Consider the following 72,089-nt stretch of genomic DNA (forward strand, 5'->3'; position numbering starts at 1 on the left):
GGAAATGATAGTTGTCAACTTTTGATTGATCACATCTTTAATTATGTAGATTTTATTTTATTATCACATCATTAATAAGGATATAATTAAAAATGATGAAATTTCTAATTATGTAGATTTTCTAATGTTTTTTTTTTAAAAAATTAAATTTCTAGATTTAGTTTGATAAAACGAACTAAAAAGGCTTAATTTTTTGAAATAACATCAAATAAGTAATCTTTTTAAATTTTTCAAAAAACAAAATTTAGATTCATCTCATCAAAATGGATCCAAAAAATATATATAAAAAAAAAACATAATTTATTAAAAAAAAAGCACTAAAAGTAATATTTAAAAAAAAGGAGTTTTTTTTTTGGGCCAAGGATGGGCACAGAGAATGGAGAGAGAGTGAGTTGGGGGTGGATTTTTGAGTTAGTTAATCGAGTCATTGGAATCTTTTGGAAACAAAATAAAAAGTTATTTGTGGACTTTTAATTTATTTTGAGTGATATCACTTCTTTATTTTTTTTATATATTTAAAAAAAATTAAAAATCAACTTTTAACTAATTTTTCAAAACAATCCATTATTGACGTAAGCAAATACATGGTGGGTTTGATCCGGTTAAGAATTTTGTACACAAAAAATGTTGGCACACATCGAAAACCAAACATATTCCCCAACATAAATTCGAGCTAACAAGTTTGCAACTATAAATATGATTTATTTATTTAAATTTATTTACTGATTTTTATTTTTTTTGTGTCTCGTTGGTTTTATATATTTATCTCTCTTTTGAGAGGTGACTTATAAGTCAATTTATTAATTTATTTAGGTTATATTACCTCTTTATTTTATATATTTTTTTCGTAATAAGAAAAAAAATAATAATTTTATTTAGTACTTTCCAAAGTAAGCCTTAGAGCAATTTGAGTTATATTTTTTATTTTTATTAGTTCAAATATATTTTTTATTTAATCTGATTTTTTCTTCTTTTTTAATTTTACTAGTGGATGTGCGTAGGCTTTGCACGTGGTATTTTTTTTATATTTATGTTTATTTTTATTTTTTTGGTTTGTAGGTTTTATATTAGTTTTACTTTTTGAACCATTTTTGTTATTTTTTGTTAAAACTCATAGAGAGTGTAGAGAGTCCTTACCTCAAGCTTAGAAGACCAAAGGGTGAGATGGAGAACTTCGAAGACGCCGAAAACCAAGCTTTAGTCAAACCAAAAGAGAGCTCTTGAGACGCACTACCTTTTTAACAAAGGCATAGAGGTAGAGAGATCACTAGATCTAAGTGAAAATATAGAGAGCAGGTGAGTTTTGGAGAGAGAGAGAGAGAGAGAGTCCCGATCTAGGGTTTTGAGGGAAAAAGAAATGAAAAAGGGATGTAAAATGAGGCCGCTGTGAACTGATATATGCACTGTCCGCTCGGGCTTAAGAGTTGACGCTCGAGCGTTAGACACAATAAGTTGTTTCACTTGAGGATAAGAAATGACTGCTCGAGCGGAGAATACATACATCTAGTAGTTTTGCAGATAGAAGGACATCGCTCGAGCGGAAGAATGGCCTCTCGAATGCACATCCGCTCAAGCGTAGGAAACACCGCTCGAGCGTAGAATACACTCTTCTAGTAGTTTTGCAGACCTGCAAAACTACTGAGAGTTTGCCAAGCCCGCTTGATCGCAAGAAGTGCCGCTCGAGCGGAAGAGCAAAATTCTGGGCAACAGTAGTTGGAAAATCAAACAACCAACCTGTTCGACACACTACCACAACAATCCCAAAGCCACGTTTAAGGCAGAAGAAGATAACCAAGACATATTCAATAGTACAAAACTAAGAAACCCATATCCAGATTACAACAAGGGTCGGGTCAAAACCGGAATTATAGCGACCCCGGTCTTTTCCCATTTGATTATTGTATCCGGACTTAGGTTCCGTAGACTCTGTCATTGTATAATTGTTGTTGTTGCCCCTTATTTTGCTCATTTGGACTTATAGGATGTGTTGGGCAGGTTTGTTTCAGGTTGGTTGGGTTTAGAAACCAAGTGTTGCTGTCCAGAATTTTGGATCTTCGCTCGAGCGAGGAGTTTGTCGCTCGAGCGAGTTGTTATTTTTGGTTCTTCGCTCGAGCCGGGGTTGGTAGCTCGAGCGAGAGGTTGCGTCTGATTTGGACCTGTAGTTGTGCATTCTTGGCTCGAGCGAGCTTTTCTTCGCTCGAGCGAGTTAGTTCGTTCTTCGCTCGAGCAATAGTTCTTTCGCTCGAGCGTGAGTCTGGTTACAGACCTGAGGGTTTGAGTTCTTCGCTCGATCGAGTTTTCTTTCACTCGAGCGAGCTTTTGGGTTGTTGGCTCGAGCAAGGTTTTCTTGGCTCGAGCGTATCTTTTCTGTGTCTGTTCGCTCGAGCGACCAAGTCTTCGCTCGAGCGAGCCTGTCAGGTTTAAATAGGCAGCAGCGTGTTTCAGATCTGTTTTTCATACACTTTCATATTCCAAAACCCTAGTTACGAGTTTTCTCTCCCTATACACACTTTCTCTCTTAGGATTGATCTACTTAGGGTGTGTTTCTACCCTAGATCCTTCATTAAAAAGATAGAGTGAGTCGAGGGTTTCCATCTAATCTGAATAGTTGGCGATTTGGAGCACTTTGGTTTTGGGTATTCATTTCTGTCTTCTACATTTGGGTTGTTCTCTTCAAGGTAGGGATCTCCTACTCCATTTTATAAGTTTTGATCTAAGTTTTGGTATTTTGATATGTTGGGGATACTTTGGTAATTTTGGGAAAAACCCTAGTTGTATTATTAAATTAATTTGTATAATTAATTCATGGAATTGGGAAAAGATGGTTAAATTCATGGAATTTGGGAATTCATTGATTAAATGGCATAGTTGGTTAATTTGAATCATTTGTCTATTGAATTGTTGACATAGTTATCTTCAGTTTAGAAATAACTGTTTTGGGCTATCAGTGGAGGATAGTCGTGATTGTTGTAGACATTGCATGTGAATTAGGAATAACTGAAACTAATCACATTGGTTAAGTCATTAATTTTGACTTTTGCATTGATACAGAAAATACGTGTATTGATTGAGCATTGCATTTGCATACATTGTTTTGTGTTGGAGGAGATAGGGGATGTACTCCACGGTTTAGGGGAAGATAGGGGATAGACCTCTAAACCGGATTTTGTTTGGGAGGAGATAGGGGATGGACTCCATTAGCATCACTTTTATGTGTGCTTATCTATATTGAAGTGTTTTATTGATACAGCACTAAAATGTGTATCAATCTGGAAGTATGAAGTGTTTTGATTTGAGCTTGAGTCTCATATGTTTGTTGTAAGTTTGGCCAGGTTCTGAGCCATGTTGATAAAATTGGAAAGTAAAACATGTGTTAGACAATAGTGTCTTGAGGCTGTAAAATGAAGTAATTGATTATCTTGGTTAACCATCTGTTGAATGCTATTGCTTTATTCATTGCTTATATGTGGTTTAGTATATTTCTACTGGGCTGTGGCTCACCCTTTATGGGAACATCATTTTCAGGTTCAGGTGATAAACTACCTCCAAGGACTTAGCTTGGGAGGGTTTGGCTTCTGGATTGAAGAAGACTACCTTTAGTTAATAGTTTTAATTTATTAGTACATGTAAACATTCGAGCCTAGGGCTTTTCTTTTATTGAGTTAGAACTCATATTTTTGAATCCAGGTGTTGGCTTGGAAAGATGTAAGCCTGTAGGGCATTTTATTCGATGTTACATGTAATGCTTAATTTAGTAATACTCTGATGGATGAATTAATAAATTGTCTTCTTTAAATAATGCATGTCAATGATATATAATGGGTTAATTTTGAGGGGCGTTACAACTTGGTATCAAAGCGTACCGGGTTCGAATACTTTGGGTACGTGGGAAGTGATTAGTATCACATTGGGTTCGTCTCGTTTGGTAGAGACGTAGTGTAATGTTATATGCTTATGTGATAACATGTTTATGTGATTATGTGGGTATGGAATGTAGTTTCTAGGATGTTGATTGGACCCTTGAGTTTCTTGTAGTCTTGTTGGAAAGGCACTGTAGACACCCCATTTTTGACCGTCCTCAAGACTTGGACGTCACTGTTTGAACACTCGGTGATTATCCATGTTTGTGTTCGTTTGGAGTTCTCGGAGGTCTCGGCTCGCGCGCCATGCCTCAGGATCCCCGAATTCGACCGTTTAGTGTCTGGTTTTGCACCAAACACTTGCATCTTGCCTTTGAGAGGCAGAGTGGGGCTTGTAGACCATCCCCACCCATCACCGGCAGTGGCTAGATGCCACCGGCTGGTTTTTGCTGCCACCGGCAATATTGTTTGCCGGCCGGCACTCTTTGTTGCCGGTCAGCACTCTTTTGTGCCGGTCGGCACTCTTTTTGGCCAAGATGACATTTTTGGCCGGCCGATTGCTGTTCATCTGCTTTTGCAGATATTTTTAGACAGCTGTTTTGCTTTTGCTCCCCTCCATACACGTGTATGGAGGGATCTCCCTCTTGCAAAGCTTGTCTTGTAAGCTTTACAAGAGACATATAGAGAGGGTCTCTCTCTAAGGCAAAGGGGAGAGCTTTTAGACATTTTTGAGAGAGGAAAATACAGACCAAGCTCTGGTTTTTCTAGGGTTAGGGTTAGATATACACAACCTATCTCTCTTTCCCTCTTATTTGTACACTAGGTGTTTTGTGTCTCACTATTGCACACAAACACCTAGTGTTTCACCTTCCTCTTGGAGCTGAGGTTCCAAAGAGTGTGTTTTGAGATTTTGGTGTTGGATTCAAGCTCAAGGAGGCCATTGGAGCACCATTTGTGAAGGGGTCATCAAGGGTGAGATTCTAGTCCCTTTTTCCCCCATTTTTGCATTGATTTTATACCTATCTTAGAACTGTTTTTGTGATTATTGTATAACATAAAAAAGTTCTTTTTTTAGGCCCTCTTTATTGTTTATTAAGAGTGTTTTGTTGTTTGAGGGTTGTTGACCACCCTTAGGCCTCAAAAGGCCTCTTTTTGAGCCATTTTGTGCTAGCTCCGGGATTTTGGTGTTGAGGTCTCTTCACCACTGAAATCTTGAGGGATTTCAGTGGTGAAGATGATTCCTTGAAGTCCCAAGAAGGAGAGGGCCACCCCCTCTCCTTGTTGTCCTTGAAAAGGGCATATTTTGGCCTCTTAAGGAAGCCCATGCTTGAGTGTGTGTTGAGCATGTTTGGTTTGTTTTTCATGCTTATATATCCATAATATAACATGATTTCAAGTTGGTTTTGGAACTCCATGCATGCTTAGCATAGTTGCCATGTAATGCCATGTTTATGCCTTAATGTGCCTTAGGTTGTTAGCCTTTGTTGGAGCATGTTTTAGGCTTGCATTTGTGAAGTTTATGTGCTTATTTTGCCATGTTTTAGCTCTGTCCATAGTCGTTTGGGTTGATCTTTGCATGCTTGATATAGCTCTTTTGTATTTGGGCTTGTTGGCCTTGAGTATGTGCATGTGTAACATGCCATCTTTGCATTGTTTTGATGATTTGGAATCATCCTACATGCTATTTCAGTCCCATTTCCATGCTAGTTTGATTGCCTTGCATGCCTCTTTAGTGCTTTCAAAGCATGTGTTGCAATGCTCCATGTTTTGGCCATGGTGTATGCCTTTGTATTTGGGCCATTTAGATGCCATCTAAAGAGTCCTTTAGTCTTGTTTTAACATGTTATAAACCTGTTTTTGGTCGCTTAATGCATGCCTTGTTTGGTCATGTTAAGTGTAGCTCAATGCCACTTTGGTTTACTTTGAACACTTAGGCCATTTGTTGCATGCTTGACTTGATTTATAACTTGATTTGGCATCATTTTATAACATGATTTTAGGGCTCATGTCGCATGCTAATTGTCCATGTTTCCTCCTTTCAAGTGTGCTTGAATGTTGTTTGATTTGTGCTTAAGTGTTGGTCCTTATGTGCATGTGTGTGTGCATGCCATTAGCTCTCACTCTTTAGCACTTTTGGCTACTGTTTTAGGCCTTTTTAGAGTTGCCTAATTCATGTATAAGTCCATCTTGCCATCCATTTGCATTGCCATATGTATGCTTGCATGATTGCATAAGTGCCTTGCCATGTCATGTTGCATTCCTAGCTTGTATGCCTAGGTTGCATTGCATTTTGCATGCATGCCTTGTTCCTTGAATTGGTGATAGGAATTGGGCCTACTTTGTTTGATTGGTTTGCATGCATTTGAAATCAAAGTTGCATACTTGGTTCTTTGGGCCATCATGCATGGAAATGCGTGATTGGTGGTCCGAGAACCGAGGCACATGTCCCTTTGAGTCATTACAATGATAAGAGACATGGTTGGTGCATACATGCCTTGAATTGTGCTGCCATGCCTTGTTTTGCCCTCTGTTGCTGTGAGTTGCAGGTTCTGCATGAATACTCTGCCGACCGGCAGTGTAATGTGCTGACCGGCACCATTTTCCCTGCCGACAGACCCTATTTTGTGCCGATGGCCAAGCCACACTGTCGGTGGCAATTTCAATCAGCCGGTGATGATCCTCTCTGTCCAAGGGATCAGTCCTGAGGCTTTGACAGCCTCCAGAGGAGGAAAGAAAGGAAAGCAGAGGCAGCTTGCGCATGGTGGCACGCTTCCCGAGGCATTTTCCTGCTTTAATTAATTTATTTAATTTGTTAATTAAATTAGTTAATTTGTAATATTAATTAGCTTGCGTAGTTAATTAATTTGTAATATTTATTTGGTCCCTCCGAGCGAGGGCAATTCTGTAATAAGTGTGCGTGAGTGTGTGTATGTCTTCCAACCTCACGTCTTTCTTCCCTTTTATTTACCTGCTTATGATGGTAGATTAGGGCACGTTTAATTTAGCATATCTCATGATATGCATGCGTGCATCCATGCATTTGTATTACATGCATTAGGCTCGGTACATCACGCTAACTGCATCAGTACTTCAATTCCCAAACTGAATATGTGATAATTGTGCATTTTCACATAATATGTTTAGGATAGCCGAGCCTATTCTAGTAACATTTTGTATGCGATGCGTTAGGCACTTCACATGGACTTGGATCATGCATGTTTGCTAACAAGTTCTTTGTTTTGGCACGGAGTACTATGTAAGTATTTCCGCTTTAGCATATCACATGAGTGTGAATATTGCCATGACAGCATGCTTAACATGTGGCTAGATGCTTATGTGTTAAACTGTTTTGAATGCCTGTGGGTGAATGTTGGATTGTTTGAGTTGGAAAAACTCGTTGGAATCCGTATTTTAGCCTACTTGCGAGTAGCAAATTCCAAAGCATTTTCAAACCGAACGGATATGCAATGTTTATTCCCAAATTAGGCAATCTAGTCTATACTTGTTTGCTGCGCGCATAACATAGTAATTCGAGGCTAATAATTGGAATAAGAACACGTAAGGTTTTCAAAAACGGATATCACGGTTAGTAGAGGCCGGTCTTCGGACCGGGCGAAAGGGGTGCTCATAGCTGACCTTCCCCGATCGTACCCAAGCTCCCGAGCCGAGACAACTCCGGTGATGACGGACATGTGGCCTTCGGCACCGAGTCAGGGTTTCCTAAATTTCCCATTTTAAAAAATATTTAGGTGGCGACTCTGTATCTGGCAAAGCAGTCCATGTTTGGCACTTCTTTCAAAAATCTGTTTTCTCAAAACGATTTGCCGGATTTGGACTCTTTGGTTCAGATTTAGAACCGGACGCAAATCGAGTCCGAACTGTAGCGAGGCCCTCCGCGGGCGCGTTACAGTTTCTGGCGACTCTGCTGGGGATTTTTAGAGAGTTTGACTCGAACTCGTGATATCCTGTTTTGATCTCATTTATGTGTTTCTTTGCATTGCATGTGCATTGGTGCGCCTAGGAACACAGTGTTTGCCATCTGCCATTCCTGAACGGTTTGCCGGAGGCTTGTCTTGTCAAGGCATGTCCATAAGGCTGACCGGCTATGGGCTCTGACAGTATGGGAACACAAACCCCGGTTTACCGGGGCACCCTTTTTGACCATTCGACCTAGTGCATATTCGGATCCATAGTGACCATTCCAAGCTAGGACAGGTTGCTTACCCGATGCTAAGTTGTTTGAAACCGCTGTGTGCGCAGTGAAACCCTAGCTCCTCACAAAATAGGACAGGGAAACCCTACCCCAACATAGGGGTGTTTTGTTCTCTTTACTTGCTATGTGCTTTTAGAGTGTTGCTCTACAGGAACGCACATGTTAGTTTGCAAGATTGAATATCAAACCTGGGGACACCAGTATCAGTATCAGTCGTGAGAATCAGTTATCCGCGGGTATTGGTTCAGCTTTCGGGAACAGTGACTTCTGGGAACAGTGATCAGCAGTAGGGTATTGTTGTTTGGCTACACCCGTGTTTGATCAGTTTGGGCTGAAATGCTGTCTGTTTTTCTTTCAATTCAGTGAGTTGCAGAGTTGATACAGAACAGCCAGTGTCTCCCCTTTTGCTGAGGCAAGATTTATGGAGGCACAAAATTCAGAAGAAGTTGTGGTTATGACGGCTGCATTGGAGCAGGGGTCCGCTCCGCAGAGTGAGGCCAGCATCAATATGTCATACCCGCCCAGGTCGCCCGTAGTGCACCCGGTTTGGGCTCCCCAGTTATACCAGGCTCGTGAGCCCACCACCTTTGAATTGATAGGGATGATAGGCGATCTCCAAAGGTCTGTGGCAGACCTCGCCTATGGAATGTCGGTTTCACCGCCAGCGGCGCCGTACGCCGGGAATTTTGTACCACAGGAGCCCCCGCTACTGGGGCGGATCGTAATAGAGCTTAGCTAGCCAGAGGTGGCTTCCAGCTACAACCGCGACATGCCAGTATCAAACCCGACCCTTGATCAGGCTGAGGCCAGGGGAAAGGACAAGGCAAAGGTAGACGCCGACCCTATTGAACAACTGCTGTGGGCAGTCGAGGCTCTGAAAGTCAAAGGGATGAACAAGCAACAAACATCTGCAATAGTGACCAAAGCTGTAGATGACGCTTTCCCCGCTCCAACCAAAGGCAGTTCAAGCCAGGCAGAAAACCGGGATGGGCCCCGTCATGCCCAAACAGTCCCTGTAGTTCCCAACCCTGCACCGGGGAAGGTCCAAAAAGCCAAGGCAGCGCCAGCTGATCCTTTTGCCAGCGCATCTGGCAAGAATCCTCAAACTGCAAAGTACCTGCCCCGAGGACGCAGGGTCTTTCACGACCTCCACATGCCTTTGTCTAGGGCATTGCTAATATTGGCGAAGAATGGGCATCTTAAGCCTTTGGAGCCCCGGCCACTCCCGAAGAATCTCCCCACCACTCATGATGCTACCGTGTACTGCGTGTACCATCAACAGTCCGGTCACAGTACCGATGGATGTTCCCGCCTTCGTCATGAAGTGCAGGATTTGATTGATAACAAGGTTATCCTACCACCTACCTCAGGCAAGTCCGTCACCACTCAGTTGTTGGATTTCGAGGGCTCAGATACTGCGAGTATGTAAAGTGGACCGCCTGCAGGCAACATTTGGTGTGTTTTTGAAGCGTCTGGCACGCATTTTTGAGCATTGGTGAGACCGAGTTTTGTAAATCCTGGCTTGGATGTCGAGTCAATCTTTTGTTTTTGAGTCTGTCTCTTTGTCTTGAGTCAGTCTTTTTTGCTTAAGGGTCTGTCTGATTGTATCGAGTCAGTCCCCGTTGTATATAATACCAGGTGATTCTGGGGTTGTTGCCTCGAACACCATTTTGTTTTGTAATTATTATCTGTTTTTGTCTTGAGTCTGTTTCTGCCGAGGGGCCAGTTGCACCAACGGAGCCGATTGAAACAGCTGTTGCTATCTCAACTTCATGCTTGCTTTCAGCATAAGGACCAGAGAATTTGATCGGGCTGACAGTACATCTCGCCTGCTCTCTTGTGTGCCAAACTCATTGCATTAACCTAAGTTTTCCAAAAAACAAACTTTTTGAACACTGCGGTGATGAAAACGAAGAGGAAGGAATTCCTCGGGTTTTGTAAAATTTTGATCAGTTTGAGAGAAAGAGAGGCGTGCTAAGCCTTTTTATGAATGAAATCATGCTTGTCGGCGTGAGTACTGAGAAGGACCCTGGCCTGATCCAGATTGGTTCCACACTGTCTTCGGCGCAATCGATTTGTCGCTTTCTTAAAAACTTTCAAAAGCAAATGTTTTACGCAGCCCTGCGAAGACCTGTGTGGAATCGCTATTGAGATTGCGCATCCTAGGATCGCTCTCAGCCTCAAGATTCAACCTATTTGTTTTCCGAGTTTGAACCCGTTCAGAATGTTCAGAAAGTTCAACAGACAAACGCCATGGAGGCCCGTGTGGCCAGTTTCGAAACAGCCCTCGAGCAGGAGGCACCAAAGCCGAATCAGAAGGAGTAGATCTCGTCGGAAGAAGCCCGTAGAGCAACCGGGATGGATTCTTCTGCAAATCAGTGCAACAGCCGTTCTCCTAGACACAGAGGGGCTTCAATTCCAAAAAACCATTTGGCATGGACTTGCTACACTTTTACCCCTTGAGAGGCTCGCTGGGCCGAAAACCCGGAAGGGCGGTCCAGGCAAAAGTTAGAGCAAGAGAAAAATACAAAAAGAAAGAAGAAAAGAAAAGAAAAAAAGAGAAAGAAAAAAGAAAATTGAAAAAAGAATGAAAAAGAAAAAAATAGAAAATGAAAAGAAGCTCGCAAGGTCGAAAACCCGCATCGGGCGCCTTGGCAAAAGTGAGAGCCAAACAAAGTGAAGGTTAAAATACCCGAGTGGACCTTAACCGGAACTACGTAAGGCTTGATTCCCATGTTTGGGATACGTAGGCAACTTCATCATGAAGTCCAGCCCCCAACGCTTTCATAAGCGTCTCAGTCCATGCAATGGTTTCAATTTCACTTCAAAGTCTTGTGGCCAACACCCTTCGAGGTGATTGTGTCCATATATGTGTTGTGACCGTCTTCGTCATCGCAGTGTCCAAGAGCTCGACCACCGCCAATGAAGACTGTCTGCGGATTGATGCGGCACCATCCCAAACAAGGGGCAACTTTCCGTTGCCACAAGCCGTCGTGAGACGCCATTCAAACTAGGGGCAACTTTCCGTTGCCTCCCACCCCCATTCAAGCCAGGGGCAATTTTCCATTGCCTCCGATCCGAGGTTACGCGTCTCGAAGAGTAAGTTCCATGCTCGTTGAGCATTGACTGTTTGAAAAATAGTTTTTGAAAAGTTTTACTGAGGTTGACTATTTTCTCGAAAACTATTCCATTTTCCAAAACCGGACCATTGTCTTGGACCCAAAAAGGAAAATTTTCAGTGCTTGCTGCCTGACTTGCATGCTTTTCAGATCAAAAATTGAACAAGTACGTTAATCCGACTCTCATTTTGATCAAAACCGTTTTAGTAGAAAGCAAAAACGAAAATGGTTAAAATGATGAACTAGGGGCACAGTTGAGCCAGGCGTTCTGTCTTTCCCCCGTCATCGACGTACTTGCCAGAAGAGCGCTCTACCCGTCAGAAGAAATAGCTGTGAGCTAACGATGTTGAGCATGAACCCACAACTTCCTATTCATCCATCAATCACCCCGGGGAGGGATGAAAAATGAGAGATTGAAGAATAGAGAGGTGTAAGTTGAGAGAAAAGCGAGAAAAAAAGGGTTTTGAGAGAAAATCCGAGCTCGAGAGCCGAGTGATGTGAGGATCACAAATGAGAAAGGGTGGGAAACAATACCCAGATTGAACTGGCTCCTTGTGATCTGAGGTCCCCCATCTTCGCTTACGCGTCTGTGTGTCGTGCCTCTTTCATTTGACGGTCTCGTCTTTTGTTTTGAGTCTCTCCCGAGCGTGTCTCGTTGTGTTTAGGTTGTGTACCTCTTTGTTTGAGTCCTCCTCGCTGTGTTCAGTTGTAGGCTCGATATCCTGGTTTGAAAAACCCTCATTCGATTTCGAAAATCATTTATGCTCAGAATGCTGTGCCATTCTCTACATTTGAACGTGTTTCGACTCCAACCAGTTCCATCTTTGAGCTCTGTCTTGTTAGATTGGGCTGTTTGTTTGAGAATTGCCGTGTGCAGAATGAATCGAATGTTGTGTTATGGGTTGTGTGCAGATTAATCCCCAACAGAGTAAGGGTTGTGTGTCCAAGAATCAGGCAGTGGATTGCTTGAGTTATTTCGCCGTCGGCTGTTTAGTTATCTGATTATTACAGTGCAAGTGTTTAACTTTCAGATAACCAATCAATTTCGTTTACATTGAGGTGTAACATGATGAGATGCGATGCAATGCATAAAATGTGTAAATGTAAACACTTTTTTAGATAAAAAGTCCGTTTCATTTCATTATCTTTTCAAATGTACAAGTTTTGAAGAAAACAAAATCTGCCTGCGGCAGTACAAGGTAATCTATCTACCAACAAAAAGAAAAGTACAAGAAAGAAAAGATAGCAAAAATCTGCATCCATGTCGAGCACTCCAAGGGCTGTCAGTCCGTCCTAGTCCTCTTCCTGGACGAGGGTCCAGGAGCATCATCAGCGTCATCGTCAGAGCCCGAGCTAGAACCGTCTCCGGTCTCCTCCTCCGATGACCCTGCCTCCGCCTCTGACTCCTCGTCGTCGTCATCATCCGGGACTGGAGCTCGCGAGCTACTCCCGACGTGAGTACGCCCTCAACTGGTACGGGGAAATATCCGGCCCTCCTCATCTCTCCCCCGGGCAGAGACAGAAGGTCTAGCTGGAGCACCTCCCGCCATAGGAATCTGGAAAGGAGGCTGAAAAGTACACGAAAAGGAAATGCATCAGTATGCCGTGAGCAGTTTATCAGTGCAGAATGCAGTGTGTGAGTATAGTGTATGAATGCCGTGAGCAGTTTATCAGTGCAGAATGAAGTGTGTGAGTACAGTGTATGAATGCCGTGAGCAGTTTATCAGTACAGAGTACAGTGCAGAATGCAGTGTATGCAGTGGGCCAGATGCTGTGAGATCAGTGTATCACGTGTTGTGCCGTGCATCAGATTATGCAAGTCAGTGTATGAATGGTTTCAGGCCAGTGTCAGAAGGACATACCGGTATGCTGTAGACGGCTAGGAGGTCAAATGTCCGCTGGAGCATCCCCATCATCGAGGCATTCATCGCCAACGACTGACGGGTGTACTCAGAAGAAGCCTGCAAAAGTATCAAATGCATCAATATTCTGTGGAATATCAAGTAAACTGAAATAAATAACTGTACGAAATGCAGTAGAACATACCGGCGGTAAGTCGGGGACGTCAATGAACTCGTGACCAGCCGGTGGAGGGGTGAAGGGGATCTGATAGGTCGACCCACCCTGCCCCTGGAAAGTCAGTACAGCGGGCAGGGCAGGCCAGCCAACTCCCCGTCCTCCCTGCACTCCACCCCTACCACGGACCCGGGCCCTCCTCGAAGATCCAGCCCCTGCTCCCGCTCTGGCCCCAGCCGCCGATGCTACAGGCCTGGCCCCCTCTGCTCAACGACCGCTCAAAGGTCGCATCAGGTACGTCCGGACGTACTCCTGATAGTCGCCGGTGCCTCGGAAGCCGGCCTCCTCCCAGCCGATGGAGTAATCATCCAGCTGCTCAGCGGTAAGCCCCTCAGTCTCCCTCATCTCTGCAGGAGGGTGAGCCGGGACTATCTGCTCACGTAACCCCAGGGTCTGGCGTAGAAAACGCTCCCCCAGGTACCAAGCCCGACAGACCGGGCCCTCTAGCAAGATCCGGAAACGCGAGGTCTCCTCAGCACCAGGGAACCGACCCCGCATCGCCGACGGCAAGGAAGCCCATGGCCGCCATGTGATCTGAAAATGACAGACAGTTTGTTATCTACTGTTATTGAAACATGCAGTGGGAAAGCGAAGCTAAATGAACTGAAAGTAAGCATACCTCGGCCGGAGTGATGGTGTCGAAATATCGGCGGAAGAAGCCGAACGTCTCTCGTGGTCGTCGGGTGCATCTCCCGTCGAAACGACTCGAGAAGGGAACAGCCGGAGGAGGCTCCGCAACTGGCACAGGTGCAAGCCTAGGGAAGTAGGCGTAAACCCACAGCTGCAAAACAGATGTCAGTATGACCATCAGATAAAGCAGGATATACAGAATAAAGCAGAAATGGCAGAGTCGTGTGGTGTGCAGTGTATTGTGTGCAGTGTACAGTGTGAGCAGTGTACAGTCAGTGTAAAGCAGAATGTATGTGTGTGCCGTGTGTACAGTATACAGTAAGTGTAAAGCAGACTGCAGTGTGTGCAGTGTACAGAGTACAGAAAGTACGAGACAGAAATGAAAGCGGAGAAGAAATGTACCTCCCAAGCTCGCCAGTAACCTCCGAGCAGCTGGCCGCTGCCACGAGAAGCCGAGGTCATATATCCGTACAGGGTGGCCAAAGCAGCGCCGCCCCAATCGTAGTGCAAAATATCCCGGACGTCCACCAGTGCGCTGAGAAGGCAGAGAGGCACGGTGTTCGCCCGGTCGGCGAAGATGGTAGTCCCGAACAGGAACATGAGGAAGCCGCGAGCATACCTCTCCTCGTCCTCTGGGGTCGTCTGCACCTCCTCCAAAACGGGCTGAACCCTAAACTGTGTCTCGAACCAGGAGTACCGCATGAAGCCTGGACGAGCTAGTGGCGGGGCCTCCCCCAGTAGATGGACCTGAGCGGCGGTCCACTCATCCATGTCGGTGTCAAAAGGGATCGGATCCCCCCCTACCCCGATGCCTGTGAGCATCGAGAAGTCATAAGGGGTCATCGTCATGTCCCCTGCAGCAGAAAAATGGAAAGAATCGGTGGTGTCCCACCACCTCTCCGCCAAAGCAGCAAGGAGAGGTCTGCATGTGGAGAGCCTAGAGAGCCCTCAGCAGAAGGTGCCGAAGCCCGCTCGGTCCACGATGCGCTGGACCGCATCAGGGAGCTCATCATACCACTCCCGCGCACCAGTATTCCCATACCCGCGAATGGTATGGAAACCCTCCTGCAAACAGAAAATGACAATTGCAAGACAACATTCAAAATGCAGTTGTGAAAAGACAAATATGGCATGTATGCAACTTTGTCAGATTCAGGCAAATACCGGGTGCCGGTGTGCTTACAGTGAAATACGTGTGCTGTGTCAGCGTGTTTAGGTGTTTCAGAACAGATGTGGCATGTATGCAAGTTTGACAGATTCAGACAAATACTGGGTGCCAATGTGTAGGCAGTGAAATACAGTGTGTGCCGTGTGTTTGGGTGATTCAGGGCTAGTGCAGTGTGTGTGCATGTGTCAGTCTCAAACAGATATCAGTTGTATGTATGTTTACAAGTCAACTACGGTCTACGGCATATCAGATTTCAGCAATTAGAGAATACAGCTAACTATGGCAGTTTTTGTATCCTACATTGCAGAAAGTAAAGCAGAAGATGAAAAGCTACCTCGGAAGTGCCGAATGAAAGGTGGGAGGTAGGCTCGCGTAGTAGTAGCTCAGGCGCCGCGTACCTCTCAAAGCTCCGGAACTCACGCAGGCCGTCTGGGGGCAGAACGTGGATCGCCGGCCGGTAGGTCGCCGGGTCGAACGGGCGCTCGCTCAGTGGTAAGAGCTCGACCCCGGGATCCATCTCGTGGTCCGGGGGAGTCCCGCCACGTGGAATGTCGTCCGCCATGTAGACAATGGTGTGAAAATGGCCGGAAAAGGAAAACCGAGCCGGAATGCGAAGAGTCAACTGAAAAGTCAACTCCCGAGAGGGTCGGAAATGGCCGGGAAGGCCGGAATGTGAAAATCCACGGAAACGAAGAGGAAAGTGAGGGGAACGAACCCCGAAAAGGCTAGAACGCCAAACAAGGCACCGAAACGAAAATGTGATCGGTGGAAAACGTCCGAAACGCGAAGAGAAACGCGAATCCGACGACGAAATGAGCGTAGAACGCGAAGAAATGGACGAAAAAGGAGGGGGAAAAGCTCTAGAGAGAGAGAGCAAAGGTTTTCGGCGGTGGAGAAGTGAGAAAATAGGGCATGAAGCCCTATTTTATAACACCCGAGGTGAAAAGACAAAACTACCCCGCCCCAGCAACTGTTTGCCGGTCGGCAATGTTTTGTGCCGGCCGGCACTTTTTTGTGCCGATAGAATTGTTTTTGTGCCGATGGCCAGCCGGTGGCCTCCCCTTTCGGCCGGTGGGGTTCCCACAGCCTTGTTTAGGCCATATGAGAAGTTCGTGGTCTTCATAGCTCAAGAAAGTGCAAGAAAGTGCATCTCCGACATTCAACCGGCCTCCGTTCTGACCGCGGGCCGTGTCTCCCGTGCGTGGCACTCGAATTCATGCAAGGTGTATCCTTTTTGTATCCTTTTGAATTCAAAAGTTACCCCATGTGTGTTGCACAAGTTCATCACACCACTTCGATGCATTACATCACGCTGTCGTGCGTCACACATTTGCATTGTTATGCACGTGTTACATGCGTTGCAACACGCACCCCTTTGCATTGTCGTGCACATTTCTCATGCATCATCATTGCATTTCCATTCCATGCATTGTCATGCATTCCGGAATACGTGCGTTGTTGCGCATTTAAAGCCCATTTACATTCCGTGTGGCGTGCGTGTCACACTTGTCATCGCACTGTCTTGTGCATTTCAAACCTCGCGCTGTTCTGCGCATTGCACTGTTTTGTGCATTTCAAAATTGTTCGCGCTGTTCTGCGCATCGCACTGTTTTGTGCATTTCAAACCTCGCGCTGTTCTGCGCATAGCACTGTTTTGTGCATTTCAAACCTCGCGCTGTTCTACGCATTGCACTGTTTTGTGCATTTCAAAATTGTTCGCGCTGTTCTGCGCATCGCACTGTTTTGTGCATTTCAAAATTGTTCGCGCTGTTCTGCGCATCGCACTGTTTTGTGCATTTCAAAATTGTTCGCGCTGTTCTGCGCATCGCACTGTTTTGTGCATTTCAAACCTCGCGCTGTTCTGCGCATCGCACTGTTTTGTGCATTTCAAACCTCGCGCTGTTCTGCGCATCGCACTGTTTTGTGCATTTCAAACCTCGCGCTGTTCTGCGCATCGCACTGTTTTGTGCATTGCATTCCGTCGCGCTGTTTTGCGCATCTCATTGCATTTTGCATTGTCATGCATGTCAATTCTTTCCTTGCGTAGACCGCATGTCATCTCTTTACTTGCGTAGACCGCATGTTAATTACATTACTTGCGTAGACCGCATGTCAATTCTTTACTTGCGTAGACCGCATGTCAATCATGTTAATTCTTTACCTGCGTAGACCGCATGCTTGTAATCAATTTCAATACCTGCGTAGACCGCATGTTTTGATTGCGTAGACCGCATCATTGTTCAATTTCTTTACTTGCGTAGACCGCATGTTATTTTCATTACCTGCGTAGACCGCATGTCTTGACTGCGTAGACCGCATGTTCAATTTCATTACCTGTGTAGACCGCATGTTTTGATTGCGTAGACCGCATGTTTAATTTCATTACCTGCGTAGACCGCATGTTTTGATTGCGTAGACCGCATATTGCGTAGACCGCATGTTTTACCTGCGTAGACCGCATGTTTAATTCCATTACCTGCGTAGACCGCATGTTTTGATGGCGTAGACCGCATGTTTAATTCCATTACCTGTGTAGACCGCATGTTTTGACTGCGTAGACCGCATGTTTTGATTGCGTAGACCGCATGTTCAATTTCAATACCTGCGTAGACCGCATGTTTTGATTGCGTAGACCGCATATTGCGTAGACCGCATGTTTTACCTGCGTAGACCGCATGTTTAATTCCATTACCTGCGTAGACCGCATGTTTTGATGGCGTAGACCGCATGTTTAATTTCATTACCTGCGTAGACCGCATGTTTTGACTGCGTAGACCGCATGTCTTGATTGCGTAGACCGCATGTTTAATTCCATTACCTGCGTAGACCGCATGTCTTGATTGCGTAGACCGCATTATTAATTTCATTACCTGCGTAGACCGCATGTTTTGATTGCGTAGACCGCATGATTTATCGATTTCATTACTTGCGTAGACCGCATGTTTTGACTGCGTAGACCGCATGCTTATTCAAATCTCATTACCAGCGTAGACCGCATGTCTTGATTGCGTAGACCGCATTATCAATTTCATTACCTGCGTAGACCGCATGCTTTGATTGCGTAGACCGCATGTTTGTTAAACTTCATTATCTGCGTAGATCGCATGCTTATGATCAATTTCGTTGCCTGCGTAGACCGCATGCTCCACTTACATGTTTGTATTTTCACAGCATTGTTATGCCCCCCACTTGCTTTGCGCTGTCACGCATTTCGAGTATGCTATTGTGCATGTTGTTAACAATATTGTGCCTATTAAGTTTGTTTTCTTTGCAGGCACGATATTGTATGTACGGTTCATTTGAAGCTGGTGCAACCAGACGAGCCGCACAGGTATTGTATCTCCCGAGTGAGACGTATTGAGAATTCCATAATTCTCTTACATCCTTTCTGCATTGTAGTGTAGTTTGGTATGCTAGCTTAAAACTGTCGCATGTTTGCTTCATTACAGCTTTCTTTGCATGATCATAAGTTATGCTCGGCTTCGTGCATTGTCTTGCATTTTTCCCCTGCCTCCGGGCGCATATCTTATTTTGTCTTGCATGTTTGTCTGAGTCTTCGGCCTTGTCAAAAATGGGTCGTCTCTAGGCTTTGACATTCACTCCCGTCATTGTTATGACTTTCGAGCTCTGTCAAAGAGGGGCAACTGTAGACACCCCATTTTTGACCGTCCTCAAGACTTGGACGTCACTGTTTGAACACTCAGTGATTATCTATGTTTGTGTTTGTTTGGAGTTCCCGGAGGTCTCGGCTCGCGCGCCATGCCTCAGGATCCCCGAATTCGACCGTTTAGTGTTTGGTTTTGCACCAAACACTTGCATCTTGCCTTTGAGAGGCAGAGTGGGGCTTGTAGACCATCCCCACCCATCACCGGCAGTGGCTAGATGCCACCGGCTGGTTTTTGCTGCCACCGGCAATATTGTTTGTCGGCCGGCACTCTTTGTTGCCGGTCAGCACTCTTTTGTGCCGGTCGGCACTCTTTTTGGCCAAGATGACATTTTTGGCCGGTCGATTGCTGTTCATCTGCTTTTGCAGATATTTTTAGACAGCTGTTTTGCTTTTGCTCCCCTCCATACACGTGTATGGAGGGATCTCCCTCTTGCAAAGCTTGTCTTGTAAGCTTTACAAGAGGCATATAGAGAGGGTCTCTCTCTAAGGCAAAGGGGAGAGCTTTTAGATATTTTTGAGAGAGGAAAATACAGACCAAGCTCTGGTTTTTCTAGGGTTAGGGTTAGATATACACAACCTATCTCTCTTTCCCTCTTATTTGTACACTAGGTGTTTTGTGTCTCACTATTGCACACAAAACACCTAGTGTTTCACCTTCCTCTTGGAGCTGAGGTTCCAAAAAGTGTGTTTTGAGATTTTGGTGTTGGATTCAAGCTCAAGGAGGCCATTGGAGCACCATTTGTGAAGGGGTCATCAAGGGTGAGATTCTAGTCTTTTTTTTCCCCATTTTTGCATTGATTTTATACCTATCTTAGAACTGTTTTTGTGATTATTGTATAACATAAAAAAGTTCTGTTTTTAGGACCTCTTTATTGTTTATTAAGAGTGTTTTGTTGTTTGAGGGTTGTTAACCACCCTTAGGCCTCAAAAGGCCTCTTTTTGAGCCATTTTGTGCTAGCTCCGGGATTTTGGTGTTGAGGTCTCTTCACCACTGAAATCTTGAGGGATTTCAGTGGTGAAGATGATGCCTTGAAGTCCCAAGAAGGAGAGGGCCACCCCCTCTCCTTGTTGTCCTTGAAAAGGGCATATTTTGGCCTCTTAAGGAAGCCCATGCTTGAGTGTGTGTTGAGCATGTTTGGTTTGTTTTTCATGCTTATATATACATAATATAACATGATTTCAAGTTGGTTTTGGAACTCCATGCATGCTTAGCATAGTTGCCATGTAATGCCATGTTTATGCCTTAATGTGCCTTAGGTTGTTAGCCTTTGTTGGAGCATGTTTTAGGCTTGCATTTGTGAAGTTTATGTGCTTATTTTGCCATGTTTTAGCTCTTTTGATCTTTGCATTCACACTCATGTGAGATGCTAAAGCATAAATAGCACACCTAGTACTCCGTGCCAAAACAAGAACATGTTAGCAATTATGCATGATCCAAGTCCATATTTAAATGCCTAATGCAACGCATACGGAATGTCACTAGAGTTGGCTCGGCTAGTCTATAAATGACATGTGAAAATGCACAAGTAGCATGTATTCAAGTTAGATTTGAAATAATTATGCAGTTAACATGATGCGCCGAGCCTGGTGCATGCAAGACTAATGAATGATGCACGCATGCATAGCATAAGGTATGCTAAAGTAAACATGTCCTAATACTAACCATCAAAAGCAGGTAAGTAAAAGGGGGAAAGAAGTGGGGGTTGGAAGACATGCACACTCGCACCCACACTTATTACAGATTTGCCCTCGCTCGGAGGGATCAAAAGAATAATACAAATTAATTAACCTACAAGCTAATTAAATATTACAGACTAATTAATTAATTAACAAATTAACTAATCTAATGAAAGCAGTAAACAGCATCGGGAAGAGGGCCCAATGCAATGCGCGCTCGGCGCCGCTCGGAAAGTCACTGCCATGCACAAGCTGCCTCTACTTTGACTGTTCTGCTTCTCTAAAAATTGCACAACTCCCAAGGTTGCTTCTCTGAGTACTGTGGAGCACCACCGACCAAGTGGGAACACCACCGGCTGTGTCCGGATGGTCATCGGCCATTTGTTGAACTCTCGGCCAAACATGTTTTGCCGGTCGGCACCCAACACTGCCGGCCTGCCAATTCTTCCTGCTGAAACCTGCAACTGACAGCAGCAGAGGGAAAAACGTAGCATGGCAATGCATTTCAAGCAATGTATGCACCAATCACACCCCTTATCATATTCATGACTCAAAGGGATATGATTCTCGATTCTCGGACCACCAATCGCGCATTTCCATGCATGATGGCCCAAAGAATCAAGTGTGCATTTCGATTTCAAATGAAATGCAATGCACATAAACAAACCAAGGGGCTTTTAACCTCTATCATGGCTTGATCAAGAGGTGAAGCATGCATGCCAATGCAATGCAATCCTAAGCATGTGAGCCTAAGTGTGCAATATGGGCATGCAAGCAAGTAATGCAAAGATGCAACTAACTAAGCATGCAAAGTGTAACAACAACATGCACACATGCAAGGTGCAATATGGACAACATGTTAGATACAAAGCATGCCAAATGCAACAACACAAAAGTGTGCAACAATGTGTCATGAGCCAAGTATCTACATATATAAGTATGCATGCAAACATGGCTTAAAACTTTAAACATCAAAAAGTAACTCTCAAGCACACTTAAGAGGATGCAATCATGGACAAATGGCATGCACCTTAAGCTTTGAAATTGCATAGAAAAGAGGTGCTAGACAACTAATCAAAGCAATCAAAGCATGTAATTGGTCCAAGGACCTAAAGCATGATCATATGACACATGAAGCAAATGACCAAAATAGATCAAAACAGTTCAAAATCATGTTAAGGCAAGTCCTAAAAAACACCAAGATGGCATCTAAATGATCTACACATGGAGGCATGCACAAATGCTTAAACATGAAGCATGCAACACAACCTCTTAAAGCATCAAAGGAGCCTTAAATGCAAGCACGCAAGCATATTATAAGGACTGAAATAACATGGTAAGTGGTTCCAAACCACTGAAACACTGCAAGTAATGCATGCTACACACTTACACAACCAAGGCTAACAAGCCAAAATGCAAGGTGGCTATACTAAGCATGTGATGGTCGACCAAAACAACCAAAGATAGAGCTTAAGCATGCTAAAACAAACACAAAAGCTTCACAAAGCTTGGCCAAAATCATGCTAGAACAAGGATCAAAACCTAAAGCATGTTAAGACCTAAACATGGCATTACAAGGCATGTATGCTAAGCAAGCATGGTGTACCAAAACCATCTAAAAACAGAGGCATATTATGACATAATATGCATGAAAATCAGCTAAGGCATGGCCAGCATGAACCTAAACAATATGCTCTCTCAAGAGGCTAAAATGACCCTTTTCAAGGACAACAAGGAGAGGGGGTGGCCCTCTCCTCCCTAGGACCTCAAGGCACGATCCTCACCTCTGAAATCCCTCAAGATTTCAGTGGTGAGGAGGCCCAAACACAATGGTCCCGGAGCTCAACCGAAATGGCACAAAATGGAGCCTTTCAAGGCTTAAGAGGGGTCAAACAACCTCAAAGCTTAAAACACCCTTAACAAACTATTTAGAGTAGGTAAAAACAAAACTTTTATATGTTATACACTAAGCTCAAAAACGGATGCAAGATAGGTAAATAAGCTATGAAAAAATGGGGAAAAAAGGGACAAGTTTCTTACCCTTGTAGACCCTCTTCACCAATGGCGAACCAGCTGGTTCTTCAAGCTCAAACCAGCTCCACAACTCCAAAAACAACCCTTAAGGGCCTCAGCTCCAAGAAAAGGTGTGATGGTGGGTGTTTGTGTGCAAAACTAAGACAAAACACACACAAAACACAAGAGAGAGAGAGATATAGGGATGGAGGATATATGAACCCTAACCCTAAAACTCAAAACCCTCTGAAAATGTTGTCTAAGTTGTCTAACCCTAGAACAAGAGAGAAGGGGCCTCCTCTTATAGAGCTTCAATCTTGTAAGCTTACAAGACAAGCTAGCTAAGAGGGAAATCCCTCCATAAACGTGTATGGAGGGGAGCCAAGTGCATGCTAGCTGCATGAAAATATTTGCAAAAGCAGATGCACAGTAATCGGCCGGCCAAAAATGCAATTGACCAAAGAAAGATAGTCGGCCGGCCATCTATAGTGCCGGCCGGCCAAACATTTGGCCAGTGGCAACAAAACTTAGCCGGTGGCCTCAAGCCATGGCCGGTGGAGTGTGAGGATGGCCCACAAGCCATTCCCTGCCCCTCCAAGGCAAAGCACAAGTGTTTGGTGCAAAACCAAACACAAAATAGTCGAGTCGAGGGATCCTGAGGCAAGGCGCGTATCCGAGACCTCCGGGAACTCAAGACGAATATAAACACGGATGATCACCGAGTGTTCAAGCAGTGACGTCCAAGTCTTGAGGACGGTCAAAAATGGGGTGTCTACAGTTGCCCCTCTTTGATAGAACTCGAAAGTCATAACAATGATGGGAGTGAATGTCAAAGCCCAGAGACGACCCATTTTTGACAAGGCTGAAGACTTAGACAAACATGCAAGACAATCAAGATATGCGCCCGAAGGCAGGGCAAATGCAAGACAATGCACAAAGCCGAACATAGCTTATGATCATGCAAAGAAAGCTGTAACGAAGCATAGTAATGCAACAGTTTTAAGCTAGCATACACCAAACTGCACTACAATGCAGAAAGGATGTAAGAGAATTATGCAATTCTCGATACGTCTCACTCAGAGAATACAATACCTGTCTGGTTTGTCTGGTTGCACCAGCCTCAAATGAACCGTACATACAATATCGTGCCTGAAAGAGAAAGAAAACTTAACAGGTATGATATCGTTAGCAACATGCATAACATTCAAAATGAATGCAAAATGATATGCAATATATATACAAAACTATGTATAAACAATGCAAATGAAAATGCAATGCAATTGAAACAATGCAAACGATATGCAATGCAATTGAATCAGGATCAAATCCTGAGCGGTTCAAAACCACACAAATGTCAAATAGATTGATGGAGGTAACAAGTCCGTCTATCATAGAAAAGGTCACACAAAACTATGAGTGATGTAGACGGACGTAAAAACAAGTAATTGGGTGGAATGACATAAGTGGGGAATGATCCGCTAACGAAAGAACATGATCCTAATGCAGGATGCAAAAATTACACTACAATGTAATATGCACGATGGATATGGCGCGCGGGCCAAACCAAATCTTGCCTAGGAAAGGCATGGACACAAACAAACCACGTCTAACATAGAACGGTCATACAGAACTATGAGTGTATAGACATGAAAAGTATGGGCACATACCAGTCCAAGCTCAACAAGGAAAGGCGCAAACCCTAGATGGAGGTGATGCAATGAATGCATGCAAGCTATAATGCAACATCTACAATATGCAATGGAATGGATATAGTGGATTAAGGCCTACGGCCAAACCGTATCTTGCCTAGGAAAGGCATAGACACAAACAAACCACGTCTAACATAGAACGATCATACAAAACTATGAGTGTATAGACGTGAAAAGTATGGGCACATACCAGTCCAAGCTCAACAAGGAAAGGCGCAAACCCTAGATGGAAGTGATACAGTGGATGCATGCAAGCTACAATGCAATATCTATAATATGCAATGGAATGGATATATACAATGAAATGCATGACATATGCATGTTGTTTTTTTGGTTTTTTGGTTTTGTTTGAAATGCATGAAAAGTGCATGAAAGGGAAAATGCATGGCAATGCATGTTGCTCTCTTTTTTTTTTTTGTTTTTCTTTTGAAAATGCATGATAATGCATGATTGTGTTTTTGTAGTTTTTTTTTTTTTTTGTAATGCAGATGATGCATGTTGACGCATGCTGATGCAAATGCGTGATAATGCACGTCTTTTGATATGCATGACAAATGCATATGATCTTGAATGTGCGACCACGCATGTCGCTCAAAATGCTTATGAATTCGAATGCGCGATGATGCACATCACTTGAAATGCATGATGATGCATGTGAACTTGCCAAAAGTCGTTCGGGCACGTCGAACACCGAAGGACTTGCACCTTCAGAGAACTTAAGATCTCCTAGACCGAGCGTATTTAAGGTCTCGCCAGACCAAGCGTATTTAAGGTCTCGCTAGACCGTATGGCGAATGCATAACAATGGAAGCATGACATGCGCATGAGAATGCGAGATAAGTGCGTATGGCAATGCGTGATAGAGAAGATGCATGACAAAGCAGATGTGTGAATTTGAATGCGCGATGACGCGAGCCGCTTGAAATGCATGACAATGCACATGATCTGTGCATATCAATGCACCAAAGGTCTTGCACCTTCCGAGGATTGAAGGTCTTCTAGACCGAGCGTATTTACGGTCTCGCCAGACCATAACGAATGCATAACAATGCAAGCATAATGACGTATAACTCAACACGTGTTTGCAAAACAACGTATGTGGGGCAACTTTCGAATCTTAAAAGAGACAAAAGGATACACCTTGCACATATTCGAGTGCCATGCACAGAAGACACGGTCCGAGGTCAAAACGGAGGCCGGTTGAGCTTCGGAAAGGCACTGTCTTACACTATCTTGAGAAATAAATGCCCCAAACTATATATCTGACCCATACAAGGTTGTAGGAGGCTCACCGGCTGTCAGGGGAGGTGACCGGCCATCCACCGGCCATCAAAACATCTCACTGGCCAAATATTTGGCCGACCGGACAAATATTTGGCCGACTGGACAAAGATTTAGCCGACCAGACAAATGTTGCTGAATCGGGGCAGTTTTGTCCTTTCGCCTTGGGTTTTATAAAATAGGGCCTCTAGCCCTATTCTTTTCACTTTCTCTTGGCCGAAATTCCTTTCCCCCTCTCTCTAGAGTATTTTCCTCTCTCCCATTCGCCACTTTCCTCCATTTTAGGGCCCATTTAGTTGTTTGATTCGCGAAGTTCATCACGTTTCGAACACTTTCATCCGATCAAAACTTTGTTCTGGTGTAGTTTTTTCGATTTCCGCCTCTTGGGGTTTGTTTCCCCCAAGTTTTTCTTGATTTTATCACATTTTCCATATTTCGGCTTTTCCAGCCATTTTCCACCCTCCTGGGGTTGACTTTTTGTTGACCTTTCGCATTCTCATCCGATTTCCACCTTCCCGGTCATTTTCACACCACCTTTGACATGGAGGATGATATTCCACGGGGCGAGACTCCCCCGGATCACGAGATGGACCCAGAGGCCGAGCTCCTCCCCTTGAGCGTCTGCCCGTTCGACCCGGCGACCTACAGGTCGGTGGTTCACATGCTTCCTCCCGACGGACTTCGTCAGTTCCGGAGTTTTGCGAGACGCGTGCCATCAGAGCTCCTTCTACGCAAGCTGGAGTCACACCTATCATACGGCGCTTCCGAGGTATATTCTTCCCCATTTCATTTTCCGTAATGTAGAACACTTAACTGCCATAGTTGATTTTGTTCTTTAACTGCTTAACCCGGATACATCGATACACTGTATGTTGTAGTTGACTGTGAACACACTTGCACTTGATGTCTGTTTGAATCTGAACACGTGCAAACACGTTGCATTGTCACTGAACCACCCAAACACACTGGCACATCGCGTGTTGTAGTTCACTATAAACATACCGACACCCGATGTTTGCTCGAACCTGAAAATGCGTACTCACGCTGTATCTATACTGGACCACTTGGAAACACTGACACGTCATATGTCGTAATTCACTTTGAGTACACCGACACCTGATATCTATTTGAATCTGAAAACGTGCACACACGCTATATTTGCATCAATTTTTGACTGTTCTTCAAAACTGTACATTGAATATTGCATCGCAACTATTTTCTTTTGAACAGGGAGATTCACATACTGTCCGTGGGTATGGGAATGTCACCGCCAGGGATTGGTACATGGAGCTACCTGACGCAGTTCGCCATATCGTGGATCAGGCCGGCTTCGGCGCATTCTGCAGGGGACTCTCCCGGCTTATTGCGAGTAGGTCTCTCTTTGCCGCTCTGGTGGAGAGGTGATGGGACACCACCGACTCATTCCACTTTTCTGTCGCGGGAGACATGACGATGACTCCCTATGATTTCTCGATGCTCACCGGCATCGGGGTAGGGGGTGATCCGATCCCTTTCGACACAGACATGGACGAGTGGGAGGCCGCTCAGATCTACTTGCTTGGCGAGGTGCCGCCTCTCGCTCGTCCTGGCTTCGTCAAGTATTCATGGTTCGAGGTCCAGTTCAGAGTTCAGCCGGCCTTAGTTGAGGAGTCACTGATGACCCAGGAGGTGGTGGAGCGATATGCACGCGGCTTCCTCATGTTTTTGCTAGGGACGACTATCTTCGCCGATCGGGTGAACACTGTGCCCCTCTGTTTGTTGAGTGCACTGGTGGACGTCACACAGATTCTGCGCTTCGACTGGGGTGGCGCAGCTCTAGCCACTCTATACGGATACATGAGCTCAGCCTCCCGTTGTAGCGGGCAGTTACTCGGGGGTTACTGGCGAGCTTGGGAGGTACACCTCTTTCTCTATTTTACATTTCTGCCTTTCATTTTCTGTACTCTGCACACTGCACACACTGCGGTCTGCTTCACACTGAATGTACACTGTACAAACGGTGCACATATACCCTGCTTTACACTAACTGTACACTGCACACACTGTACACTCTGCACAATACACTGCACAATACACGGTTCTGTAATTTCTGCTTTATTCTGCATTCTGCTTTATCAGATAATCCTGCTGGTATTTGCTCTGCAGTTGTGGGTCAACGCCTACTTTCTGAGACTCGCCCCAGTGCCGGACGTGGAGACCCCTCTTGTCGTTCCGTTCTTTCGCCGCTTTGACGTGAGGTGCGTGCGGAGGCCCCGAGAGGCATTTATTTTCTTCCGCCGCTACTTCGACACCATCATCCCCGCGGAGGTATGTTCAACTTTTAGAGTTTTGTTTGGCTTGGCTTTACATTGTATTTTCAATAACAGTAGATAACAAACTGCATGTCATGTACAGATCACTTGGCAGCCTTGGGCTCTATTACCTGCGATGATTCGAGATCGATTTGCTGGTGCAGAGGAGACTGCACGTTTCAGGATTTTGCTGGAGGGCCCGGTCTGTCGGGCTTGGTACCTGGGTGAGCGTTTCCTATGCCAGACCTTGGGTTTGCCGGAGCAGATAGTTCCGGGTCCGCCTCCTACCCACATGAGGGACACCAAGAGGTGCACTGCCGAGGAGATGGCCGATTACACGATTGGCTGTGACGCGGAGGGCTTTAGAGGCGAGGGTGACTACTCAGAGTACGTTCGGATGTACATTATGCGGCCTTTGAGCGGTGGCCATCGGGCTGAGAGGGAGAGGCCTGTGGTGCCGGTAGTTGGAGCGGGAGCAGGGGCAGGGACGTCGAGGACAACTCGTGTCTGTGGTAGGAGTGGGGCTCGGAGGGGTCGGGGGGTTAGCTGGCCAGCGCTACCCACGATGATGACATGCAGAGGACGGGGCGGGGCGACTTACCAGATTCCTATTGCTCCTCCTCCGGCTGATCATGAGTTGGTCGGGTTCTATGACTTACCTCCGGTATGTACTACTTCATCTTGCATCTTGCATTGTCATTTTATTTCAGTTTATTGATATTCCGCAGAATACTGATGTATCTAATACTTTTGTAGTCCTCTTCTGAGTACACTCGCTAGTCCCTAGAGCTAACTGCCTCTATGATGGGGATGCTCCAGCAGAGCCTCGACCTTCTGGCGATTTACAGCATTCCGGTATGTTCTTCTGATAACGATCTCAAACCATACACATAAGCTGCTTCACATAACCTGGTGCACAACACAACACTTGATAAGCTGCTCACGGCATTCATACACTGTACTCATACACTGTATTTTGCACTGATAAACTACTCACGGCATTCGCACACTGTACTCATACACTACATTCTGCACTAATAACTGCTCACGGCATTCGCACACTGTACTTATACACTGCATTCTGCACTGATAAACTGCTCACAGCATACTGATGCGTTTGCCTCTTATACTTTTCAGCCTCCTTTCTAGATTCCCACTGTGGGAGGCATTCCAGCCAGGTCTTTTGTTCCTGCCGGGGGAGATGGAGAGGGCAGAGTATTCCCCCGCACCAAGGCGGGGCGCACTCACGTCGGGAGTAGCTCATGGGCTCTAGTCCCTGATGACGATGACGAGGAGTTGGAGGCGGAGGCGGGGTCGTCGTCGGAGGAGACCGGAGACGGCTTGGACTCAGACTCAGATGACAGCGCTGATGATGCTCCTGGACCTTCATCCAGGAAGAGGACTAGGACAGACTCCCAGGCCTGAGATCCTTTGTCATTGATCCAGATTTTTGCTGTTTTTCTTTTTCTTTTTCTTTTGTACCTTTTGTTGGTAGTTAGAGTACCTTGTACTGCTGCAGACAGATTTTTATTTCCAAAACCATGTACTTGAAAAAGATGATGAAATGAAACAAACTTTTTTTCTGAAAAAGTGTTGCATTTGTACATTTCATATATTCCATCGCATTGCATCATGTTGCACCTCAATGTAAATAAAATTGATCTGTTGTCTGAAAATTGAACACTTCCATTGTAATAATCAGATAACGAACCAGCTAACAGCAAAACAACCCATACCAACCACTGCTCATTCTGAACACTCGGCTCATACTCTACTGGGGATTAATCTGCATACAGCTCATAACACAGCACTTGGTTCATTTTACACACAGCGGATCCTGAACAAACAGCCCAATCTGACAAGACGGACCATGAAAGTTGAATCTACTGAAGTTGAAGCACACTCGGATGCGATCTGAAACCCAGAAGCTTCAAAGAGGCCCAGTTTTTTCTGTTCACACTTATCGGGGGTGGGCCCTGCAGTCGTATGAAAGAACCAAATCATGTTTTTGCACAAATGTGGAGAATGGCATAGCATTTTGAGCACAAAACGATTAATTTTTGAAATTGAGGAAGGTTTTTTTTTTTTTTTTTTTTTTTTTTTTAAAAAAAAAAACCAGGATAGTGAGCCTACAATTGGACATAGCGAGAAAGGCTCAACAGCGGAGACAAAAAAAAGGTAAACAACCTAAACACAACGAGACACACTCAGAAAAGACTCAAAACAAGAGTTGAGGTAGACAAAACAAAATACACGACATACAGACGCGTTAACGAAGACGGGGGACCTCAGATCACGAGGAGCCAGTTTCTCTGGGTATTGTTTCCCACCCTTTTCTCATTTGTGATTCTCACATCACTTTGGCACTCAAGCTCGGTTTTTTCCTCAAAACCCTTTTTTCTCACTTTTTCTCTCAACTTACATCTCTCTATTCTTTATTCTCTCATTTTTATCCCTCCCTAGGATTTTTTTAATGGATGAATAGGAAGTTGTGGGTTCACGCCCGACATGGTTAGCTCACGGCTGTTTCTTCTGCTGGCGTTTGGTCGATGCCCCAGGTAAAGGGAACGGAGTACCTTGATCCCTTCAGATTCGTGCGTCGCACTTGGTTCGATACCTCGTTGCTCGGAGGTTAAGAGAGCTTTCAGCCCTTTAATGACAGCTTCAGTAGTGCCCTTCTTGGCAAGTATGTTGGCGATGGGGGAAAGACAGAACACCTGACTCAACTGTACGCCTAATTCATCATTTTGACCATTTTTGTTTTGGTTTTCTACTAAAACAATTTTGACCAAGATAAGAGTCAGATTAACACACTTGTTAGATTTTTGATTTGAAAACCATGCAAGTCAGGCTATGAGCACTGAAAATTTTCCTTTTTGGATCTAAGAAAATGGTCCGATTTTGGAAAATGAAATAGGTTTCGAGAAAATAGTCAACCTCAGTAAAAAAATTTCAAAAACTATTTTTGCAAATGGTCAATGCTCAACGAGCACGGAGCTTACTTTCGAGATGCGTAACCTCGGATCGGAGGCAATGGAAAATTGCCCCTTGTTTGAAGGACACTGCACGGCAACGGAAAGTTGCCCCTGGTTTGAATGGCGACTCATGGCAACGGAAAGTTGCCCCTTGTCTGGATAACGCCGCATCATTTTGTAAACAGTCTTTGTTAGTGATGATTGCAAACGAACTCTCGGATGCAGAGAAGACGGAGATGGTCAAAACCAATATATGGACACAGTCACTTTGAAGGTGTTGGGGGCTGGACTTCGGGATGAAGTTGCCTACGTATCCGGTTGTCACAACCGAGCTATCGGATTCGGGGAGGGCAAGAATAATCAAAACCATTGCATGGACTGAGGCGCTATGAGAGCGTTGGGGGCTGGACTTCAGGACGAAGTTGCCTACGTATCCCAAACATGGGAATCAAGCCTTACGTAGTTCCGGTTAAGGTACACTCGGATATTTTAACCTTCACCTTTTAGGCTCTAACTTTTGCCAAGGCGCCCGATGCGGGTTTTCGACCTTGCAAGCTTTTCTTTCCTTTTTCTTTCTTTCCTTTCTTTTTTTTCTCTCTTTTGTATATTTTTTCTCTTTTTTCTCTCTTTTGTATATTTTTTCTCTTCTTCTTTTTTTTTGTATATATTTTCTTTTGCTCTAACTTTTGCCTGGGTCGCCCTTTCGGGTTTTCGGCCCAGTGAGCCGCTCAAAGGGTAAAAGTGTAACAAGTCCATGCCAAATGGTTTTAGGGTTTGGAAGCCATCCGTATTCAGGAGAGTGGCCGTTGCATTGACTTACTGAAGGACCCATCTTCGGCTCTTCGAGCAAATCGGACATTTTTGCCCCTAGTTTGGAGAGGTGCTTCTGTTCTAGCTTTACAGGCTTCTTCTGATGAGATCTGATCTTCTTGATCTGACTTTGGTGCCTCTTGTTCGAGGGCTGCTTCCAATCTAGCCATACAGGCCTCTCTTGATGGTCGATCATTGAACACTCCGAATTGTGGTTCAAGACTTTAAAACAAGGGCTCGAGTCTTGAGGCTGAGAGCGATTCTAAGCTGCACAATCTCAAGAGTGATCCCACACAGGTCTTCGCAGGACCGCGCAAAACATTTTGTTTTTGAATGTTTTTAAAGAAGCGACAAATCGCTCGCGCTGAAGATAGTATGGAACCAGTCTGGATCAAGCCAGGGTCCTTCTCAATACTCACGCTGACAAGCATGATTTCAATCATTAAGGGCTTAGCACGCCTCTCTTTCTCTCAATTTGATCAAAGTTTGCAAAACCCGAGGAATTCCTTCCTCTTTGTTTTCACCGTAGTGTTCAAAAAGTTTTGAAAAACTTAGGTCAATGAAATGATTTTCAGGACACAAGAGAACGGGTGGAATGTACTGCTGTTCCATTCAAGTCCCCTGGCACAACTAATTTAGAATAGTAGTAAGCATGAAAACATGATAGCCGCAGCTGTTTCATTCAGATTCTCTGGTTGCAACTGGCTCCACAACAGAGACAGACTCAAAAGAAAGCAAAAAGGTAATTACAAAACAAAACGGTGTTCGAGGCAACAGCTCCAGAATCGCCTGACATTCTATACAAAGGGGACTGACTTGCTACAACAAGACAGACCCATAAGCAAAAGGACTGACTCAAGACAATGAGACAGACTCAAAACAAAATAAAAGACTGACTCGACACCCAAGCCAAAATTTACAAAACTAGTATTCGCAGATGCTCCAAAAATGTGTGCCCGACGCCACATCCAAAATACGTCGAGCGCCGCCTGCAGGTGGTTCACTTCTTGATTACATACTCGCAGTATCAGTATCCTCAAAATCCAATAACTGGGTAGTAACGGACTTGGCTGAGGTGGGCGGGAGGATAACTTCGTTGTCGATCAAGTCTTGCACCTCATGACGGAGGCGAAAACAATTATTGGTAGCATGACCGGTTTGCTGGTGGTACGCACAGTACAAGGCAGCATCATGTGTAGTAGGGAGATTCTTTGGGAGAGGCCGAGGCTCCAAGGGTTTAAGATGCCCCCTTTCGGCAAGGATCTGAAGTGCCTTTGACAATGGCATATAGAGAGTGTGGAAGACCCTGCGCCCTCGGGGCAGGTACTTTGAAGGTTGAGTATTCTTGCTGGACGCATTAGCGAAAGGGTCGGCAGGCGCCGCCTTGGCTTTCTGATCTTTCCCAGGTGCAGGGTTGGAAGTGGAAGGAACTGTTCTGGCATGACAGGGCCTGTCCCGATTTTCTAACTGGCTTGTACTGCCTTCGGTTGGAGTGGGGAAAACATCATCCACAGCCTTAACTACAACTGCGAATACCTGTTGTTTACTCTTCCCCTCGACTTTCAAAGCCTCGATTGCCCACAGCAGTTGTTTAATGGGATCGGCATCTACCTTCATTTTATTCTTGCCTCTTACCTCGTCCTGATCGAGGGTTTGGGTTGATGTTGATACGTCATTGTTATAGTTGGAAGCCACCTCGGGTTGGCTAAGTTCGATCACAATCCGTCTCAACAGTGGGGGCTCCTATGTTACAAAATTCCCGGCATACGGTGCGGCTGGTGGGGAAGCTGACATTCCGTAAGCGAGATCCGCCACGGACCTCTGGAGGTCACCTATCATTCCCATCAATTCGAATGTGGTGGGCTCATGAGCCTGATACAACTCGGGGGTCCAGACCGGGTGCGCGACAGGCGACCTGGGTGGATGCGGTACATCGACATTGGTCTCGCTTTGCAAAGTGATTCCTTGATCTAATCCGGCCGTCATAACCACAATCTCCTCTGAATTCTGCGTCATGATAAGTTCACTGTGCTGAACGTTGACTGACGGATCAGATAGCTGTCTTGCCTCAGCAAGGAGGAACACTAGCTATTCTGTATCAACTCTCTGAATTGAAAGGAAAAACAAGCAGCATTTCAGCCCAAATGGATCAAACACAGATGTAGCCGAACAACTGTACTCTACTGCTGACCATTGTTTCCCGAAATCACTGCCCCCAAAATACTAAATCGGATACCCACAGATATAACTGATTCTCATAAACTGATACTGGTGCCCTCAGGCCTGATACTCAAACTTGCAAACTGATATGTGTATTCCCTGCAGAGATGCATTCTAAAAGCACATAACAAGTAAAGAGAGACAAAACACCCCTATGGAGGGGTAGGGTTTCCCTATCCTATTTTGTCAGGAGCTAGGGTTTCACTATGCACGCAGCAGTTTCAAACAACCTACGATCGGGTAAGCAACCTGTCCTAATTTGGAATAGTCACTATGGATTTCGATATGCACTAGGTCGAATGGTCGAAAAGGGTGCCCCGGTAAAATCGGGGTTTGTGTTCCCATACTGTCAGAGCCCACAACCGGTCAGCCTTATGGCATGCTTTGAAAAAGTCAAGCCTCCGGCAAACCGTTCAGGAATGGCAGATGGCAAACACGGTGTCCTAGGCGCACCAATGCACATGCAATGCAAAGAGACACATAAATGAAATCAAAACAGGATATCACGAGTTCGAGTCGAGCTCCCTAAATCCCCAGCAGAGTCGCCAGAAACTGTAGACGTCCTCGAACACCCTGGAAGGACGAGTCCCGTTCTGTTCGTTTTGGGCTCACTACAGTTCGGACTCTCGAATTGTCACGGTTCTTAATCTGAACCAAAGAGTCCAAATCCGGCAAATCGTTTTGAGAAATAGATTTTTGAAAAGAAGTGCCAATCATGGACTGCTTTGCCAGATACAGAGTTGCCACCTAAATATTTTTTTTATGGGGGAATTTAGGAAACCCTGACTAAGGCCACGTGTTCGTCATCACCAAAGTTGCCTCGGCTCGGGAACTTGGGTACGATTGGAGAAGGTCAGCTATGAGCACGCCCGATCAAAGATCGGCCTCTACTAACCATGATATCTTGTTTTGAAAGCATTATGCGTTCTTATTCCGGTTATTAGCCTAGAATTACTATGTTATGCGCAGAGCAAACAAGTATAGACCAAATTGCCTAAATTGGAACAAAACATTTCATGTTTGTTTTGAAAATGGTTTGCTACTCGCAAGTAGGCTAAAATGCAGGTTTTGCCACCCTCAAGTGGGCTTTAGAAAGGATGGTTTTGCCACTATCTAGTGGGCTTAAAACTCACAGTTTTAATACATTATTCCAATTTAGGTAATTCGACCTCCACCCACAGGCACTCAAGCAGTTCATCAAATAAGCATCTAGCCTCATGGTAATCATGCTATCATGTTAACGTTCACACTCATGTGAGATGCTAAAGCATAAAGAGCTCACCTAGTACTCCGTGCCAAAACAAGAACATGTTTGCAATTATGCATGATCCAAGTCCATGTTTAAATGCCTAATGCAACGCATACGGAATGTCACTAGAGTAGGCTCGGCTAGTCTATAAATGACATGTGAAAATGCACAAGTAGCATGTATTCAAGTTGGATTTGAAATACTTATGCAGTTAGCATGATGCGCCAAGCCTGGTGCATGCAAGACTAATGAATGATGCACGCATGCATAGCATAAGGTATGCTAAAGTAAACATGTCCTAATACTAACCATCAAAAGCAGGTAAGTAAAAGGGAGAAAGAAGCGGGGGTTGGAAGACATGCACACACGCACCCACACTTATTACAGATTTGCCCTCGCTCGGAGGGTCGAAGGAATAATACAAGTTAATTAACCAACAAGCTAATTAAATATTATAGACCAATTAATTAATTAACAAATTAACTAATCTAATGAAAGCAGTAAACAGCATCGGGAAGAGGGCCCAATGCAATGCGCGCTCGGCTCCACTCGGAAAGTCACTACCACGCACAAGCTGCCTCTGCTTTGACTGTTCTGCTTCTCTGAAAATTGCACAACTCCCAAGGTTGCTTCTCTGAGTGCTGTGGAGCACCACCGACCAAGTGGGAACACCACCGGCTGTGTCCGGATGGTCATCGGCCATTTGTTGAACTCTCGGCCAAACATGTTTTGCCGGTCGGCACCCAACACTGCCAGCCAGCCAATTCTTTCTGCTGAAACCTGCAACTGACAGCAGTAGAGGGAAAAACGTAGCATGGCAATGCATTTCAAGCAATGTATGCACCAATCACACCCCTTATCATATTCATGACTCAAAGGGATATGATTCTCGATTCTCGGACCACCAATCGCGCATTTCCATGTATGATGGCCCAAAGAATCAAGTGTGCATTTCGATTTCAAATGAAATGCAATGCACATAAACAAACCAAGGGGCTTTCAACCTCTATCATGGCTTGATCAAGAGGTGAAGCATGCATCCCAATGCAATGCAATCCTAAGCATGTGAGCCTAAGTGTGCAATATGGGCATGCAAGCAAGTAATGCAAAGATGCAACTAACTAAGCATGCAAAGTGTAACAACAACATGCACACATGTAAGGTGCAATATGGACAACATGTTAGATACAAAGCATGCCAAATGCAACAACACAAAAGTGTGCAACAATGTGTCATGAGCCAAGTATCTACATATATAAGTATGCATGCAAACATGGCTTAAAACTTTAAACATCAAAAAGTAACTCTCAAGCACACTTAAGAGGATGCAATCATGGACAAATGGCATGCACCTTAAGCTTTGAAATTGCATAGAAAAGAGGTGCTAGACAACTAATCAAAGCAATCAAAGCATGTAATTGGTCCAAGGACCTAAAGCATGATCATATGACACATGAAGCAAATGACCAAAATAGATCAAAACAGTCCTAAATCATGTTAAGGCATGTCCTAAAAAACACCATGATGGCATCTAAATGATCTACACATGGAGGCATGCACAAATGCTTAAACATGGAGCATGCAACACAACCTCTTAAAGCATGAAAGGAGCCTTAAATGCAAGCATGCAAGCATATTATAAGGACTGAAATAACATGGTAAGTGGTTCCAAACAACTGAAACACTGCAAGTAATGCATGCTACACACTCACACAACCAAGGCTAACAAGCCAAAATACAAGGTGGCTATACTAAGCATGTGATGGTCGACCAAAACAACCAAAGATAGAGCTTAAGCATGCTAAAACAAACACAAAAGCTTCACAAAGCTTGGCCTAAATCATGCTAGAACAAGGATCAAAACCTAAAGCATGTTAAGACCTAAACATGGCATTACAAGGCATGTATGCTAAGCAAGCATGGTGTACCAAAACCCACTAAAAACAGAGGCATATTATGACATAATAAGCATGAAAATCAGCTAAGGCATGGCCAGCATGAACCTAAACAATATGCTCTCTCAAGAGGCTAAAATGACCCTTTTCAAGGACAACAAGGAGAGGGGGTGGCCCTCTCCTTCCTAGGACCTCAAGGCACGATCCTCACCTCTAAAATCCCTCAAGAATTCAGTGGTGAGGAGGCCCAAACACAATGGTCCTGGAGCTCAACCGAAATGGCACAAAATGGAGCCTTTCAAGGCTTAAGAGGGGTCAAACAACCCCAAAGCTTAAAACACCCTTAATAAACTATTTAGAGCAGGTAAAAACACAACTTTTATATGTTATACACTAAGCTCAAAAACGGATGCAAGATAGGTAAATAAGCTATGAAAAAATGGGGGAAAAAGGGACAAGTTTCTTACCCTCGTAGACCCTCTTCACCAATGGCGAACCATCTGGTTCTTCAAGCTCAAACCAGCTCCACAACTCCAAAAACAACCCTCAAGGGCCTCAGCTCCAAGAAAAGGTGTGATGGTGGGTGTTTGTGTGCAAAACTAAGACAAAACACACACAAAACACAAGAGAGAGAGATATAGGGATGCAGGATATATGAACCCTAACCCTAAAACTCAAAACCCTTTGAAAATGTTGTCTAAGTTCTCTAACCCTAGAACAAGAGAGAAGGGGCCTCCTCTTATAGAGCTTCAATCTTGTAAGCTTACAAGACAAGCTAGCTAAGAGGGAAATCCCTCCATACACGTGTATGGAGGGGAGCCAAGTGCATGCCAGCTGCATGAAAATATCTGCAAAAGCTGATGCACAGTAGTCGGCTGGCCAAAAATGCAATTGACCAAAAAAAGATAGCCGGCCGGCCATCTATAGTGCCGGCCGGCCAAATATTTGGCCGGTGGCAACAAAACTCAGCCGGTGGAGTGTGGGGATGGCCCACAAGCCATTCCCTGCCCCTCCAAGGCAAAGCACAAGTGTTTGGTGCAAAACCAAGCACAAAACAGTCGAGTCGAGGGATCCTGAGGCAAGGCGCGTATCCGAGACCTCCGGGAACTCAAGACGAACACAAACACGGATGATCACTGAGTGTTCAAGCGGTGACGTCCAAGTCTTGAGGACAGTCAAAAATGGGGTGTCTACACACTCCTCAACCTTTATTAGCCTTAAAACCCAAGTTTTAGCCCAAAAATATAGAGTTTTTATAGCCCAAAATTAGTTGAAAAATAATAAGAAAAAGAGTAAATACAACAAATAAAAAGGCAAAGCTTTATACCTCTTGAAGAGAAGATCACTTCTAGGCAACAAAACAAGACCAACACACCCTCAAGAGCTCAAACAACACTCAAACATGCCTTAGCTCAAAGATGGGGAGGTTTGGTTAGGAGTGTATAGACAAAGGTGAAGAGTGTACAGGCAAATGTTAAGAAATTTGCAAGAGAGAGAGAGAATTACAGACAGGAAAATTTTTACTCCAAAATTTTTTCTAACCCCAAAGCAAGAGGGAAGGCCCTCTTTGTATAGACAAACATGAACCTCCCTCAAAACATCCAACCATACACATGGGAGCAGATGCAAGCATCTGTGCAAATAGTTGGCATAGTTGTCACAAAATGTCTGCAAAACACATTGGTGGCCGGCCAACCAATAATGGTGGCCAACAAGCCATCATTGGTGGCCGGCAACTAGAAGTGATGGTCGGCAGGCCACCAGAGGTTATAGGCTTGAAGATCTCTGGGCTTGGTCCAAAAACAAGGCAACAAGGGTGTAAGGTTTGATAGGCTCAAAGCTGTGGCATTCCGCTGAAGACTTCGAGCACTTGACAAGCATATACACTCATCATCGGGTGTGCAAGCGATGACGTCCAAGTTGTGACGGCGGTCAAAAATGGGGTGTCTACAGTTGTCCCTTTTTGACTGAACTTGGAGTCATGAAATGACGTGAGTGAATGTCAAAGCCCGAAGACGACCCATTTTAACAAGGCCATAAAACTTGGACAAATAATTAAGACAGAAATAAATGGTTGCGTCCGCAGGCTACCTACGTATCCCTTTGCATAGAATCAAACCAGCGTAGTTCTGGGGCAAGATGCAAATGATATGCACAAAAACTTTGAAAGCTGGACTCACACGCTTCGCAAAGCCGGCTATTTTAAAAACTCATGATCATGCAAGACGATGCACTAAGCAATAACAAACGCAATAAGCAAGATAACGAGATAACAACATATGAATGGGCAGTGTTAAGCTTAAAACCAACACAGGTTTCCTACAAAAAGATCTAAAACACAATCTAACCACGCCAAAACACGAGACGAGGAAAGAAGACACCGTTCAGGGTTGCGTTTCACGCATGCTGGGAAACTGAGAAATGAAAATCGCTTGGGGTTGTGTTTCACACGTCCCAAGGCCACACTTCACACATCCTGAGAAACAAGAAAAATAGCTTGGGCTCGCACTTCATGTGTTCTGAGAAAAAGCCACTCAAGGTTACGCTTCATGTATCCTGAGAAACAGAGGGATGAAAATCGCTTAAGGTTGCATTTCATGCGTCCCGAGAAATAAAAAAAATCACTTGGGCTCGCGCTTCACACATCCTGAGAAAGAAGAAAAACTTCTCGGGCTTGCACTTCACGTGTCCCGAGATAAAACAGAGAGGTGTGCGATAGATGCACAAAGTGAATAAACGTGATAGATGGACAAAGTGAACGCGTGCGATAGATGCATGAAGTGAACAAGTGCAATAGATGCATGAAGTGAACAAGTGCAATAGATGCACAAAGTGAACAAGTGCGATAGATGCACAATGCATATTCCATGCAAGATAGACAACCGACGTATGATGTTAATTGAAAGCATGTTCTATGCAAGAAACAAGAGCATATTCCATGCAAAATTGAAAGCATGGTCTATGCATGAATCATAAATGATGCAAGACACGCATGCAACATACATATATGTGAAATGCACATTCTATGCAACAGAAGAGAACAAAAACATAAAACGATAGAACGAATAAAACGATATCTGGCGGCAACTTCCAATTTATCTCTCGGAGGGATTGCAACATGTTCCAAAAGGATACACCTCGTTCATATTAGCAAGTGGGATACATTCACACCAGAACACAGCTGTAAGTTTCCAAAGTAGAACCTTCCACAAAACACTTGGGAAGAAGAAGCATAGAACAACACCAGGACCGACCTGAAACCCACTGGTTACCTGCCGGCCAATGGGAGAAGCTACTAGCCACATGTCGTGTCATGACGCGAGCCCACCCTTATGGGTTAAGGACATAACTGGCTAGTAATCAAGGGATTACCTACGGCCTCAAACCAAATAAGACATCACTCATCAGAGTAAACGGGCCAAACGAAAGCAAATTTAAACTTTTGTCCACAGAGCTGTGCTGACATGGCAGATCATAACAATCCGTGCATATACATGTTAATAACTCACATCAGAATATGTAATAACACAAGGTTCTGTACATACAGGATCGTTCAAGTCTAAGTCAGCCAATCAAAACTATATACAACCGTAAACCAAAGTTCTCACCAACCTGACAAAATATAGCAAACTAGCAAAAGGACGAAAACAAGTCTCGTGCATGAGACGTATGGGCTGACTCTTCAAAACCTTGACTGTTTCTCACAAACTTCACTGGGGCTGGGTTTGGACCTCCCTTGGCTCACCTACAGACACATGAATGAGCATGAGCGAAAGCCTAGTGAATAATATCAAATAAGAAAGATACACGAATAGTATTTAAAACGACATGCACCAAACGGCCTTGGGCCCAATTCACATTACTATCTAGTACATATATATATATATGTAATCACCCAATTTTTGACAGTCCTCAAGACTTGGACGTCACCGCTTGAACACCCGGTGATCATCCTTGTTTGTGTTTGTCTTGAGTTCCCGGAGGTCTCGGCTACGCGCCGAGCCTCAAGATCTCTCAACTTGACTGTTTTGTGTCTGGTTTTGCACCAAACACTTGTGTTTTGCCTTGGACGGGCAGGGAATGGCTTGTGGGCCATCCCCACACATCACCAGCCATGGCTTGAGGCCACCGGCTGTTTTTTGTTGCCACCGGCCAAATGTTTGGCCGGCCGGCACTATAGATGGTCGACCGGCCATCTTGTTTGGCCAAATTAAATTTTTGGCTGGCCGACCACTGTTCATCTGCTTTTGCAGATATTTTCATGCCAGCTGTGACAGCTGGCATACAATCTACTCCCCTCTATACACGTGTATGGAAGGATTTCCTTCTTATCTAGCTTGTCTTGTAAGCTTGCAAGATTGAACCTTCTATAAGAGGAGACCTCTCCTCCCTCCTCTAGGTTAGACAAAAAATTTCCAGTGAGACCTCTGATATTAGAGTTAGGGTTTGTATCCATTCTATTTTTATATCTCTCTCTTTCTTTGCCTTGTGTGTGTTTTAGTCTTACTATTGCACACAAACACCTAGTCTTACACCTTTTCTTGGTTGCTGAGGGGCCAAAGGTTTTTCTTGAAGTTTTTAGACTGGTTTGGAGCCAAAGAAGCAGTTGGAGTGCTGTCCTTGAAAGAGGTCTTCAAGGGTAAGGACTTTACCTTTAAATATCCCATTTTTGCATAGCTTTTTTTTACCTATCTTGAAACTATTTTTAGGCTTTGCATATAATATATAAAAGTTCTATTTTTGAGTCCTTTAAATAGTTGTTTAAGAGTGTTTTGAGCTTTGAGGTTGTTTGACCCCTCTTAAGGCTCGTTTGGCCTTTGTTTTGTGCTATTTTGGTGAGCTCCGGGACCATTGTGTTTGGACCTCCTCACCACTGAAATCTTGAGGGATTTCAGTGGTGAGGATGGTGCCTTGAGGTCCTAAGAAGGAGAGGGCCACCCTCTCTCCTTGTTGTCCTTGAAAAGGGCCATTTTTGCCTCTTGAGGGAGCACCTAGTTTAGGTTCATGTTGATCATGCCTTAACTGATTTTTGTGCTTATATTGCCATGATATAGCATTGTGTTAAGTTGGTTTAGACATACCTTTCATGCTTTGCATACATGTCTTGTAATGCCATGTTTTCGCCTTAACATGCTTTAGGTTTTGATCCTTGTTCTAGCATGATTTTGGCCAAGCTTTGTGAAGCTTTTGTGTTTGTTTTAGCATGCTTAAGTTCTATTCTTAGTCATTTTGGTCGACCATAGCATGCTTAGTATAGCCACCTTGCATTTTGGCTTGTTAGCCTTAGGTGTGTGAGTGTGTAGCATGCATTACTTGCATTATTTTAATGGTTTGGAACCACTTACCATGTTATTTCAGTCCTTATAACATGCTTGCATTCTTGCATTTGATACTCCTTTGTTGCTTTAGAAGGTTGTTGCCTCGTGCTCCATGAATGTGCTTCTTTGTATGCTTGCATGTTTAAGCCACTTAGATGCCATCTAGGTGTTCCCTTAGCATTGTCTAAGTCTACCTTGAACCTGTTTTAAGTCCTCTTGGCCTTGTGAGGCTTGGTTGACTTAGCCGTGGTTTAAGTCTCCTTGACTTGCCTCAAATACTTGGACCAATTGCATGCCATGTTTGTCTTGTTCAAATTGGTTTGGCACCATTATTAACATGATTTCCAGAGTTTACATTGCATGCTAATTGTCCATGTTTAGGCTCTTTTTAAGTGTGCTTAAAGATTGCTTGTTTGATGCTTAAGTGTTGGCCCATCAACATGTACATGTGTGTGTGTGTGTGTAGGCCCTCATTTCCATAGCATTGGCCACTGTTTTAGACTTGTTTGAGGGCTGCCTAAATTAGTTTAAGTCCACCCCTTTGCATGTTGTTGCATGCTCACCTTGTGTGTTGTTGCATGATTGAATGAAGTCACATGCTTGCTTGCATGCTTGAACATCCATATTGTGTCTTGCATACTTGTAGGTTGCATTGTTTCATGCCTTACATGCTTCTTTACTTAGGTTGTGTGCCTAACCTACATTACACATTGCATTGCCATGTTGCATACTAGCCTCCATACCTAGGATGCATTGCATTGGCATGCATGCTTTACCTCTTGAGTTGAGTATGATAGAGGTTGAGCCCACTTTGCTTGATTATGTGCATTGCATTTCATATCAAAATGCATACTTGGTTCCTTGGGCCATCATGCATGGAAATACGCGATTCGTGGTCCGAGAATCGAGAATCATATCCCTTTGAGTCATGAATATGATAAGGGGTGTGATTGGTGCATACATTGCTTGAAATGCATTGCCATGCTATGTTTTGCCCTCTGCTGCTGTCAAAAACAGATTCTGCGAGAAGATTTGGCCGGCCGGCCATCTGCAGTGCCGATCGGCCATCCATAAGTGGCCGATGGATTAATTTGTGACCGGTGACCATTCTCCATGGCCGGTGACCAATTCCCTCAACCGGTGGTGTTCCACAGAATTCAGGGAAGCAACCCTGAGATTTGTGCAGCCTTCAGAGAAGGATAACAGTCAAAGCAGAGGCAACTTGTGCATGGCAGTGGCTTTCCAAGCGGAGCCGAGCGCGCATTGCATTGGGCCCTCTTCCCGAGGCTGTTTACTACTTTCATCGGATTAGTTAATTTGTTAATTAATTAATTGGTCTGTAATATTTAATTAGCTTGTAGGTTAATTAATTTGTATTATTCTTTCGGTCTCTCCGAGCGAGGGCAAATTTGTAATAAGTGTGGGTGTGTGTGTGCATGTCGTCCAACCCCTACTTCTTTCTCCTTTTTACTAACCTGCTTTTGATGGTTAGTATTAGGACATGTTTACTTTAGCATACCTTATGCTATGCATGCGTGCATCATTCATTAGTCTTGCATGCACCAGGCTCGGCGCATCATGCTAACTACAAAAAGTATTTCAAATCTAACTTGAATACATGCTATCTGTGCATTTTCACATGTCATCCTTAGATTAGCCGAGCCTATTCTAGATTGCATTTTGTATGCGTTGCATTAGCCACTTAACATGGACTTGGATCATGCATTGATTGCTAACATGTTCTTGTCTTGGCTCGGAGTACATTGTAAGTATTTTTATGCTTTAGCATCTCGCATGAGTGTGAATGTCAACATGACAACATACTTACCATGTGGCCAGATGGTTATGTGATATAAACTGCTTGAATGCCTGTGGGTGAAGGTTAGATTGTTTGAGTTGGAACAACTCATTGAAATCCGTGCTTTAGCCTACTTACGAGTAGCAAATTTCAAATTGCTTTTCAAATAAACGGATATGCAATGCTTCGTTCCAAATTAGGCGATCTAGTCTATATTTTTGTGTTGTGCGCATTACATAGTAATTCTAGCTAATTAACTGGAATAAGAACACATGACGTTTTCAAAATAGGATATCATGGTTAGTAGAGGCCGATCTTCGGATCGGGCGAGAGGGGGTGCTCATAGCTGACCTTCTCCAATCGTACCTAAGTTCCCGAGCCGAGGCAACTTTAGTGATGACAGACATGTGGCCTTTAGCACGAGTCAGGGTTTCCTAAATTCCCCCATAAAAAATATTTAGGTGGCGGCTTTGTATCTGGCAAAGCAGTCCATGCTTGACACTTCTTTCCGAAAATTTGTTTCTCAAAACGATTTGCCGGATTTGGACTCTTTGGTTCAGATTAAGAACCGTGACAATTTGAGAGTCCGAACTATAGTGAGCCCAATGAACAAAACGAACGGGATCACCCTCCCGAGGCGTTCGGGGACGTGTACAGTTTCTGGCGACTCTGCTGGGGACTTAGAGAGCTTGACTCGAACTCGTGATATCCTGTTTTGATTTCACTTATGTGTTTCTTTGCATTGCATGTGCATTGGTGCGCCTAGGATACCGTGTTTACCATTTGCTATTCCTGAGCGGTTTGCCGGAGGCTTGTTTTGTCAAGGCATGACCATAAGGCTGACCGATTGTGGGCTCTGCCAGTATGGGAACACAAACCCCGGTTTTTACCGGGGCACCCTTTTTGACCATTCGACCTAGTGCATATTCGGAATCTATAGTGACCATTCCAAACTAGGACAGGTTGCTTACCCGATTATAGGTTGTTTGAAACTGCTGCGTGCGTAGTGAAACCTTAGCTCCTGACAAAATAGGACAGGGAAACCCTACCCCGACATAGGGGTGCTTTGGCTCTCACTTTACTTGCTATGTGCTTTTAGAGTGTATCGCTACAGGGAATGTGTATATCAGTTTGCAAGTTTGGGCACCAGGCCTAGGGGCATCAGTATCAGTGTTTTAGGGAATCGGTTATATCTGCGGGTATCAGGTTCAGTTTTTTGGGGCAGTGATTTTGCGGAACAGTGATCAGTAGTAGAGTACAGTTGGTCAGCTACACCTGTGTCTGTTTCGTTTGGGCTGAAATGCTGCTTGTTTTCCCTTTTAGTTCAGAGATTTGGGTTCAGAGATTTGGTGTTCTCCTTCGCTGAGGCAAGACAGATGTCTGATCCGTCAATTGCTGGTTGCATAATCTCCATTCAAGTTCAACGGACTTATGATGACGCAGAATTCAGAGAAAATTGTGGTTATGGCTGCTGCGTTAGACCAAGGGATCATCTTGCAGGATGAGACCAATGTTGATGTACCGCATTCGCCCAGGCCGCCTACTGCGCGCCCGATCTGGGAACCCTAGATGTTTCAAGTTCGTGAACCTACCACATTTGAGTTAATGGGAATGATCGGCGATCTCCAGAGATCCGTGGCCGATCTGGCCTATGGAATGTCGGCTTCACCACCAGCCACATCATATGCCGGGAATTTTGTACCAGAAAAGCCCCTGCTACTGGGGCGGATTGTGATTGAGCTCAGCCAACCAGAGGTTGCCTCCAGCTACAGTAACGACATGTCAACAACAACCGGGTTTCGCTCTGATGTAGTAACCCAAACCCTTGATCAAGCTGAGGCTAGAGGTAAAGACAAAGTGAGAGCAGATGCTGATCCTGTTGAGCAACTGCTGTGGGTAGTCGAGGCTTTGAAGCTAGGGGGATGACTAAGCAGCAAGTATTCGCAGCTGTGGCTAAAGCTGTGGATAATGCTTTCCCCACTCCAACCGAAGGCAGTTCAAGCCAGGCGGAAAATCGAGATAGGCCCCGCCATGCCAAGACAGTTCCTTTCATTCCCAACCCTACACCAGGAAAAGATCAGAAAGCCAAGGCAGTGCCTGCCGACCCTTTCGCTAGTGCATCTAGCAAGAACCCTCAGACTTCGAAGTATCTGCCTCGAGGGCGCAGAGTCTTTCATGCCCTCTACATGCCTTTGTCTAGAGCATTTCAAATATTGGCTAAAAAGGGGCATCTTAAACCCCTTGAGCCTCGGCCCCTCCCGAAGAATCTCCCTCTCTCACATGATGCTACCTTGTACTGTGCGTACCACCAACAGTCCAGTCACTCTACCGATGGTTGTTTCTGCCTTCGTCATGAAGTGTAAGGTTTGATCGACAATGAGGTCATCCTCCCACCTACCTCAGCAAAGTCTGTTACCACTGAGCTGTTGGACTTCGAGGATACTACAAGTATGTGATCAGGGGTTGGACCACCTGCGGGCGGCGCTCGGTGCATTTTGGATGTGGCATCTGGCACGCACTTTTGAGCATCTGCGAATGCCAATTTTTGTGGTTTCTGACTTAGATGTTAAGTCAGTTCAGTGGTCTTGTTTTGAGTCTGTCTCGTTGTCTTGAGTCAGTCTTTTTTGCTTAAAGGGTCTGTCTTGTTGTGTCGAGTCAGTCACACTGTATAGAATATCAGGTGAATTCGGGGTTGTTGCCTTAAACACCCCTTTTGTTTTGTAATTATCCTTTTGCTTACTTTTGGGTCTGTCTCTGCTGTGGAGCCAGTTGCAACTAGGGAATCTGAATGAAACAGTTGCGGCTATCATGTTTCCGTTCTTATTGCTATTTTGAACTAGTTATGCCAGGGGATTTGAATGGAACAGCAGTACATTTCGCCTGCTCTCTTGTGCCCTGAAAATCATTGCATTGACCTAAGCTTTTCAAAACCTTTTTGAACACTGCGGTGAAAACAAAGAGGAAGGAATTCCTCGGGATTTGCAAAACTTTGATCAAATTGAGAGAAAGAGAGGCGTGCTAAGCCCTTAATGATTGAAATCATGCTTGTCAGCGTGAGTACTGAGAAGGACCCTGGCTTGATCCAGACTGGTTCCACACTATCTTCGGCGTGAGCGATTTGTCGCCTTCTTAAAAACTTTCAAAAAAACAATGTATTTTGCGCAGTCCTGCGAAGACCTGTGTGGAATCACTCTTGAGATTGTACAACTTAGGATCGCTCTCAGCCTCAGGACTTGAGCCCTTGCTTTCAAACCCTGGACCTTGGGTTCAGACTGTTCAACGATCAACCGTGATGTAAGGCCCGTGTGGCCAGATTTGAAGCAGCCCTCGAACAAGAGGCCCCAAAGTCAGATCAAGAAGATCAAACCTCATCAGAAGAAGCTCACGGAGCTGAATCAGAAGTGCCCCTCGAACTAGGGGCAAAAATGTCCGATGTACTTGAAGAGCCGAAGAGGGGTCCTTCAGCAAATTGATACAACAGCCACTCTCCTGGACACAGATGGCTTCGAAACCCTAAAACCATTTGGCATGGACTTGTTACACTTTTACCCTTGAGAGGCTCGCTGGGCCGAAAACCCAGAAGGGCAACCCAGGCAAAAGTTAGAGCAAGAGAAAAATACAGAAAGAGAAAAAAAGAAAAAAAAGAGGGAAAATGCAAAAGAAAAGAAAAAAAATGAAAAGATACAAAAAAGATGTGAAAAGTGAAAGAAGAATAAAGCTCGCAAGGTCGAAAACCCGCAACAGGCGCCTTGGCAAAAGTTAGAGCGTAAAAGTGAAGGTTAATACCCGAGTGTACCTTAACCGGAACTACGTAAGGCTTGATTCCCATGTTTGGGATACGTAGGCAACTTCATCCTGAAGTCCAGCCCCCAACGCTTTCATAGCGACTAAGTCCATGCAATGGTTTTTAATCATCCTTAGTTCCCATGTTTGGAATATGTGGGCAGCTTCATCCTAAAATCCAGCCCCACGCACTTTCAAAGTGACTGTGTCCATATATTGGTTTTGACCATCTTCGTCTTCTCCGTGTCCGAGAGTTTGGTCGTGATCGTCACTGATGAGGACTGATTACAAAATGCTGCGGCACTATCCAGACAAGGGGCAACTTTCCGTTGCCATGAGTCGCCGTTCAAACCAGGGGCAACTTTCCGTTGCCGTGCAGCATCCTTCAAACAAGGTTCAATTTTCCATTGCCTCCAATCCGAGGTTGTGCATCTCGAAAGTAAGTTTTGCGCTCGTTGAGCATAGACCATTTGCAAAAATAGTTTTTGAAAATTTTTACTGAGGTTGACTATTTTCTCGAAAACTATTTCATTTTTCCAAAACTTAGACCATTTTGGACCCAAAAGGGAAAATTTTCAGTGCTCACAGCCCAACTTGCGTGATTTCAAATTAGAAAATTAAACAAGTATGTTAATCTGACTCTCATTTTGGTCAAAACTATTTTAGTAGAAAACCAAAAATGAAAAATGGTCAAAATAATGAATCAAGGGTACAGTTGGGTCAGGTGTTCTGTCTTTCCCCCATCGCCAACATACTTGCCAAGAAGGGCACAACTGAAGCTGTCATTAAAGGGCTGAAAGCTCTCTTAACCTCCGAGCAATGAGGTATCAAACCAAGTGCGAAGCACGAATCTGAAGGGATCAAGGTACTCCGTTCCCTTTACCTGGGGCATCGACCAAACGCCACCAGAAGAAACAGCCGTGAGCTAACCATGTCGGGCGTGAACCCACAACTTCCTATTCATCCATTAAAAACCCCAGGGAGGGATAAAATTGAGAGAATAAAGAATAGAGAGGTGTAAGTTGAGAGAAAGAGTGAGCAAAAAGGGTTTTGAGAGAAAAACTAAGCCTGAGGGCCGATTGATGTAAGAATCGCAAATTAGAAAGGGTGGGAAACAATACCCAGAGAAACTGGCTCCTCGTGATCTGAGGTCCCCGTCTTCGTCAACGCGTCTGTATGTTGTGTCTTTTGTTTTGTTTACTTCAACCTTTGTTTTGAGTCTTTTCCGAGTGTGTCTCGTTGTGTTTAGGTTGTTTACCTTTTTGTCTCTGCTGTTGAGTCGTTCTCGCTATGTCCAGTTGTAGGCTCACTACCCTGGTTTAAAAAAAAAAAAACCTTCTTCAAATTTCAAAAATGAATCGTTTTGTGCTCAGAATGCTGTGCCATTCTCCACATTTGTACGAAAACATGATTTGGTTCTTTCATACAACTGCAGGGTCCACCCCCGATAAGTGTGAATAGAAAAAAACCTGGGCCTCTCTGAAGCTTCTGGGCTTCGGATCGCATCTGAGTGTGCTTCAACTTCAGCAGGTTCAACCTTCATGGTCCGTCTTGTCAGATTTGGGCTATTTGTTCAGGATCCGCTGTGTGCAAAATAAACCAAGCACTGTGTTATGGACTGTATGCAAATTAATCCCCAGTAGAGTATAGGCCGAGTGTTCAAACTGAGTAGTGGTTTGTATGGGTTATTTCGCTGTTGGCTGGTTCATTATCTAATTATTACAATACGAGTGTTCAATTTTTCAGACAAAAGATCAATCTCATTTACATTGAGGTGTGATATGATGCAATGCGATACAATGTATGAAATGTACAAATATAACACTTTTTCAGATAAAATTTTTTGTTTCATTTCATCATCTTTTTCAAGTACAAAGTTTTGGAGAAAACAAAAGAAAACCTGCCTACGGCAGTACAAGGTACTCTAGCTACCAGCAAAAAGTACAAAAAGAAAGAGAAAAATAAAAACAGCAAAAATCTGGATCAATGTCAAAAGGCCTCGGGTCTAGGGGTCCGTCATTGTCCTCTTCCCAGACGAAGGTCCAGGTGCATCATTATCAGCGCCGTCATCTAAACCCGAGTCAGTGTCGTCTCCGGTCTCCTCCTCAGATGACTTCGTCTTTGCCTCCGCTTCTGCCTCAGCCTCGGACTCATCATCATCATCAGGGACGAGTGCCCGTGAGCTACTCCCAACATGGGTGCGCCCCGCCTTGGTGCGGGGGTATACTCTGCCATCTCCTCCGGCAGGAACAGAAGGTCCAGCTGGAGCACCTCCCACGGTAGGGATCTGGAAGGGAGGTTGAAAAACACAAAAGGCAAACGTATCAGTATACTGTGAGTAGTGTATTAGTACAGAATGCAGTGTCCGAATGCAGTGTGTGAATACTGTGAGCAGTGTATCAGTGCAGAATACAGTGTCCGAATACAGTGTGTGAATACTGTGAGCACTGTATCAATGTAGAATGCAGTGTCCGAATACAGTGTGTGAATACTGCGAGAAGTGTGTCAGTGCAGAATGCAGTGTACGGGTATAGTGTATAAATGCCGTAGATAGTGCTGTGAACAGTCTATGGGCTACAGTATGTCAGATGCCATGAGGGCAGTGTATCCAGTGTCGTGTTGTGCATGAAATATGTGAAACAGTTTATGTATGGTTTGAGACCGCGGTCAGAGAAACATACCGGGATGTTGTAAATTGCCAGAAGGTCGAGGCTCTGCTGGAGCATCCCCATCACGGAGGCAGTCAGCTCTAGGGACTGGCGAGTGTACTTAGAAGAGGCTTGCAAAAGCGTTAGAAGCATAAGTATTCTGCGGAATATCAAATGAATTGAAAAAAACTAACTATGCATAATGCAAAACGCAGTAATACATACCGGAGGTAAGCCGTAGAACCCGACTAACTCACGATCAGCCGGAGGGCGAGCAATGGAAATCTGGTAAGTCAGCCCGCCCCGTCCTCTGCATGTCATCATTGTGGGTAGTGCTGGCCAGCTACCCCCCCGACCCCTCCGAGCTCCACTCCTGCCACGGACTCGAGCTGTCCTCGACGTCCCTACCCTGCTCCCGCTCCAACTACCAGCACCTAGGCCTCTCCCTCTCAGCTCAACGGCCACCGCTCAGAGGCCGCATAATGTACGTCCGAACGTACTCTGAGTAATCGCCCTCGCCCCTAAAGCCCTCCGCGTCCCAGCCGATCGTGTAATCGGCCATCTCCTCTACAGTGCACCTGTGGGTAGGAGGCGAACCTGGAACTATCTGCTCTAGCAAACCCAGGGTCTGGCGTAGGAAACGCTCACCCAGGTACCAAGCCCGACAGACTGGGCCTTCCAGCAAAATCCTGAAACGTACAGTCTCCTTTACACCAGCAAATCGATCTCGAATCATCGCAGGCAATGGAGCCCAAGGCTGCCAAGTGATCTGTAAATGACATGCAGTTAGTTATCTACTGATATTGAAAATACAGTGTAAAGCCAAGCCTAATAAAACTCTAAAAGTTGAACATACCTCTGCGGGGGTGATGGTGTCAAAGTAGCGACGAAAAAAGATGAACGTCTCCCAGGGCCTCCGCATGCACCTCACGTCAAAGCAGCGCGAGAACGGAACGATGAGAGGGGTCTCCACGTCTAGCATTGGGGCGAGTCTCGGAAAGTAGGCAAAGACCCACAACTGCAGAGCAAATACCTGTAGGGTTATCAGATAAAGTAGAAATTACAGAACCGTGTATTGTGCAGTGTATTGTGCAGAGTGTACCGTGTGTGCAGTGTACAGTCAGTGTAAAACAGAGTATGTGTGTGCTGTGTGTGCAGTATACAGTCAAACGTGAAGCAGACCGCAGTGTGTGCAATGTACAGAGTACAGAAAATGAAAGGCAGAAATGAAAAACAGAGAAAGAGGTGTACCTTCCAAGCTCGCCAGTAACCCCCGAGTAACTGCCCGCCGCAACGGGAGGCTGAGCTCATGTATCTATATAGAGTGGCTAGAGCAGCTCCACCCCAGTCGAAGCGCAGAATTCGTGTGACGTCCACCAGTGCGCTCAACAAATAGAGGGGCACGGTGTTCACCCCGTCGGCGAAGATAGTAGTCCCCAGAAGAAACATGAGAAAGTCGCGCGCGTACCGCTCCACCCCCTCCTGAGTCATCGGAGCCTCCTCGGTCAAGGCTGGCTGAACCTTGAACTAGACCTCGAACCACGAATATCTAACGAAGCCGGGACGTGCGAGAGGCGGCACCTCGCCGAGCAGGTAAATTTGAGCGGCCTCCCACTCGTCCATGTCGGTATCAAAGGGGATCGGATCACCCCCTACCCCAATGCCGGTGAGCATCGAGAAATCATAAGGAGTCATCGTCATGTCTCCTGTGGCAGAGAAATGGAATGAGTCGGTGGTGTCCCACCACCTCTCCACCAGAGCAGCGAGAAGAGGCCTGCTCGCGGTGAGTCAGGAAAGTCCTCTATAGAAGGCATCGAAGCCGGTCTGATCGACAATGTAACGGACTGCGTCCGGTAGCTCCAGATACCAGTCTCGAGGGGCGGCATTCCCATACCCTCGGCCGGTATGGGAATCTCCCTATATTCAAAAACAACAGTTGCGAAGCAATATTCAATGTACAGTTTTGAAGAACATTCAGGATTGGTGACAATACAGCGTGTGTGCACGTTTTCAGATTCAAACAGATATCGGGTGTCGGTGTACTCGAAGTGAATTACGGCATATGACGTGTCAGTGTTTCCAAGTGGTCCAGTACAGATATAGTGTGAGTACGCGTTTTCAAGTTCAAACCAACATCGGGTGCTGGTGTGCTTATAATGAACTACAACATGCGATGTGCCAGTGTGTTTGGGTGGTTCAGTGACAATGCAACGTGTGTGCACATGTTCAAATTCAAACAGACATCAAGTGTGAGTGTGTTCACAGTCAACTACAACATACAGTGTATCGATGTATCCGGGTTAAGCAGTTAAAGAACAAAATCAACTATGGCAGTTAAGTGTTCTACATTGCGGAAAATGAAACGGGGAAGAATATACCTCGGAAGCGCCGTATGATAGGTGTGACTCCGGCTTGTGCAGGAGAAGCTCTGGTGGCACACCTCTCGCAAAACTCCGGAACTGACGAAGTCCGTCGGGAGGAAGCACGTGAACCGCCGGCCTGTATGTCGCCGGGTCGAACGGGCGGACGCTCAAGGGGAGGAGCTCGGCCTCTGGGTCCACCTCGTGATCCGGGGGAGTCCCGCCCGTGGAATATCATCTGCCATGTCAAAGGTGGTGTGAAAATGACAGGGAAAGTGGAAACCAGATGAGAATGCGAAAGGTCAACTAAAAAGTCAACCCCGAGAGGGCGGAAAATGGCCGGAAAAGGCGGGAAATGAAAGAGGCAAGGAAATCAAGAGAAACTCGAGGGGAACAAACCCTAAAAGGTGAAATAGCAAAAGAAACACCGAAACAAAGAAATGTTCGGTTCAAAATGTCCGAAACGCGAAGAACTTCGCGAATCGAACGATGAAACGGGCGCGAAACGCAAGAAAATGGAGGAGCGAAGGGAAGAAAATATGCTAGAGAGAGAGAGGGTGAAATTTCGACCAAGGAAAATGAAAGGAATAGGGTTTGAAACCCTATTTTAAATGACCCAAGGCGAAAGGACAAAACTGCCCCGATTCAGCAATATTTGTCCGGTCGGCTACATTTTTGGCCGGTCGGCCAAATATTTGGCCGGTGAGATGTTTTGATGGCCGGTGGATGGCCGGTGACCACCCCTGATGGCCAGTGAGCCTCCTACAACCTTGTTTGGGTCAGATGTATAGTTTGGGGCATTTATTGCTCAAGATAGTGCAAGACAGTGCCTTTTCGAAGCTTAACCGGCCTCCGTTTTGACCACGGACCGTGTCTTCTATGCGCGCCACTCAAATATGTGTAAGGTGTATCCTTTTTGTATCCTTTTGTCTCTTTTAAGACTCGAAAGTTGCCCCACATGCGTTGTTTTGCAAACACGTGTTGAGTTATACGTCATTATGCTTGCATTGTTATGCATTTTCAATGGTCTGGCGAGACCTTAAATACGCTCAGTCTAGGAGACCTTAAATCCTCTGAAGGTGCAAGTCCTTCGGTGTTTGTCGTGCCCGAATGACTTTTGGTAAGTTGCATTGTACATGTATTTCAAGCGACTCGCGTCGTCGCATATTCAAGTTCACATGCATTATCATGCATTTCAAGCGATGCGCGTCGTCGTGCATTCGAGTTCATAAGCATTTCGAACGACATGCGTGGTCGCACATTCAAGATCATATGCATTGTCATGCATATCACAAGACGTGCGTTGTCACGCATTTACATCAGCATGCATCAACATGCATCATTTGCACTTCAAAACAAAACACAATCATGCATTACCATGCATTTTCAAAAGAAAAACAAAAAAAGAGCAACATGCATTGCCATGCATTTTCCCTTTCATGCACTTTTCATGCATTTCAAAAAACAAAACAAAAGTAAATAGTGCATATGTCATGCATTACATTGTAAATAGTGCATATGTCATGCATTACATTGTAAATAGTGCATACGTCATGCATTTTGTTGTATATATTCCATGCCAATGCATATTTGCATATTGCATTATAGCATGCATGCATCCACTGCATCACCTCCATTTATGGCTTGCGCCTTTCCTTGTTGAGCTTGGTCTGGTATGTGCCCATACTTTTCACGTTAAAGCACAGTTCTGCATGTGTACGCGCCTATTCCACACTGGTATGTTGGTTTGAGGGTTACGGCACCTTTTCTGTGTTAGGCGCGGTTTGTATGTGTACATGCCTTTCCTAGGCAAGATTTGGTTTGGCCCGCGTGCCTTATCCATTGTATATATTCCATTCCAGTGCATATTGCATTATAGCTTGCATGCATCCACTGCATCACCTCCATTTATGGCTTGTGCCTTTCCTTGTTGAGCTTGGTCTGGTATGTGCCCATACCTTTCACGTTAAAGCATAGTTCTGCATGTGTACGCGCCTATTCCACGCTGGTATGTTGGTTTGAGGGTTACGGCACCTTTTCTGTGTTAGACGCGGTTTGTATATGTCCACTTCTTTCCTAGGCAAGATTTGGTTTGACCCGTGCGCCATATCCGTTGTATATATTACATTGTAGTGTAATTTTTGCATCCTGCATTAGGATCATGTTCTTTCGTTAGCGGGTCATTCCCCACTTATGTTATTCCACCCAATTACTTGTTCTTGTGTCCGTCTACATCACTCATAGTTCTGCATGTGTACGCACTTTGAGGGTTGTAGCACCTTTTCTATGGTAGACGGACTTGTTACCTCCATCAATCTATTTGACATTTGTGTGGTTTTGAACCGCTCATGATTGGATCATGATTCAATTGCATTGCATTGCATTTTCTTTTGCATTATTATACATAGTTTTGTATATATTGTATATCATTTTGCATGTTATGCATGTTGCTAACGATATCATACCTGTTAAGTTGCTTTCTTTTGCAAGCACGATATTGTATGTACGGTTCATTTGAGGCTGATGCAACTAGACGAGTCGGACATGTATTGTATTCTCCGCGTGAAACGTAGCGAGAATTACATGATTCTCTTACATCCTTTCTGCATTGTAATGTAGTTGGATTTGCATTTGCTCTATTAAAACTGTCGCATGTTATGCTTCGTTATAGCTTTCTTTGCATGATCATAAGTTATGCTCGGCTTCGTGCATTGTCGGTTGCATTTTGCCCATATCTTGTCTGTCTTGCATGTCTGTCTAAGTCATCGGCCTTGTCAAAAATGGGTCGTCTCTGGGCTTTGACAGTCACTCCCGTCATTGTTATGACTTTCGAATTCTGTCAAAGAGGGGCAGTTGTAGAAACCCCATTTTTGACCGTCCTCAAGACTTGGACGTCACCGCTTGAACACCCGGTGATCATCCTTGTTTGTGTTTGTCTTGAGTTCCCGGAGGTCTCGGCTATGCGCCTTGCCTTAGGATCTCTCGACTCGACTGTTTTGTGTCTGGTTTTGCACCAAACACTTGTGTTTTTCCTTGGAGGGGCAGGGAATGGCATGTGGGCCATCTCCATACATCACCGGCCATGGCTTGAGGCCACCGGCTATTTTTTGTTGCCACCGGCCAAATGTTTGGCCAGCCGGCACTATAGATGGTCAACCGGCCATCTTTTTTGGCCAAATTGCATTTTTGGCTGGCCGACCACTGTTCATCTGCTTTTGTAGATATTTTCATGCCAGCTGTGATAGCTGGCATACACTCTGCTCCCCTCTATACACGTGTATGGGGGGATTTCCCTCTTATCTAGCTTGTCTTGTATGCTTGCAAGATTGAACCTTCTATAAGAGGAGACCTCTCCTCCCTCCTCTAGGTTAGACAAAAAATTTCCAGAGAGACCTCTGATATTAGGGTTAGGGTTTGTATCCATTCTATCTCTATATTTCTCTCTTTCTTTGCCTTATGTGTGTTTTAGTCTTACTATTGCACACAAACACCTAGTCTTACACCTTTTATTGGTTGCTGAGGGGGCAGAGGTCTTTTCTTGAAGTTTTTAGACTGGTTTGGAGCCAAAGAAGCAGCTGGAGTGCTGTCCTTGAAAGAGGTCTTCAAGGGTAAGGACTTTACCTTTAAATACGCCATTTTTGCATAGCCTTTTTTTACCTATCTTGCAACTGTTTTTAGGCTTTGCATATAATATATAAAAGTTCTGCTATTGAGTCCTTTAAATAGTTGTTTAAGAGTGTTTTGAGCTTTGAGGTTGTTTGACCCCTCTTAAGGTCTGTTTGGCCTTTGTTTGGTGCTATTTTGGTGAGCTCTGGGACCATTGTGTTTGGGCCTCCTCACCACTGAAACTGAAGATGGTGCCTTGAGGTCCTAAGAAGGAGAGGGCCACCCCCTCTCCTTGTTGTCCTTGAAAAGGGCCATTTTTGCCTCTTGAGGGAGCACCTAGTTTAGGTTCATGTTGATCATGCCTTAACTGATTTTTGTGCTTATATTGCCATGATATAGCATTGTGTTAAGTTGGTTTAGACATACCTTGCATGCTTTGCATACATGTCTTGTAATGCCATGTTTTCGCCTTAACATGCTTTAGGTTTTGATCCTTGTTCTAGCATGATTTTGGCCAAGCTTTGTGAAGCTTTTGTGTTTGTTTTAGCATGCTTAAGTTCTGTTCTTGGTCGTTTTGGTCAACCATAGCATGCTTAGTATAGCCACCTTGCATTTTGGCTTGTTAGCCTTGGGTGTGTGAGTGTGTAGCATGCATTACTTGCATTATTTCAGTGGTTTGGAACCACTTACCATGTTATTTCAGTCCTTATAACATGCTTGCATTCTTGCATTTGATACTCCTTTGTTGCTTTAGAAGGTTGTTGCCTCGTGCTCCATGAATGTGCTTCTTTGTATGCTTGCATGTTTAAGCCACTTAGATGCCATCTAGGTGTTCCCTTAGCATTGTCTAAGTCTGCCTTGAACTTGTTTTAAGTCCTCTTGGCCTTGTGAGGCTTGGTTGACTTAGCCGTGGTTTAAGTCTCCTTGACTTGCCTCAAATGCTTGGACCAATTGCATGCCATGTTTGTCTTGTTTAAATTGGTTTGGCACCATTATTAACATGATTTCCAGAGTTTACATTGCATGCTAATTGTCCATGTTTAGGCTCTTTTTAAGTGTGCTTAAAGATTGCTTGTTTGATGCTTAAGTGTTGGCCCATCAACATGTACATGCGTGTGTGTGTGTGTAGGCCCTCATTTCCATAGCATTGGCCACTGTTTTAGGCTTGTTTGAGGGCTGCCTAAATTAGTTTAAGTCCACCCCTTTGCATGTTGTTGCATGCTCACCTTGTGTGTTATTGCATACTAGTGTGTTGTTGCATGATTGAATGAAGTCACATGCTTGCTTGCATGCTTGAACATCCATATTGTGTCTTGCATACTTGTAAGTTGTATTGCTTCATGCCTTACATGCTTCTTTACTTAGGTTGTGTGCCTAACCTACATTACACATTGCATTGCCATGTTGCATACTAGCCTCCATACCTAGGATGCATTGCATTGGCATGCATGTTTCACCTCTTGAGTTGAGTATGATAGAGGTTGAGCCCCCTTTGCTTGATTATGTGCATTGCATTCCATATTAAAATGCATACTTGGTTCCTTGGGCCATCATGCATGGAAATGCGCGATTGGTGGTTCGAGAATCGAGAATCATATCCCTTTGAGTCATGAATATGATAAGGGGTGTGATTGGTACATACATTGCCTGAAATGCATTGCCATGCTATGTTTTTCCCTCTGCTGCTGTCAAAAACAGATTCTGCAGGAAGATTTGGCCGGCCGGCCATCTGCAGTGCTAACCGGCCATCCATAAGTGGCCGATGGATTAATTTGTGGCCGGTGACCATTCTCCATGGCCGGTGACAAATTCCCTCAGTCGGTGGTGTTCCACAGAATTCAGGGAAGCAACCCTAAGATTTGTGCAGTCTTCAGAGAAGGATAATAGTCAAAGCAGAGGCAACTTGTGCATGGCAGTGGCTTTCCGAGCGGAGCCGAGAGCGCATTGCATTGGGCCCTCTTCCCGAGGCTATTTACTGATTTCATCGGATTAGTTAATTTGTTAATTAATTAATTGGTCTGTAATATTTAATTAGCTTGTAGGTTAATTAATTTGTATTATTCTTTCGGTCCCTCCGAGCGATGGCAAATTTGTAATAAGTGTGGGTGCGTGTGTGCATGTCTTCCAACCCCCACTTCTTTCTCCTTTTTACTTACCTGCTTTTGATGGTTAGTATTAGGACATGCTTACTTTAGCATACCTTATGCTATGCATGCGTGCATCATTCATTAGTCTTGCATGCACCAGGCTCGGCGCATCATGCTAACTGCATAAAGTTTTTCAAATCTAACTTGAATACATGCTATCTGTGCATTTTCACATATCATCCTTAGATTAGCCGAGCCTATTCTAGATTGCATTCTGTATATGTTGCATTAGCCACTTAACATGGACTTGGATCATGCATTGATTGCTAACATGTTCTTGTCTTGGCTCGGAGTACATTGTAAGTATTTTTATGCTTTAGCATCTCGCATGAGTGTGAATGTCAACATGACAGCATGCTTACCATGTGGCTAGATGCTTATGTGATATAAACTGCTTGAATGCCTGTGGGTGATGGTTGGATTGTTTGAGTTGGAATAACTCATTGAAATCCGTGCTTTAGCCTACTTGCGAGTAGCAAATTTCAAACTGTTTTTCAAACAAACGGATACGCAATGCTTCGTTCCAAATTAGGCGATCTAGTCTATATTTTTGTGTTGTGCGCATCACATAGTAATTCTAGCTAATTAACTGGAATAAGAACACATGACGTATTCAAAATCGGATATCATGGTTAGTAGAGGCCGATCTTCGGATCGAGCGAGAGGGGGTGCTCATAGCTGGCCTTCCCCAATTGTACCCAAGTTCCCGAGCCGAGGCAACTTTGGTGATGACGGACATGTGGCCTTTGGGACCGAGTCAGGGTTTCCTAAATTCCCCCATAAAACATATTTAGGTGGCGACTCTGTATCTGGCAAAGCAGTCCATGTTTGGCACTTCCTTTCAAAAATCTGTTTCTCAAAACGATTTGCCGGATTTGGACTCTTTCGTTCAGATTAAGAACCATGACAATTCGAGAGTCTGAACTATAGTGAGCCCAATGAACAAAACGGACGGGATTTCCCTCCTGGGGCGTTCGGGGACGTCTACAATATATATATCAAGTAACTACGGTTCCAAACACATCAGACGGCCTAGGGCCCAATCCATTCATGTCAAACGGTCTTTGGCCCATTCATTCTTCCATTCATGTCAGACTGGCCTTTGGCCCATTTATTCTTTCATTCATGTCAGACTGACCTTTGGCCCATTCATTCTTTCATTCATGTCAGACTGGCCTTTGGTTCGTTCATTCTTTCATTCATGTCAGACTGGCCTTTGGCCCATCCATTTGGCATAGCAAACATTTGTCCACAATTCAAATTAATAAGCATATAAGACTTATAGGGAAATAAGCAATTGGACAAATAACATACTTCAAAACATCTTTATTAAGATATTACTCACAGTGTTCTGCTAGTGGATTCACCCTTGAGCTTGACCCTACATATTACATAACACACATGGGTCACAAACGATTCAATCCGTTCCTTAGTTCATACATCCCTCTTAGGCTTCTTTCTTATTCTTTTAATTCATTCATTAAGCTCAATATATGCCTAAGAGTACTGGGAAGTGAAAAAGAATAGAAAATGAAACACAGAACACCTTTACAAATTTTTTGAAACAGAGGTCCCCGCTCGCGTGTGGACCTTCCCGCTCGAGCGGACCCATTAGGTCTGCAAAAGTACTGGTTGTCTCATTTTTACGCTCGAGCGTGAAGTCAGGCGCTCGAGCTGAAAGTCACTCTACATAGCTCCCCGCACAAGTGTGAACTTACCCGCTCGAGCGGACATCAATGTCTGCAAAATATTCTGGGAGCTTGTATTTTACGCTCAAGCAACGGTTCCCCCGCTCGAGCGGACTTCAAGAATTATGGGTTTTCCAGAATTGTTCTTGAGCTCAAATTCGACATTCAAAGGTTCCAAAGCTCATGATTTTGGTTCAAAACATTCAATTATATCACACTACATGAGAATGAAAGAGTATGACACCAAATTGTTAAAAATCATCATCAAATTCTCAAATTATCCAACATTTCCTTTGTGTAATCAAAACTCATGCATTCAAACTTCATACCAAATTCATATCTCTTTCAATTCAACATGCATGTTAATCTTTGACCCCAATTCTTTTTCAAATGGCAATAATGATGCCCATAACCATGAAAATCAACAAAACCATGCTTGCATGTATGCTTTAATACTCATATTCCCATATTCAACTTAATACATGCTTGATTATGCAAAATCATGGTGATCCTATACATGCATCTGCATATTAACTTCAAATTCACCAATTGTAACACAATTCTCGTTCTTGATCATCATTCAACTTTGAATTCACAAAGTTACAAACTAAAATCCATGAGTCAAGGGTTGATTACTCACCTAGGAGCCTTAATTCTCACAATTGTGGTCAAATCTTGCACCTAGCCTTCCCAATTCACAAATCTTGAGCCAAAATGCACAAAGGTGTCTCTTCCCTCTCTCAAAGTCGGTTCTTTCTTTTTCTAGAGAGTTGATCTCAGCAAAAATGACTTAAAAGAGGGGGAATTAAATGTAATAAGACCCTTATATACATGTGCCTAATCAAATTTGATTATAGCTAAATAATGACACTTAATTAATCGTTCTGACTCTAATTATTTTGATCCGAATCAGTTTTCAATTAAATTTCACCGAAGGCTCTAAAAATTACGCTAACCATAATGGCGTAATCAATTTCGGGTTCTGTGGCCGATAAAGCCTTCAATTTAAATTCCGAAGCAGATAATCAAACAGATTGTCCTACGGCGAATAGATAGAAATTCAAAATCACATATATTTACATATATGGCACACAAAATCATATCAAACGCATAATCACAATCATAATTAAGACTAATTAGCATAGTAGGCGACGGGGTTATCACAGTTTTCCCCCCTTTAGGAAGTTTGGTCCTCCAAACTTATTTTACCTTCGTCAGGAAACAAATGCGGATAGCGTAGGCGCATTTCATCTTCCTTATCCCATGTAGCGTCCGTCCCATAGTGTTATTTCCATTCCACTTTCACCATCGACTTGCTTCTCAGCTATTTCACTTGCCGGTCAATGATTCGTTCCGGCCATTTTGCGTATTCCATATTTTCATCAAGAGCTATCCGATGATAATCAATCATATGAAGCGGATCCTGGAGATAACCCCTCAACATTGACACATGAAATACATTGTGGGTTTGCTCAAATCCCGGTGGCAAAGCAACTCTATAAGCAACTGGACCAACCCTTTCTAGAATTTCAAATGGCCCAATGTAACGGGGCGATAACTTACCCTTCTTTCCAAACCTGACTTGGCCTTTCAACGAAGTCATACGGATGAACACATGGTCACCAACCTCATACTCAAGAGGTCTTCTCTGAACATCTGCATAATTCTTTTGTCGGTCCTGAGCTGTTTTGAGCCTTTGCCGAATAGTTTTGATATTCTCAGAAGTGTCTTGCACAATTTCAGGCCCAAGTAAGGCTCTATCCCCGATTTCTGCCCAACAAATTGGTGATCTACACTTTCTACCATACAAAGCCTCGTATGGTGCCATACCGATACTGGAGTGGAAGCTATTATTATATGCAAACTCTGCTAGTGGCAAATAGTCTTCCCAACTTCCCTGAAAATCTAAGGCACACATCCTCAGCATGTCTTCTAATGTTTGTATGGTTCGTTCTGATTGCCCATCTGTCTGGGGATGGAATGCAGTACTAAATCTGAGTTCTGTCCCCATAGCTTCCTGCAAACTCTTCCACAATCTGCATACAAATTTCGGATCTCTATCCGACACAATAGATACCGGAACTCTGTGTAAACGGACAATCTCATCAACATATATTGTAGCCAATCTATAAGCATTAAATGTAGTTCTAACAGGCAAAAAATGCGCAGAATTAGTCAGTCTATCGCCTATAACCCAAATAGAGTCCATACCTCGAGGAGTCCGAGGTAGGCCAATAACAAAATCCATAGTCACATGCTCCCACTTCCATTCAGGAATAGGGAGAGGTTGAAGTAGACCGCCTGGTTTCTGATGATCGGCTTTAACTTGCTGACATTGAAGGCATCTGGACACATACTCTGCAATCTCTTTCTTCATCTTAGGCCACCAATAGCTTTGCTTCAAATCCTGATACATTTTATTGTTACCCGGATGCATAGCAAACACCGATTTATGGGCTTCATCTAAAACCCTTTTCTTTAGTTCCGGAATATCTGGGATACACATTCAGTTCTGAAATCTCAACACTTCACCTTCAAGGATGAATTCTGCTTTCAGACTTGTCTCAAATTCATCAATCACTTTCTTGAGGAATTCATCCTCTTTTTGTTTCTGTTTAATCTCATTAATGATCGCCAGTTAGGCTGAGATAGCGGCTATCAATCCGCCCTGTTCACACAATACAACTTCAATTTCAAAATTCTCAAACTCTTGCAAGATCTCTTTCTGTTCAGTAAGCAAACAAGCCATATTCCCTATTGATTTTCTGCTCAAGGCATCAGCAATTGTATTGGCTTTCCCGGGGTGGTACTAGATTTCAAGATCATAATCTTTTATCAATTAAAGCCATCTCGTCTGTCGCATGTTCGACTTCTTCTGCGTAAAGAAGTATTTCAGACTTTTGTGATCCGTGTAGACTTCACACTTTGCCCCATACAAATAATGCCGCTAGATTTTCAAAGCAAAAACAACCGCGGCCAATTCTAAATCATGTGTTAGGTAGTTCTTCTCATGTGGCCTCAACTGTCAGGAGGCATAAGCAATTACCCTTCCATTCTGCATTAATACAAAACCCAAACCTTTATAAGATGCATCATTGAAAATTAAAAAGTTTTCTGTACCTGATGGCAATATCAAAACTGGTGCGGTGGTCAGTCTCATTTTCAATTCATGAAAGGCAGATTCTCTTTCGTCGTTTCATTCAAATGGTTACCCTTTGCGTGTCAATTGGGTAAAAGGTACAGCTATTTTTGAGAAATCCTTTACAAATCTCCTATAGTACCCGGCTAAGCCCATGAAACTGCAGACTTCTGTCACATTAGTCGGTATAGGCCAATTCACAATTGCCTTTATTTTCTGTGGGTCCATTGAAATTCCTTCCCTGTTGATCACATGCCCTAAAAAGATGACTTCATCCAACCAAAATTTATATTTCTTTAGTTTGGCAAACAATTTCTTTTCTCTAAGTGTTTGCAAAACAGTCCTCAGATGTTGTTCATGTTCAAGTCTATTCTTCGAGTATATCAATATATCATCAATAAAAACCATAACAAATTCATCAAGGTAGGTCTTAAAGATTCGGTTCATTAACTCCATAAATGGTGCAAGTGCATTAGTCACTCCAAATGGCATAACAAGAAATTCATAATGACCATACCTCGTTCTAAATGCTGTTTTCTCAACATCTTCTGCCTTTACTTTCAACTGGTGGTACTCGGATCTCAAATCAATTTTGGAAAATACCTGTGATCCCTGCAACTGGTCAAACAAGTCATCAATACGAGGTAAAGGGTATTTATTCTTTATTGTCACCTTATTCAGTTCTTGATAGTCAATACACAAGCGCAAGGTTCCATCTTTCTTTTTCACAAACAACACTGGTGCACCCCATAGCGAAGTGCTAGGTCGAATACACCCTTTGTCAAGTAGGTCTTGCAACTGTTCTTTCAATTCTTTCATTTCAGTAGCAGCTATTCTGTAGGGAGTTTTAGAGATGGCCTAGGTGCCTGGCACAATTTCCATAGTAAATTCTATCTCCCTGTCCACTAATTCCCCTAGCAATTCATCTGGGAACACATCTGGAAATTCTCTAACAATAGGGATATTGTTCAATTCAACATTCACAAATTGTTCAGATAGCACATAACACAAATAACCCTGGCACCATTTCCTGATTAATTTGCATGCCTTCATTGCAGATATTAAGTAAGGTGGACGCAGTACCCCACTACCCACAAACACAATTTCTTTATGTTCTGGTGGTTTAAATATAACTCGTTTTGTCACACAATCAATGGTGGCACAATATTTGGTTAACCAATCCATGCCCAAAATCACATCGAAATGTCTAAAGTTCAGGGGCAACAAATCTACATATAGGATATCATCCTCAATACGCATGTCACAAAATCGATATACAGATTCACACAATACAGATTCCTCAGATGGAGCAGATACACATAGCAGATATGGCAATAATTCTAGAGGTCTACTCAGTCTAGATGCAAATGCACATGTCACAAAAGAGTGTGTCGATCCGAAGTCAATTAACACAAATGCATCCTGATTACATATAGAAATAGTATCTGAGAGAACTGTGTTAGCATTCTGTGTATCGCCCAGAACAAGCGTGAAAACTCTCCCTTGCCTTACAGTATCTGCGGTGGTAGTAGATCTCATAGTATTTCCCGATTTTGGGATCGATGCACTTGAGCTAGCAGCTAGCTTTCTACTGTTTTGATTACAATCTCTGGCCATATGCCCTTGTCTACCACATTTAAAACAGGCCCCCGACACACGGTAACAAACTCACGAAGCCTTTTACTACAAATATTGCACATAGGATATGTATCTCGGGAAGAATTCGAAGTACATGAGGAGCCGGTGTTTTGCTTTTTCGAAAATTTCTTCTTTGAAAAGAAGCCTTGTCTTTTACTACCTTTCCAGTCTGTTATCGACTTAGCCTGCCTGGCTATGTTGGCTTATGATATTATGGCTCGGTCTAGCACCCCAATATAGGTTTCCAGCTTGAAGACATTCACCCTTTCCAAAATGTCACTTCGAAGCCCACCTTCAAAATGCCTCGCTTTCTTATAGTCAGTATCAATCATATGTGGTGCAAACTTGGCCAATTCAGTGAATTTGGCCTCATACTCAGCCACTGTCATGTTGTCTTGCTTTAGTTCTATGAACTCTGATACTTTCCTGTCCCGGACACATTATGGGAAGTACTTATCATAGAAAATTTCCAAAAATTTGGTCCAGTCAACATCCTTATGATTCTCACACATTAACATCCACCATCTTCTTGCCTCATCTTCTAGTATAAAGGTAGCTAAAAGTACTTTCTGTGTCTCCGAAAAGGGGAACACTTCAAACAGTTTTTCGATGCCGAGGACCCATGATTCGACTTTCAACGGATCTAATCCACCATGGAACTGTGGCGGTTTCATTTTCTTAAACTCCTTGGTGAGAGCTATTATTCAGTCATCATTCTGATTATCATGCACAGGTGGCACTGGAGGAGGAGGCGAAGGGTGTGGTTGTTGCCACTGCTATTGTTGCCTCAATGTCTCTGCCATTTCCTGAATCAGTCTTTTCATTCTATCCATTTTGGTAGTAGAAGACTCCTCTATTTCATCACCTCTTGTTCTCACCACCTGATTAGACTTGCATTATACTTTGTACGAAAGATTCAAAAGTATACATCTACTAAAGAGCATACACATTCAAATAATTTGCAATGCAAGCAAATCACAAACTTCTAACACATAATTGTTCAAATTAAAACATTTAAGCGTATTCTAGATGCTTTCAGATTCATACTTATCATATAAATGCGTCCTAGTTCTTTTCTAGACGCATATTGCTCTTTTGGACAAGTGTGTGAGTTATTAACTCGTGTTCTGATACCACTCTGTCCTGACCCGAACCCGCCCCTATGGGTTAAGGACATAACCGGCCAGTAATCAAGGGATTAACTACGGCCTCAAACCAAACAAGACAAAGCTCATCAGAGTAAAAGGGCCAAACGGAAGCAAATTTAAACTTTTGTCCATAGAGTTGTGCTTACATGGCACATCATAACAATCCGTGCATATACATGTTAATAACTCACATCAGAATATGTAATAACACAAGGTTCTGTACATACAGGATCGTTCAAGTCTAAGTCAGTCAATCAAAACTATATACAACCGTAAACCAATGTTCTCGCCAACCTGACAAAATATAGCAAACTAGCATAAGGGCGAAAATAAGTCTCGTGCATGAGACGTATGGGCTGACTCTTCAAAACCTTAACTGTTTCTCACAAACTTCACTGAGGTTGGGTTTGGACCTCCCTTGGCTCACCTACAGACACATGAATGAGCGTGAGTGAAAGCCCAGTGAATAATATCAAATAAGGAAGATGCACGAACAGTATTTAAAAGACATGCACCAAACGGCCTTGAGCCCAATTCACATTTCTATCTAGTATATATATATATATCAAGTAACTGCGGTTCCAAACATCTCAGACGGCCTCGGGCCCAATCCATTCATGTCAAATGGCCTTTGGCCCATTCATTCTTCCATTCATGTCAGACTGGCCTTTGGCCCATTTATTCTTTCATTCATGTCAGACTAGCCATTGGCCTATTCATTCTTTCATTCATGTCAGACTGGCCTTTGGCCCAATCATTCTTTCATTCATGTCAAACTGGCCTTTGGCCTATCCATTTGGCATAGCAAACATTTGTCCACAATTCAAAATTAACGAGCTTATAAGACTTATAGGGAAATAAGCAATTAGACAAATAACATACTTCAAAACATCTTTATTAAGATATTACTCACAGCGTTCTGCCGGTGGATTCACCCTTGAGCTTGACCCTACATATTACATAACACACATGGGTCACAAACGATTCAATCCGTTCCTTAATTCATACATCCCTCTTTGGCTTCTTTCTTATTCTTTTAATTCATTCATTAAGCTCAATATATGTCTAAGAGTACTGAGAAGTGAAAGATAATGGAAAATGAAACAAAAAACACCTTTACAAATTTTCTGAAAGAGGGGTCCCTGCTCGAGCGTGGACCTTCCTGCTCGAGCAGACCCATTAGGTCTGCAAAAGTACTGGTTGCCTCATTTTTACGCTAGAGCGTGAAGTCGGGCACTCGAGCTGAAAGTCACTCTACATAGCTCCCCGCTCGAGCGTGAACTTACCTGCTCGAGCGGACATCAATGTCTACAAAATATTCTGGAAGCTTGTATTTTACGCTTGAGCAGCAGTTCCCCCGTTCGAGCGGATTTCAAGAATTCTGAATTTTCCAGAACTGTTCTTGAGCTCAAATTCAGCATTCAAAGGTTCCAAAGCTCATGATTTTGGTTCAAAACATTCAATTACATCACACTACATGAGAATGAAAGAGTATGACACCAAATTGTTAAAAATCATCATCAAATTCTCAAATTATCCAACATTTCCTTTGTGTAATCAAAACTCATGCATTCAAACTTCATACCAAATTCATATCTCTATCAATTCAACATGCATGTTAATCTTTGACCCCAATTCCATTTCAAATGGTAATAATGATGCACATAACCATGAAAATCAACAAATCCATGCTTACATGTATGCTTTAATACTCTTGTTCCCATATTCAATTTAATACATGCTTGATTATGCAAAATCATGGTGATCCTATACATGCATCTGCATATTAACTTCAAATTCACCAATTATAACACAATTCTTGTTCTTGATCATCATTCAACTTTGAATTCACAAAGTTACAAACTCAAATCCATGAGTCAAGGGTTGATTACTCACCTAGGAGCCTTAATTCTCACAATTGTGGTCAAATCTTGCACCTAGCCTTCCAAATTCGCAAATCTTGAGCCAAAATACACAAAGATGTCTCCTCTCTCTCTCAAAGTCGGTTCTCTCTTTTTCTAGAGAGTTGATCTCAACCAAAATGACTTAAAAGAGCGGGAATTAAATGTAATAAGGCCCTTCTATAAATGTACCTAATCAAATTTGATTATAGCTAAATAATGGCACTTAATTAATCGTTCTAATGCAAATATTTTGATCCGAATCAGTTTTCAATTAAATTTCACTGTAGGCTCTAAAAATTACGCTAACCACAATGGCGTAATCAATTTTGAGTTCTGTGGCCGATAAGGCCTTCAATTTAAATTCTGAAGTAGATAATCAAATAGATTTTCCTACGGCGAACAGATAAAAATTCAAAACCACATATATTTACGTAAATGGCACACAAAATCATATCAAACGCATAATCACAATCATAATTAAGACTAATTAGCATAGTACGGGACATGGTTATCACATGTCGGCCACCAAAAACACTTTTTACCACGAGTCTTTAAGTGTACCATCTCAAACTTCATTTCCTCACTTCTCCAAGCTCGAAAACCCTCTCCCTCTCTCTCTAGGTACTTTTCTCTCTAGATCCGTGCTTTATACGTGTTTCCCAATGTCCTACGCACACTTTTTTTTCGTAAAACCCTCTTAGTTCTCTACATTTTGAACCAATTAGATTTTGATTTTGTCATTTTTTCACAGATTTCCACCACTTTAGGCTTGTTCCCCTCGAGTTTCTCTCGAGTTTCATGAACTTTCCTGGGTTTTGACTTTTTCTCCCATTTTCTCTCTCCTAGGGTTGAATTTTTCGATGTTTACCCTTTTTCTCCATTTTTCTTCACTCTTCACTTACTTTTCACCCATTTTCAGATGGGAGATGAGATTCCTCACAACGGAGCTCCTCCGGAGGTTCCATCTGCATTTTCACTCGTTGCCAAGGTAGAGGAGCCGGTAGTTATCAAAGCTGGTGAGGTAGCTCAGGGCATTGAGGTTGACCTTGAGGCGGAGTTTGTGCCCGAGTTTGAACCAGAACCGCTACCTTTGAGAGTGCGGCCCTTCGATCCAGTGAGATATCATCCCCACCTGCACATATTACCACCCGGAGGCATTAAGCATTTTAGCAACTTTGCTCACGATGTACTAGAGGACCTTTTACTGAGGGAGCTGACCTCTCATCTTTCTTCCAGTGCTATTGAGGTATGAATTCTGTTTTCATGCACTCCCGCCTTTCCTTTAACGGCATTTCTTGCACTACCTTTCATTTGATTGTACTTGCATTGCCTTTCATCTTACCGTACTTGCATTGCTGCCTTTCATCTGATTCACCAATTCTTTGCCACAAGGAGACTCCCGTGCCTATAGGGGGTATAAAGTGACGACGGTGAGGGATTGGTATGACGAACTCCTTGTCAGGGTCCGCGACATTGTCGATGAGACTGGCTTTGGCCTTTTTTGCACTGGCCTAACACACGTCATTACGAGCCGTCCTCTTCTAGGAGCGCTAGTGAAGAGGTGGTGGAACACCACAAACTCCTTCCACCTCTCTATTGCCGGGGAGATGATGACTCCCAATGACTTTGCTATGATCACAGGCTTAAGAGTAGGAGGTGATCCAATCCCTTTTGACATAGACATTGGAGAGTGAGAGACTGCTTAGATCAACCTGTTGGGAGCGTGCCCACCTCTGTACCGGCCAGCCATGGTGGGATACAGTTGGTTTACTGAGTAGTTAAGAGGAAGCGAGCCCGAGATGCTAGAGGAGATGGAGCAGTATGGCTGGGCTTCTTGATGTTTATCCTCAGTACCACCTTGTTTTTGAACAGGTGGAACACCGTGGGTTTATATCTGTTGAGTGCCCTGGTGACCCTTCCCTAGGAACGCTTCTACGATTGGGGTGGAGCTAGCCTCGCCACCCTAAACAGTTATATAAGCTTTACCTCATGCCTGAGGAAAGAGCGGATCGGAGGCTACTGGCGAGCTTAGGAGGTATGCACTTCAGTTCCTTCTTTGCACTTCACTTTCTACTTCACATTTTCTACTTTATATCTGTTCAACATCTATGCTTTCTACTTTGCACTTTCTGTATCTGTTTAGGCTACGTGCTTTCTGCTTTGCACTTTCTACATCTGTTCATGTTGTATGCTTTCTGCTTTGCACTTTCTATACCTGTACATGTCGTTAATAACATGTCACTGTACTTTCCTTGTAACTGTGGGTTTATGCATATTTTGCAGCCCTTGCTCCAGAGCCTGTGGAGGAGCTCTCCCCAATAGTTCCTTACTCGAGATGGTACGATGGTAGGTGTCAGCACTGAAGTCACGAGTCCTTTGCCTTCTTCCGCTAGTACTCTGATATTGTGACCGCTGTAGACACCCCATTTTTGACCATCCTCAAGACTTGGACGTCACAATTTGAACACCCGGTGATCATCCATGTTTGTGTTCGTTTGGAGTTCCCGGAGGTCTCGGCTACGCGCCTTGCCTCAGGATCTCCGAACTCGATCGTTTAGTGTCTGGTTTTGCACCAAACACTTGTGTTTTGCCTTGGAGGGGGAGGGAATGCCTTGTGAGGCATCCCCACACATCACCGGCCATGGCCACAGCCACTGGCTGTGTTTTGTTTCCTTCGGCAATCTACTTTGCCGGTTGGCACTATTTGTTGCCGGTCGGCACTAAATTTTGTCAAAATGGCAATTTTGAGTAGCCGACTACTGTTCATCTACTTTATGTAGATATTTTGTGCCATCTGTGATAGCTGGCACCAACTTTGCTTCCCTCCATACACGTGTATGGAGGGATTTCCCTCTAAGCAAGCTTGTTGTGTAAGCTTGGCAAGAGGGACTTCTATAAGAGGAGAGGTCTTCTCCTTGTTCTAGGTTAGAAAGTTTGAAGGCAAAAACCAGAGCTTATACATATAGATACACCCTCTCTCTATATTTCCCTCTCTCTCCTCCCTTGTGTGTGTTTCTTGGCCTAAAAGTGTGCTTTTACCTTACTTTTGCACTAATACACACACTATTACACCTTATTCTGAGATTGAGGGGCTTTGAGGGTTGATTCTTGAGTTTTTGGACTATTTTTTATCAAAAGAAGAGGGCTGTATTGGCTGTTCTTGAGGTGTGCTTCAAGGGTGAGCACTTTGCTTTAGTTTCCCCAAACTTGCACTAGTCTTTTACCTATCTTGCTTGCTGATTTAGTTTTTGTGCATAACATAAAAAAGGCTTATATTTTCATGCTTAAGAACTTTCATTAAGGGTCTTTTGCGGTTTGAGTTCAAACTCACCCTCTTAGGCCTTATTTGGCCCTTTTGGTGTTTCCTTTGTGAGGCCTTGTTTGCTTGAGTGTTTTGGTCTTCCCACCACTGAAAACCAGTGGATTTTTAGTGGTGAGGAAGGTGGTTTGAAGTCTTGCATAGGGGAGGGACACTCCACCCCTCTCCCTTCATTGTCTTATTTCCTTGCATTTTGGCTTAAAGGGTAGCATGCATGCTTGATTGATTTTGGCCCAATTTCAGAGGTTTTTGGGTGTTTTTAGGTCACATGTAACCTCTGTTTTTGGTCGGATTCGTGTCCTTTTGCATGCTTAACATACTTGCTTTACATTCCTCTATTTGGCCTAGAAATGCATCTTGTGTTTAGGCCATGATTCTCGCATGTGTTGGCTTAGTTCCATGAAGGTGTTGGCATTATTTTACCATGTTTAAGGCCTGTTGGCCATCTATTTCAGCCATGCTTGCCTTATTTGGTGTCCTCTCTTTGTGTTTTGGCTTGTAAGCTTTGAGCATTTTGACTTCTAGCATGCGTAGCTATGACCATCCTCATGATTTGGCATCATTTAGGATCATATTTCAGCCCATAAATCAGGTTTGTATGTGTACATAAGTGACCGCTTTCATGCTTTGAGGGTATGCCTTTTATGCCTAGATATGAGCTTTGGTGCATGCATCTCATTGGAGCCACTTTAGCTACCATGTTAGTGGATTTTGGGGTCTATTTTTGCATGTTAAATTTC

The sequence above is a fragment of the Camellia sinensis genome, chromosome 4, assembly GCF_055761805.1.
Source record: "Camellia sinensis isolate YWXY chromosome 4, ASM5576180v1, whole genome shotgun sequence".
Classification (NCBI taxonomy): Eukaryota; Viridiplantae; Streptophyta; class Magnoliopsida; order Ericales; family Theaceae; genus Camellia; species Camellia sinensis.